The following is a 71436-nucleotide window of genomic DNA, read 5'->3' on the forward strand; positions in this document are numbered from 1 at the left end:
TGACACATTTAGATTTTAAGTTATACAAGCAAAGCTTATTCAGTTATAACATTAATGCATTATATATTGGAAATATTCCAATGGTCATACCCAGACCTGTCCGGCACCAAAACTTCACACTTTCATCATCGACACGCAATTTTTAGCTGCATACTATGCAATGAAGAGCGATGTCTGTTTCTGTACTGATGTAAATGGTCTTATGATGGAGTTAGATGGTCACATGTTCCTGATAAATGGAGGCTAAATGGAAATGATCAAATACTCAGAACATGAATGGAAAGTTTGTTCTGACCTGAAAGTGGTAGTGCTGCTGGTTGGCCTACAGATAAGGTACAAAGCAGATGTGTTTCTTGTGCCTATGAAACAGTCGTGATGACAGCGATCATTACAAAATGAGACAGAGGCCTCTCAGAGCCGAGCACACAGCCGCTCAGTACAATGTACAACACAAATCACTGGTCGATCCACTACAAGTTTATCTTCCACCACTTCACGTTAAACTTGGTTTAATGAAAAATGTTGTAATTGCACTTGACCGTGATGGAAATGGTTTCCAGTATATGATGGAGAAGTTTTGGTCAATGAAAAGTGAGGCTAAAATAAAGGGCGGAATTTTTATTGGCCCTGAAATCAAAAAACTAATGCGATGACACATTCCGAACAAAGCCCAACCCTCTGGACCTCGCAGCTTGGGATGTATTTTGTTAGTGGTGCAGAAAATTTGATTCCAATGATAGGATCCCTTTAAGTTCTTGTTGACTGTTTACTGTATAGTATATGGGATCTGGTTAAAGGTACAGTCATGTCAAAGATTGACTATTACTAATAAAAGCAAGGATTTATCTTTTACTCACTTATCTCCAATGAACACATTGCCCCAGACTTCATCCATATGATGTTTGGGAATTTTTGGCTCATCTTGTATATTCGGCTGTGGTGTTGGTGTTGCACCATTCTTATCACTTTCTTCATCTGTCCCGGTATCTATATTTAGTTTATCACAGCTGCAAACGAACCTGTTGGAGGAGTTATTTAAAGTGGAAGGAGGCAACCTGAGATGAAGATATTAAAGGTACATTATATTATACATTTAGACTTTTAGATTTCTTTTTTTATATTAGGCTGAGTGAAATGAAAAAAAAAAAAAAACACAAAAACCTGTCCCCCGCACTCCGGTGTTATCTTTCAATGGAAGTCCACGCCGGCTGTGACGTCTGATCGGGCCAATCAGACATCCCTTTTCTCAGGCCACTGATTGGTCACAGTAATCAGCTGACCATCAGTATCCTAAGGTAAGGCCTTTGTAACCACCAAGTCTGTTGCCTCAGCCCTGAGTGTCTCTGGCTGTATAATGGGTATGGCAGTGTTACTACCACTTTTAGGCTTTCCATTGTAGTGGAAAAACTGCTTTATCCAATATGATATGTTATGATCTACTTATTATATTATGCATGCATTGATGGCTTTCTTTGCCACCAGTGATTCAGAGATTTTACTTACTCGTCATCTGGTGACACATTGCACCAGATCTGATTTATGCAGTTTGCAGAATTTTGTGATTGAGCTAGAAGTCTTTGAAGGTTAACCACTGAAGGTCGCTGTATTAAATGAGCCCGGGCATCCCTTTCGTCACCTTCTTCATCTTCATATGTTGATGTGGAAGTCCTTTCACTTGTACCGGATACAGACATGCTGCTGTAAAGATTAAACACTGCATTACTTGTAGTTTGCTTATCAAATATAAAACTAAATAAGAACATGCAATTTGCTATTTTTTGGTATACATTTCCTTAGATTTATTTGCAATAACATTCTGCTGTTTTAGTCTCTGTTGTAAACGTCATCCATGGCATCATGGACACTGATGGAGACACACATACCCCACTGACTTATCATTTGCACTGTTTTGTTCTGCTGAATTTGCTGCAATGCATTAGAACAGGGCAAATAGCACTGCATGTAATATGGAATCTATGAAAAGGGCATCTAACACAGGTATGAACATAGCCTTAGATAAGACATGGGCCTACCTAATCCTGTCCATGTCTCATCACACAGTATAAAGGTATTAAAGTTAATGCATTGTCATTTTTATTCTTGGTACCAAAGTGCAAAGAAACATTCATCCCCGACCAGGGACATGGCAAATAGGATCAAACAGGTGATGTAGGCCCTATTTACTTACGATCCTGGCAGTCGCTGGGATCGGTAAGTGACACCACGGGCCCCACAAACATCTTTATTAAACTCAGGGGTCTTTTCAGACCCCCGAGTATAATGATCGGAGGTCCAGGGGAGGTAAGAGAACATAAAAAAATGTGTTACTTACCTATCCAGGCAGGCTTCGGGCCTACTTCTGTGACTCTTCCTGACATCACATGACTGGGGCCTGCGTCCCGGGACATGTGACGTCCTGGACGTCATTGAAGATGGCTGACACGACCGAGGACTGCAGCAGAGCCGGGGATAGGTAAGTAACTGTTTTTTATGTTTGCATCCCCCCACCCCGTTTGGTCTCCGATTATTATACTCTGGGCTCTGGAGTCAAATTATAATTGCAAATAGAGCAATGAAATACAGCAGAAATGTAGGGTTTCCAGGCTAGAACAGTGTAAGAAACTATAGGATTCTACCTATTAATGGCAATGAAAACCTGAAGAAACCCAACCATAACTGAATTGTGAACAGAGTCATATTCAGTACAGGAATTTTCATACTCAGACACCTTCAAAAACTAGTTTGACCACTGCAGACTTTGCAAGTTGCTCAACCCTTTAAGGACTCAGGGTAGTTTGTATGGTTAATACTTGGTGACTTTCATATTTTTCTTTCCCGATCTTCCAAAATGTACAACTTTTTTATTTTTCTGTCGACATAGCTAAATGTTGTTCATATAATGTCTCAATTAGTGTTTTAATTAGCTTTTTTTATGTTTTGGGGGATCCATGTGAAAAATATTAACTTTATCAATATTTTTTTGCATTTCGTTCCTATAGCATTCACTCTTCATTTAAAATGACATGGTAACTTTCTCTGGTGGGTCGTTACTAGAGATGAGCGAGTAGTGAAATATTCGAGATTCGATATTCGTTTCAAGTAGAGTCTCAATATCTGACTACTCGATCGAATATGGAATCCCATTATAGTCTATTGGAAAAAATGCTCGATTCAGGGGACACCACTATTCGACTAAAGGAGAGTCACCAAGTCCACGAGTAGCAGGAGGAGAGTGTTTAGGAGTGACGGACAGACATTATAGACTATAATGGGTCTGTGCGCTTTAACTGCACAGCGCTTGCAGTTGCGCTGATATTCCGTTCGGGGGGGTCCTCCTGCGGACTCCTTCCAGACGGGAGGCAAGTGCTAATGTGAACTTACTCGTCTTGCAGAACCAGCATTGATTGGCTGAATGCTATACAGTGTATAGAATCAACGCTGGTTCTGCAGCAGGCTCTTCTTTGCTAGTCGGGAGAGCTGGCAAGCTTGCGGTTATGCGGGAGCTGACGTTTTCTCAAAGTAATGCATTGACCAGCGTTGATTGGCCGAATGCTATACAGTGTACAGCATTCGGCCAATCAACGCTGGTTCTGCTGGAGGCTCGTCTGTGAGGAGGTGTCTGTTTTGTAGTTAGACTTATTGTCCACAAATACTGATCCACAAACTTAAAAAAAAACACGTTTGCAATCCATCAGTATGTCATCCGAAATCACGGATCTTGTATGATCCCCTACATTGGTCTGCGCCACAAATGTGGTCGTGCTTCATAATTTTCAGTCCTTGTTGAATATGGCATGGACACGGCCATATAAATTGTCAGGGCCCATAACATTGAATGGGACAGTACTTTTTTTTTTTAATGTAGATTGTGAGCCCCACACAGAGCTCACAATGTACATTTTTCCCTATCAGTACGTCTTTTTGGAATATGGGATGGAAATCCATGCAAACACGGGGAGAGCATACAAACTCCTTGCAGATGGTTTTCCTGCCCTTGGTGGGATTTGAACACCAGGACCCAGCGCTGCAAGGCTGCAGTGCTAACCACTGAGCCACCGTGTGGCCCCGAATGGGACAGTACTTTTGTCCCACCAAGGCCCTTGGCTCCTCAGATCTGTTTATCACCAGTACATCGCACATAGGTAACAGGGAAAGGCATTCAGGAAGTTGTTGCTTGGCCTCCTGGTTGATATGACAACCCCTTGGATCTGAGGGGTGGCAGGTTGACCTTGCCCTTGAACCACCAGGATGCATTGATTTGCTATTGATCACTGCATCCGAGGGGTTAAGCGACCGTAGTCGGAGAATAGTCAGAGGTCTCCACTGTGTAATATAGCTGTGACCCATAAGTAATCCCGCAAGCACAGCTGTGTTGGATAGCGCTCCACAGAGATTTGCCCCTTCCCCTTACAACATGCCACACAAAGGAAGAAGGGGACAAATCTGTTTGGGACTGTGTCCAACCGAGCAGACATTCTGAAAACTGCTATCTTTGTACTCAATTTTTTCAAATGAGAAGTGATGCATGTGACATATGTATCTGATAGAGATATATACACATGCATAACTTTAGCAACATGTCACACACGATGGCGTTTCCAACCACTGTTTTGCATTTATTCAGGTGTCTCCATACCTGAACTGCCTTGGTGTGTTCAGAACTTTGGACCACCCTGTATTGACAAGAAAATGATGAAAATGCAAATAAGAAGACTGCAAGAGTTGTAGTGTTATAATAGTACATGTGTGTATGGGAAAAAACTGTTGAGCGGTAACAAGATGTTACTCCATTCTTCACATTGCAATCAGAGAAGATGTCATTGGATGTAACTGTAGTATGGGGGAAGTTGCATGGGGGTCTCAAGCTGAACTGTTGCAGGCTGAGGACTTCTAGTTGTGCAAGTTGTGTTACATTATTTGATTTGTATTTGCTACTGTGTGTTTTCTGTATAAACTATAGGTCTTTCTATATTTCATCACATAATCTTTACTATTTTGGGTATTAATGACATTTGCACATAACATGTCATAAAATGCCTCATACGTGTAAGTCGAACAAATCAAAGCATGTCTTGTGTATTGGAAAAAAGGTTATTGGTTCAACAAGCTGTGGCTGAAAGTTAGTTTCATTGATCTCAATGGAAGAGAAAGCTTGGCAGAAACAATGCCCCGTTTTCCCATTACTTACCCGTTACAAGGATGTTACCAGTGTTTGCTATAGCCAAAGATGTCACAGGCCATGCTATATGTCTGTTCAGGAATATCTGTTAAAGTTCCAAGCTCTCATGCTCTTACACCAGTCATTATGTCATCAGTCCTGTGATGTCATCGTATTCCTTAGATACAAACTACTACTAAACTGCTGATAAATTGGCTGCTTTAAGGAAAATGTCTAAATACCATTATGTAAGAAAAAGCTGATATGTTCATTTTAGAAGTTCATTCATTCATTCCAAAGAGATATTATTCCATAAAATCCTAATACAAAATATGTTTGAAAGACATAAGAACTGTAAGAGTAAATTCATACACACTATAAGGAGATAGATAGATAGATAGATAGATAGATAGATAGATAGATAGATAGATAGATAGATAGATAGGGATGGACAGATAGACAGACAGACAGACAGACAGACAGACAGACAGACAGACAGATAGATAGATAGATAGATGATAGATCCTTTCATAAGCAATGTTATCAGAATTAAAGGGCTTTTGGAGACTTTAATATTGATTACCTATCCTCAAGATCGATCGTCCATACAGGTCAGTGGGAATGTGAAATCCAGAACCCCACCGATCAGCTGTGCTAAGCAGCCTTCATACATTCTACAGTGGCGTGCCGTGGGATACTGCGGGTCAGCTCCCATTCAAGTCAATTATACAATACACACTACAGGGCCAGAAGCAGAAAGCTCTGTCCACTGTATAGCAGCCTCGCGCCGTCACTGAATTCAATGAGCACTAAATTGCAGTGATAGTGTCTAGCCAGAGCCAATTTAACAATAGGGCGAACTTGCACCAGGCCCTATGGTAGCGGGATCAGGGTTGCACCTTTAATGAGGTTAGGTAAGGCAGCACTTTCGAAGGGCGTGGCAGCCGAGGCAATTTGACTTTTTTTTTCTTTTTCCTTTTTTTCTAAACTAGCACCGAGCGGCCCGATCCTGCGCTGGTTTAGACCTCTGCATCAAAGCGCAGGAGGCGTCATCACATCTCATGCACTAATATGCAGACGTCTCATGGCCAGGTGAAAGGATGCAGTGGCAGCAGGAGCAGCAGTGGCGGCAAGGTAGGTAAGTAACATACTTTTTTTTTTTTTTTTTTTTTAATAGGCCACTACTTGCTGGGGTATCCCCAGCAGGTAGTGGCTTATTTACCTACCTCTCCAGGCCTGCTCATGGCCGTCCCCCACTTCCCCTTCTGCTATAGGATGTGGGGGGTGGCCGTGAGCATGCCCGAGCCCAGCCCACGAACCCGCTACCACTATTACTGCTAGCACAGGCTTCGGGCTTGTATGGTAATGTGGACCTTGCAACCTCTATTATGCCCCACAGAGGCCTCTTCAACCTCTATTATGCCCCACCGTCTATTGTGCTACTGTGGGGGATAATATAGTCTGCAGGGGCTGCTGTGGGGCATAATAGAGGTTTCAGGGGCTGCTGTGGGACATAATATATATGTGGGTTCGGGTGTGTGGAGAAGTGAGGAGTCAAAAATGTCTGTGTTGCAAACTTTACAGAGTCAAGTCACAGCTGGAAGAAGTGGTCATGGTGGTCCAAAGGGAAGAGATGGGAAATGTGTGTGAAGACATCTGTAAGTAATAAAATATTACTGCACTCTATTCACTGTTATGTTACCACTAGCACCCCCTCCCCTCTGCCCCCTGAGACGAACACCCCCCCCCTTCCCCCAGTATTCAGTTCGGAGGGGGAAAAGGCATCTTTTGATCATCCGCCTCAGGCTGACACACAATTGTGGCTGTGATAATACAAGGTGCCAATCCGATCATCTTCATGGTTAAAGTGTGGAAAGATTAAGGGAAGGTTCATGTTTGCAAATTCTTTGCAGAAATTTCTGCAACAGAAAGTCAGTTCCATATATCGGAATGGGTCGTTTCTGAAGCAGACCAAAGGGTCTCTGCAAGCTCCATAAATTGGATAGGTAGCAGCAGAAAATGGCGCAACCATGTGAATCCTATCCTAAGGCCCCACATAGCAGGCCGCAGCAAAAAAGGGGCAAAACTGTGGCAGTAACGCATTGCAGTTTTTACTGTACAGTTGCAGCAAAAAAACCTTCCCAATTTTCAGTGTTTTTTTTTTTTGCAAAGAAAAATTTTGAAAAATGACAGAAAACCGGCAGCGGACACATCTCGCCCAACTGTGTCTGAATCTTCCCATTTCAAGGTCATATAGAATTATCTCATTGAACAGCCAGAAATGAAGTTTTACTGTGCAGATTGTACCAATATTATTATTTTTATACAATATGTGCAAATAATAAATACATAATAAATATGTGTAGATTAGATTGGAATTAATTTAAACAAATACAGTATAAGGAACATTAGAACAGAAAAAAACTGTACACTTTAGTTCACATATGCGATGGGTTCTCCATCAGAGGACCAGAACAACGGACAGGCATATTGCTACAATAGTGGATACATACGGAACACAATTTATGATGATAGGATCCATCAGTTTTTTTTTGTTTTTTTTTTATGTAGATTGTGAGTCCCATATAGGGATCAAAATATACATTTTTTTTTTCTATCAGTATGTCTTTGTAGAAAGGGAGGAAATCCACGCAAACACGGGGAGAACATACAAACTCCTTGCAGATGTTGTTCCTGGTGGAATGCAAACCCAGGACTCCATGCTGCAAGGCTGCAGTGCTAACCCCAGAGCCACTATGTTGCCTCGGGTGCCCATTTTTTCTAAACTGACATTGGAAAATGAAAAAGTTGCGTGTCCAGTACTTTGTTATCTGCCACTTTCAGGCAAACATTGTTGTGGACCCCAATGCAGATGTGAACTTCGCCTTAGTACCTGGTTTATAAAATAAAGACCCACTGGATTACTGACAAGTGTCGGCTGGACATCGGACAAACATAGGGAGTAGACTAGTAAAAGAACGTAAAAAGTATTTGACATATGTATAAATAATGTCTGATACGTATTTGACATATGTTTGATATATGTCAGATTTGGCCTCAACATTTCAGAAATCGTCCAGATGGTGACCTACATAGACTTTCAGCTTTTGTCTTGTTATTCGCAGCTTTCATCCATATTAGAGCATTGCGCACCTCCAAAATGTAAAGTGCAAATCCATCTCCAACTGTTGCAGCTGCTGCAGGAATCCACGGTTGGGAGAAATACAACGGCGTTCGGTGACATAGCGGATGGCGTCTACTAAGGAGAAACCTTGGTAGATCATTAGGTAGGCCAGAACCAAGGTGGCAGAGCGACTTTTCCCAAGAACACAGTGTACAAGAATTTTTCCTGTCAAGAAAGGTTAATATCGTAATTGCTTACGTCACCATGGTATCATTTATTATTCTCAGCATTTATCAATAGCCATGTTTTTTACATCTATATATTCGGTCATGTGAAATACATAAAGCAGCGTGAGTTCTCTGTACAAACTGGATTATAAAATTGGAAGCTGCGGAAACAATTGAATTTGTGATATTAAAATAGATTTGAATCCTTGGGTTTATATTCTAGGGCAGGGGTGCTCACACTTTTTCAGCATGTGAGCTACTTTATAAACTGACCAAGGCAAAAGATCTACTACCCACTTCTTGTGGGAGGAGTGGGGGGCGGGGCCAGGGGCCTGTGGGCGGGTCTGTGGGCGCGGTGGGGTGTGTCTGTGGGTGGGGCCGGGCATGTGGGCAGGGTCGGGCGGAGCGTGAGAGCAGGAAACAGCGGCGTTCTGTGGCCACCCAGGGATCCCCGGTGTCTGCTTGTTTACAGTGCAGGCTGAGAGTTATCTCTGGACACTGGTAGTCTGGGGCTGCGGCAGTTCAATCCAGACGGAGATGACGTGTGGATTGAACCATTATGACATAATCAAATTTACCAGGTTTGTTGAAGATATTCATTGTGGGTAAAACAATGAAAATGTACAGCATTTTACACAAAAATATAAGTGACATGGAAGTTTTTTATTGATGCTACAGATCTCCAAAGGTTTCTGAACTTTATAATTTAGAAGCTCATTGTACCTTAGATTCAACTGGATTGTTTATTGCTTAATAATATCTTAAAATACTTACCATTGGGTGTATTAAGGGCTTTGTGAATAAATTTTGCTCCTTGACGAAAATATACACTCATGTTAAATTCTGGACAATCTTCTGCAGTAATTCCATAGTACTGGACGTCAGGGCCATAGTCAATGCCATCTTCTGTACATTCCCAGGAAGCATGAGCTGCATTTAGGATATGAGTGATGCCCATTTTTTTCAGCTTCTTTTTGTCTTTGGCAATCACACTATTAAAAGGTCACATTAAAAAAATCTTATTACGGTAAGTTATGAACATATAGCATACTCTGTCCTTACAACAGGCAGAAAAGAAGGTAAGTGACCTAGGTCCATGTAGATGAAAAATGATTCTATAATACAATAAATAATCTGTAGTAATGTCACTTTCCTATCAGTATGTCTTTTGGATTATGAGAGGAATTCCATGCAAACACAGGGAAAACATACAAACTCCTTGCAGATGTTGTTCCTGGCAGGATTTGAACCCAGGACTCTAATGCTGCAAGGCTGCTGTGCTAACCACTGAGCCACCATGTTGTCCCAGGATTTGTCACCTTTCTATGCATGTCTGTTTCATAAAATGACGGTAACATTCTCATCTGTCCGGGCTTTGGCACCATCCTCTGGCCGCATGCTGCAGCGCAGAAGACGTGTCCGGCCGTGATTTCTTATTTTGAGTTCTTCTTGTATTGTCTGAACACTGTCCTATTCCCTCACCTTGGTAATTGATTTTTCCACCAGACCCATCTCCTTCACCTTGGTTTCCCTCTGCTCCTATAATAGTTAATTTTAGCCTTGCCTTTGTGATCTTCCATCAAGTCTGGGGCGGATTCTTCCTCCCTATTTATTCTTGGCTCATATTCACATTGGTGCTTGTAATTGCCTTGTGTTTGCTGGCATTACTCTTGCTGTTTTGTTGCCTGTATTCTTATTCCTGACCTCTGGATTTACCTTTGACTATTCTCTTGGATTACAATCTTCTACTGCATTCCTTGACTGTTACCAAACCCTTGGCTAGCTGACCTCCCTTTATTGTCACACTTTTACCTTGGAAGGGCTTGTCGACCAGGATAGTCAAGCAGGAAAGGAAAGGGGAAGTTCAGCTTGGGGCTCACTGTCTTGTTATGCCCCTCGTCCCTGGGGTTCACCAGCAGCCAGTTACTTACCTCTCCAAGCTCCGGGCAGGCTTCGGCCTACTCGCGTGACGTCATATGACCCGCGACGCAGGGTCCCGGTCACATGACGTCCCGGAAGATGGCCGACAGCGACGGAGAATGCAGGGGAGTCGGGAGATAGGTAAGTATAAGTAGTTTGTTATGTTTGTATTCCTCTGGGTCTCCAATTATTATACTCTGGGGACCCCCAGAGTATAATAATTGTTCATGTGTGTCCACAATGGGACATAATACTGTGTACTGGGGCCAATATGGGGTGTTATGGTGTGCGCAGAAATGCACGCGGGGGGGGGGTGGCGTTGGCGGTAGGGGTCAGTTGGTTGAAGTCTTCAGCGTTGGTCGGGGGGCTACATATCAAAAGTTCGCCACAGGGCCTCGCCATTCCTAGTTATGCCACTGAATGACTGTTTCATTTCATGTTTCTGATAAAGTATTTTTATATTATTATTGGTATTTAGCATTTCAAAGATATTTATAGTAGGGTTTTTTTTACAGTGTGTATGTTTACCTTGTATTATTTTTGTAGATAATGACAAATTGTAGGTTAATAACTGTTATTCCTGAAATAGCAATTCAGAAACATGTTATGGCTCTACATTGTGCCCTCCTCTTTTATTCCTCCTAGAAATTTTGGAATAAATTGGAGAGTGTTATAATATTTCCCTTGTCATAGGGATATGTTTCTACAGAGTGTGGCACTGTTAGTACTAACTGGACAATGTGATAGTGTAAGAGAACACACCTCCAATTGGTAACACCCAGTTGTCAAATTATTCATATATTTCTAGGAGGAATAACACAATACTGAACTACAATAAAAGATGCTCCTTTGTTTTGTTATAAGGGATACTTTTTTTTTTTTTTTTTTTTTAACAAGACAGACAAGTCAGGAAAGATGACAGATCCTCTTTGTTATAGCAAAAAAAAAAAAAAGAATCCATTTACTAGGCTATAATTCAGAGCACAGTTCAGACATTTGACAGATGTTGCAATTTGAATACATTGGTATGATTTAGTATAATGTGACCGTGGAAAGGTCATGGTATAATTTATTACTGTAACAATGCAACTTACATATCCCCCAGGTAAAGGTTTGGGATGACCTCATCCACGTGGTGTGTACCCCCTTTGTGGCTTTCTAGAAGTGCCTCCAGCTCTTGTACAGGAGGGGGATCCCTGCGTAACTTCCTCATTTCGGGAGCCCTGGTATAGCAGCTCCAGTGGCAGAAGATTCCTGGCAGTGACAGTTGTGTCGCGTATATCTCAGGCAGTGTCTCTGGAGTGACACTTGATGTCCAGTAACAGCTGATGGGCTGACACTTTGCAGGACTTGCAGTAGTATTGCTTAGTGTTTTACAGGGGGCTGGGGAAGTTTAGACACAGACTGATTGTCAGTAGAATGTCAGGAGAATGTGGCTACTACAATAAATAGATTGTACTGAAGATGGCGGAAACTAACAATGTGCCTTTCACTGGCTCGTGTCTGGGGCAGCTGAATTTTAAACCTGGTATAATTTTAAAAAACAAAAGCACGAAATATCAATTTTATTTTAAAGCAAATTTTATTGTAAAATGTGTCCATCCTTTTTTTTCTTTTCTGGTACAGTATATTTTTGAATTCAATAGGATTTCTATTGCAATGTTTTTATGAAAATATAGAGAAAAAAAGGCTTTCTGGTTTGAGGCAAATAAAGTTAATTGAAAAGTTAACAAAGTTTTAATAATTCCTGTTTCAGAGGTCGAAAAGATGTGATCCTCCTGAGAGTTCGCTATAACCAGATCCAGTCTAGAAAGTAAGTTACATAAAAAGCTGAAAAAGAACAAACCAGAAAACTAACCAGTCAAAAATAGTCGCAGCTCTGACACGTCTCTGTCCATTCCCCATGTGATAACAATTCTGGACCATCTTTTCTTATCTCTGTGTGCTGCCGTTCCTCAGTGATTCCTCCTAGAATTGCATAAATAAAATGACAACTGGTTGTTTTAATTCCCGATGTTAAGGGAAGACGCAGTTGCTAAGGAGGAATGGCAGAGGATGAACCCAGGGCAATTCTCTCCTCCTAGGCGCTGTATGGATGACCGCTGAAGTCCAGTCTCAGTGCTGGTGCTCTCCTCTGCAGACTGCACCTTACAGAAGACAGGAACGGACTGAACTGAGACTTCAACAGTCCCCAAGGAGATAACAGTATCCTTCAACCCCGTCCAGTGGTCAGGACTGAACCAAGGGAGAGTTGTGAATACAGAGAGGGAAAATAACAAGGGACAACTGCAAAACAATGTGTATACAATGACATAGAGCATAGAACACATAGGACGGGTCGTACCAACATAACCCAGAGGCACAAAAGATGAACATTTAGGGGGCAACATGGTGATTCAGTGGTTAGCAATGCAGCCCTGGAGTCCTGGGTTCAAATCCTGCCAGGGACAACATCTGCAAGGAGTTTGTATGTTCTCGCAGTGTTTGCATGAGTTTCCTCCCATACTCCAAAAACATACTGATAGGGAAAAAAAATGTACATTGTGAGCCCTATATAGGGCTCACAATGTACATTTTAAAAAAAAAAAAATTAAAAAATTAAAGCAGTAGCACTCTGGCACAACACAGAGTTATAAGAATAGATGTGGCACAATTGCTTGAAGTCAATTATGTGAGGGGCAAGTATAGTCATGTATCTCTTATCCGCCATTTTGTTCTATAAACTCTATTATTAATGTCATCCATTTTGTATCCTAACACATATACTATGAGATGAGGTCACTGAGAGTGTGAAGCGATGCAGACACTTTCAGTAGGCCATTGTTCAGTTATCTCCAAGGCTGGAGAAGTCTGGCACCAAGCATGTCATCTTTATCTCTCTTGCCATGATATATACATCTGAATATAGTGTCGAAGATGTCAGTTCACACATTAAGCACTCTGTGTTCTTCTTTGTTTCATGAGAAAGTCCATCCCATTCTGGAAAGTTATAATGAGATGCAGATTACATTAGGCCTCAGCCAATAGTCATGTGCCAGCCAGGGGTGAACCATGGCTCTCTGTCGCCTGAAGCGGACATCAGAAAGCCGCCCCCCCCCCCTCCCCGGAGGAGGGGGCGGGGCTGAGCGGAGCGATCGTCTTTGACAGGCAGAGAGCAGGCACGGAGAGGACCTGCTCTCTGCCTGAGCGTGAGGGGCGGCCGCTGGAGCAGCGCTGCTTCAGCAACCTCCCTAATCCACCACTCAGTGACGGTGACCCTAAGCCAGTCCAGGACAAAATGCTGCCCACCCCGGGGGCCCTGGCATAGCGCCGCCTGAAGCGGTCGCTTCAGGTTGTCTCATGGGAGGTGCGGCACCAGCCTTATCTTATAACTCTATAACCAATCATGTTATACTAATTAGAATAGCCAAGCCGGCTCTTTGTCTGAATTGTACTTAAACTACCTGTCTTCCCGCCATTAAATGAGATTACTTGAATACAGCATCTGAGTGTATGTCTGTGTTCTCCCGAGCTCGTGACACATCACATCTTTTCCAGATTCGGATACCGATGGCATTTACCCCGGGGTGTTACCCCAACAATTATATTTTACTCCATAATTTGTTATATTATATATTTATTGCTCTTACAACCTTCAGCCTTGATGCCGTCAGATCTGCACCCCTGCTGTAAGCGTTATAAATATGTAATATATATTGCAGCCCCCAACATTTCCTTTCAGAAATGGCTTTCTAAAGCACGTTGTTCTGATGCAGAAAACAGAGAGGCTTCCCTGCACTCATCATATGTGTCAATGCAGGACTTTACATGTGAGTGCTCTCTAGTGGCTGCTTCATGTCAGAGAGAAGATGAGTTCCAAGATGTCTTAAATACTGTATGGGACAATGTTGCCATGAGTTCTCGCGACATGTTAATTCTTGAGATCTCTTATGAGATACACATGTGTTGGTACTTGGTGCCCACTTGGATATGTACCTGTATCTGTTTTTGATCCCCCCAGTTAGCTCTGTTCTTCACTCTGTCCTTTCCTTCTCTTACTTCCTTGTGTCATACTTATACATTCTTTCTAGGTTCACATCTGTGTTGATCTGTGTTTCAGAACAGAAAAATGGACAAATCTGACCCAAACTGGCCCAACGGATCCAATTCACTATAATCGGATTGGTCATGTCTTGGTGTCTTCTTCAGTCACTTCAGGACTAAATAGTGCAGCAGAATTTGCAAATTACAGATCTTTTTCAATACCAAAATCTGTGTAAAATCTGTCTCCCATTGTTGCAATGTTACTGTTCATATGGGTGTGATTTTTTTTGTCCAGCAAGTTAAATTATACTTCATAGAAGAAAAATAAGAGACTTATCATTTACTACAGTGACACCCAGGACAACATACAGTTTGCTGCTGCTATACTTTGTTATTCTGTTTTGAGGGGGAGGTCTCTACTACTGCTATACTGATGATAAGAGGCTACTGGTGCACAGTGGAAAAGAAAACTGATATCTTTAATAAGATATATTATAAAGTTTCTTAAATTAACATACACTATTCATTTATAAAAAGTTGTTTCTAACTGGAGGTATGCTTTAAGACAAAAAGTTGAAACAAACTCATCACAAGCAAACATAAAAAATACACATAACGTCATTGTCAATACAAAAATACCAAAATTTTAACTATCAGTGATAAACGTAATTTAAAAAAAACAAAAGTAGAAATTGCATGTCATGTCAACATGTTCTTTTCTGTTTTCTTCTACCCATCTTCTTCATGTTGATTTATTTCTGGCGTAGTCTTATTCTGTCTAGTTTGGCGGAGTTCTTCATCCAGTCGTAGCAGCTGACGAAGAAATCCTGCATTGGGGGATATCCAGCGGTTCTCCTGTACGGTGTGAATGGCTTGAACCAGGGAGAGTTGATGATGGATCATTAGGTAAGCCAGAACCAGAGTCGCAGATCTGCTGATACCAACAACACAATGTACCAGAAGCCTGGCTGAGAGAGAGTACATTTCATTGTAAATCACTTACTCAAAGTATATTTTAGCATTATGTATAAGTGGTAGGGATTGGTATAGAACAGTGGTCCCCAACCATTTTTCCACCAGGGACCAGTTTCAGCAAGACAATTTTTCTATGGCCCGGTGGGGGCGGGAAGGGGTGTGTATGGGGGAAGGGAAGGGTGTGGTTGGGGCGGGGTTAAGCATGGGGGTGTAGATTAGAATAATGTATATATGAAAACACACGAGAAAGCCTCACTACATCTACATTACACGTCACATGGACAAGTGACGTGTAATGTAGTTGCCCAAAGTTTGGTAGGTGAGTGCGGGGTGGAGCCAAGACCCGCTGCATGTCCTGCATAGTACTAGAATCCCGGACATACAGCGGGTCCCGGCTCAACCCCGCACTTTGCTCACCTTATCCCGATGAGCAACAACCAAACGTCAGTGTTGTGACAACCCCGGGCACTCTCCGGCTCCACAGCAACTGCTGACTCCTCGCCGCCGGTACGCAGACCGGTGCAACATGTCCCGCGGCCCGGTACTGGTCCGTGGACCGGCGGTTGGGGACCCCTGGTATAGAGGACAGAGAAGCTGTGGGAAACAAATTCACATGCACAATGGTAATTAAATAGTAAAATAAATCATACTAACCATCCCAATCCTCACCACTCCTGTTCTATAGCTTCACAATCCCTGACCAGTCTCTGCATCCTGGACTCCTGTGATGATGTCCTGACACAGACATGTGATTGTTTCAGCAGATCACTGGCTACAGTGGATAGCTACAGTGGATATGGATGAAGGCGAGGATGTAGAGATTGGTGCGGTACCTGTTAGTGTTGAATTGGCAGCTGCAAGGATTGATGCGTATTGGATTGGTGAGTATGACTTCTTTTATTTTAGTACTTTATGACACAATAGTCACTATTTTAAACATTCATTGTCTTTTAGGCTAAGGCACCACATTGTAGAACAACAGCAGTTCTTTTACAGATTTTGCTGCATTTTTTGATCCAAAACTCAGGAGTGACTTCAAAAAGGAATGGAAAATAGAAAGGCATTACTTCAATGGTTCCCTTCTGTTATATTCATTCCTCAAAAAAAATGTAGCAAAATCTGCAAGGAAAAACACCACGTTTTTACAATGTAGGACTTTAGACATAGGCCTGGTTCACATCTGCATTCAGTATTCCATGCGGGGAGTACACTTGGGGATCCCCTGAACGGAATACCGAACACATTAAAGAGTGGTGAGTAGGGTTGAACCTTCTTGAGATTTCAGGATCATTTTTAATATCTGATTTCCGATCATTTTCCATCCAAACCCGATCCCAATTCCGATCCTAATGCAAGTCAATGGGATTTTTTAATGATCGAAAATCGGATTTTAGAAATGATCCTATTCACTACACAGCGTGGAGTCCAAAAATTGAAGGCTTCAATTTATGGACTCCACACTGTGTAGTGATTAAAAAATCCACTGGCTATTTAGTCCCCCCTGCTGTCTGGTTACCTGCACAGAACCGCTGCCGCCTCCCCTCCCGGTGTGTACGCCCCTTCCCGGAGCTCTGTGCCGTTGTTCTTTGTCCGTTTTTCTCCTCTCTCATTCAGACGCCAGCAGAGCACTGTACGCGCCCCCGCCACCCTAGTGAATCATTCACGTCTCCCCGCCCTGTACCCGCACACACTGCTAAGCCACAACAAGCCCCGCCTACTCTCAGCATCAGTAACACTAGCCTAGGGAGGCGGGACGCTCACGCACGCTGCCAGCGTCTGAATGAGAGAGGAGAGGACAGAGAACAACGGCCCGGAGCTCCGGGGAGCGTCAGCGGTTCTGTGCAGGTAACCGGGTTGAGCGATTGGGATCGAAATTCCATTCCTTATCTTTTTTAGGCGGGCTCGGAACCTGATCGCAATCGTGAAATGTACTTGATCGCCAATCGGGATCCGATCTTTTCTGACCCTAGCGGTGAACAATGAAACCACTAGAAGGCCCAGAATTCCCACTTATAAGAATGTACTTTCCTTCCCGTTCAGAATGGAGCAGAAGAGAGAATTCATTTCAATGGGAGTGCTGGAGATAACTATACACTATACTTTGGCTATCTCTGGCACTCCCATTTAAATGAAAGGATGAAAGCCCCTGCTTATAAATAGTGCCGTCATTAGTAATTGTTCCTCTAATTTTTTAGTCCGTGCTCTACAAATGGACCGCAAATTACGACTGCATTTACATTGTATACAAGCCATTAAATTCTATGGGTGGAGAAGTTACAGATGCATTGCGGATCAGTTTCTTAGTAATCAACAGGAAATAGATTCCAATGTGTCCAATTTCAGAGGGTTTGGATTAGCAAGTGACATTAGTACTAGTCTGCCATGTTTTTTTTTTGTGGATCCGCAAACACGGAATACAAATGCAGATGAGTTTATCCACAAATTGCAGACAGTATTTTTTACCCGCTCATGTGCAGGAGGCTTTACTCTGCTTCCATAACTACAATTTAGGCCTCATGCACACAGTCATAGTTTTTATCCACAGCTGCAGACAAAAGCATGGTCTCATTCATTTCTATGGGCCCAGATTTTGCAAATGTGTCTGTGTCGTATTCAAAGACCGCAAATTATGAAGCATGTCCTATTCTTGGCCGCATTACTGTACAGACCAGTGTATGGAAGCATACGGGATTGCAGATGACATGCTGATGCAATGTGAACGTGTTTATGTGCAGATTGTTGATCAGTAATGGCAGATTGTAAGTCCACTACGCTCGTGTGCAGGAAGCCTCAATTTATAGACAGGAGCTGTATACACAACACTGAGGAATCATTTCTTATTATTTAAGTATAATAGCTGCAGATCATAGATGCAAATATTGCCATAGATGGAAATACGTTAGATTTTTAAAATTTTACCTCCAGGTGTGGTCAGTGCTCGGTGAATAAATGTTGATGCTGAATAGAAATATTTACTCATGTCAAACTCTGGCACATCATTAGCTGGTACACCATGGTATGTGATGCTGGCTCCATAGAAGTCAGGGTTGCCTTCGGAATACCTGCGACCATGAGCCGCATTTAGCACATGTGTGATGCCTAGTTTCCACAGCTCATATCTGTTATTGGCAGTGTTCCTGTGGATTAATAGAAAAAAAATGAAGATCATATATTAAGTAATAGTCAGTTATCCAGCTAAACCCACACACCTCAAATGTAGAATTAGTATTAAAGTGGTCGTTCCAAAGAATAGGTGTCACAAGAAAATGGAAACTGTTAGTAAGTAAGCGGCCATTTTTCTTGTGGCCGCGGGCATGTGCAGTCAGCTCTGCCCGAGGCCTGAGGCCTACAAGTTTGGCCGCACCGGAAGAAGATGTGTGAAAAGGACATTCCTGAAGAAGATGGAGGCGTCGCTGGAGACTTTTCTCGCAGCATTGGGGACGCCCCCAGTGCTGCGAGAGAACTCATTTGCATACTGACAAAAACCGGGATTTCTACAGAACGGCGGCGCAGAGAAGACATCTAAAGGTAGGAGAAGACTAGCCTTTCTTAAGGCTATTACTATGTGGTAGGCAGAAAAAATTGTGTTTTAATGATAGGATCCCTTTAAGAATAACACTAGCATGTCAGTTTTACTACACAGCGGAAGCTGTAAAAAAAAAATGTAAGGAAATGCTGTTACTGCATTTTTTAAAATTCCATTTCTTTATGATTTTTTTCCTGCTTCCCAGTACAGCGTACAGAACATTAAAAGCCATTTTCAAGTACAATTTGTCCTACAAAAAACAAGACCTCATAGGACTATGTTTAATCCCCTAATTATTGAAAAACAGTTCTTTCTGGAAACCCTTTCTTAACATTGCATACAAATATGTGGTAAAGCCTGTTTCATTCTAAGTCTCTGTCACATCCTGTCTCACCACTTGCAACATTGTGGAATATAGAAGACTTTGTGGTCTCAGCGACATCAAAATCTGCATTACTGAAGTTATTTCTGGTAAAGCTTCAGGTTTTTCTTAACACAATGTTTTGCAATATCTTTAAATGATGTAATTAGGTCAATTTGGTTTGCTTTTTGTTACTTTTATTTTTGTTTGGGTGCAATAGCTAAAGTGGTTGATCTAAGTAGGGAATACCTCTCTCAACTATTGGAACACCGTTCTTTACACCTGAAATAATAATAAAAATAATGTAAAAAAGTGCCCTTAATTGTTGGAAGAAAAAAAAAACCTTTTGCATATTGTATACATATTATGTACACTACCGTTCAAAAGTTTGGGGTCACCCAGACAATTTTGTGTTTTCCTTGAAAACTCACACTTTTATTTATCAAATGAGTTGCAAAATTAATAGAAAATATAGTCAAGACATTGACAAGGTTAGAAACAATGATTTTTATTTGAAATAATAATTTCCTCCTTCACGCTTTGCTCCATTTGCAGCAATTCCAGCCTTGCAGACCTTTGGCATTTCCCCCCAGGCTTCCAGAAGCCCCGACCACAAGTTGGATTGGCTTGATTGACACTTTTTGCATACTATACGATCAAAAAGAGCAAAACGAGCTCTAAATCAGGAAATAAATGAGAACAAGGACAGTCCATATATCCCACTGGAAAACGAGGCAAATGGTACCATCAACCCTCAGCAGAGGCAGACGCTGCATCTATAGATCCCGGTCGACTCAGTGGGAGCTTCCAAGTCACTGGCAGCTTTATCGAGTCCTCCTGCATCGGCATCCAAGAAGGAACAGAGATAGGAGATATTCAAAGCTTCCCAAAGGCGCTCCAAATCCTGAGGCATACGAATCACATATCTCTTTCCATCATGAAGTACCGAAAAGCCAAAGGGAAATAACCAGGCATAGCTAAATCCTTTAGCTCGGAGATAATCCAAAAGAGGCTTCAACACCTGGCGCTTCTGAAGAGTAGAAGGTGCTAAGTCCTGGTACAGCTTCAGCAAGTGTCTCTCATATGACAAATCAGCTGCATCCCTAGCTGCTCGAAGAAGATCCACAGTATGCATATGGGAAAAAAGGGCACACACCACATCCCGCGGCGGGGCTCCTGCACTCGGTTTGGGGCGAATGGCCCTATGGATCCTCTCCAACTCCATTTTTGAAGCTACATCCTCACCAAACAAGGAGGAGAAGATACTGCCTGCAATAGATGGAAGTTGTTCTTGCAAATAGGTTTCCGGAAGACCCCGTATATGCAGATTCCTGCGGCGTTAACAATTGTCCAAGTCCTCCATCGTTAAATAGGCGTTGAAATGAGCGGTGTGGGTGACCAGGCGCTCGGACATGGAGGAGGCCACATGCTGCAAACTCTCCCTGACAGGTCTCCAACATATCTACTCGGTGGGTGACATTAGCAAAGTCTGTATGAAAAGCAGTGAGCTCTTTCAAAACAGGGGCCATAGCATTCGAAAGAGACTGAGACAAAGTCTTTTTAAGTACCCCTTAGAGATAGATGACGAGGAGTTATCCTGCGAGGAGCCATCCCCGTCGGAGTCATGCAGCACTGCATGCTGTTGAACCATTTCATCAGGCGCCATCTTCTTCGCAGAGGAAGCAGAGGATCCTGAAGTCTGCTGCTTTTTAAGGAATTTTTGCATTCCCACCGACTGGAGTTGCCTGTCCTTCGGTTCAGGAGAGCCTCCAGACTTACCATGGCCAATCTTGACCATATTCACTCCAAAAAGGTAAGTTTCAAGCAAAAACAAGATATCTCAAAGACGGAGCACACAATCAAGCAGCCATCCCGCTCCGTGGCCAAGCTCCGCCCCCTAAATCAAGGTTTGTGATAGGGCATTTTAACATTATACTTGCTCAGGTGCCTGTGATTGTATCTTGTATCTAGGCTCTTGTCTTCTCTGAACTAAGTCCCAGCACAAAATCACCAACAGCACCAAACGCCATCTTGGCCATTACACTTGAGGACAGACAAGATAAAATTCCCATAGCAAACTGGCCCAGCTTCTTCCATTGATCTAACCTATTGGCCCAGAATTCCATGGAGTTAAAGTTATCTGATGGAATATAGGAGCCCTCTAGGTATGACGGTACCTGCTTCCTACTTGTACAGCCTGTGGGTGTCAGGTGTGAAAATGGTTTGGTTCATCTTTTCTCAGATACTGTATTGGCTGCTGATGCCACTGGTTTTCTTCCTGTTACTTGGCACTGGCAGAAGAGGTGGAGCCCTGACTAAGTGGGGTGAGGCCACCTGGTCACACATTCAACTGACACTTGTAATAGTCTTCCTAAAAGTTGCAGCAAGCTGGGTATACAGTCAATTTTGATAATATGGCAGTTTGGCTTTATAGTGAGAGTCTAAAAGCATAGTGCTCCAGTACTTGTGCTATAGCTTGATGCTAATATTACAATAATCATTGTGTGAGTAAGCATACAGCCTGCCAAGCTTTTAAGTGTGTGCAAGGATACAGGGAGCTGTTATGTGTGTCTTAACTTTGTCACTGTGGTCAGAGTCATCATCATTGACAGAAATAAGAATCAGTATTGAGTTTTCTTCCTCCTCCTCTTTCAATCTAGGAGTCACAGATCTTCCATTATAATGACCCTGACCAAGATTTTCCTCCAATTCGCCTTGCATCAACCCATTGAAATGACAGCAACCAAGAGGTGGAAAATGTTCTTCCTCTTCCATCTCTTGTTGTATGAGTGTAAGTGATTGATGGCTTCCTCAAAGGGTCTGAGAAGGAAATACACTTCTCTCATGAGCTTCCAATGGTGGATCTCAAAATAACACATTGTCCCTGTGTTCTGCTGTATGCAGCAATAATTCACTACCTTCTGCTGCTCACACAGACACTTCAGCATGTTCAAGGTAGAACTAGAATGTGGCAAATGAGGTGGTGCAAAGGCAGGCTGTTTTGACCCTACATGTCCAGCAGGGTATTTGAGCCACATAAGAATGGCTGAAATGAGCGTACAAATTAAACCACTATATATGTCGACATGTACAGACCGTTAAAGCATGTGATATAGGTGCTGCTGTTAGGGGTCAATTCACTTCACTCACTCAATCATGCACAAATCCTTTACTAAGGCTACAAATTGAGCAGAAATTGGACACCAACACAGTTCCAAATAAACAATGCCACTACTACTGACACTGGGATCAGCAAAAACCTCACTCATATATGCGTACATCTCTCTAACAGTCAGACACAAACCCATTTCAAAAGGGTATGGGGTTCATAGAGCAAATACAAAGTACCATTCAATTTAATGATTTAATACCCAAAGGGCTCAGTGCTATGTATGAAAAAGACAAAAAATGGCAAGACAAGCAAAGCAGTCTTAAAATAAAAGGCGAAAAATAGAATAAAACTGATAACCTAGAGTCCTTTTGGTTTCGTAGAGCTTGGAGGATCTCTTCTGATTGACTGGGCATATCCTGCTTATTTGCTAGCTGTTAAAACCATGTCTTGTCCTTGTTCAGAACGGATGCTCCACATGTTGACAGTCAATTGCACCTTTCCCCACACTAACATGTCCATGGAAAGGCCCACATTCTCCGACATGTGGTAATATAAAACAGGGCCGACTTTCCTAGAGAAGTAATGTCAGACACATCAAAAGGGTCCTGGTGCATTTGCACTGATAGGGCTAGTTCACACGTGAGTATAAGGGGAGGTTTTTGACAGCGGAATTCGCGTCCAAAACCTCCCCTTATAATGGTGGTCTATGGAGACCGCCGGGCTTCTGTTCTCCGCTAGCGGCGAGCTGCTGCTAGCGGAGAAAAGAAAGGACATGTCCTTTCTTCAGGCGGAAGCCGCGCAGTCTCAGCCGCGCGGCTTCCGCCCCCGGCAGCTCCCTCCTATGTCGGCTCATTCATTTGAGCCGACAGCAGAGGGTTAAGCCGCGACAGCGATGGTCGCGGCGGGCGGGTTTTTGACAAGAGAGAGACGCGGCTCGCCGCGTCTCTCTCTGTGTCAAAACCCGCGCGGGCAGTTCACGTGTGAACTAGCCCATAGAAAAAAGGCTAGAACATACACTCAGCTTCTGTACAAGTTGAGTCTTGCAATGTTCGCTCAGCAAATACTCATCCTGCCTAATGGCAGATGCAGCCCTGTTGCTTGGCTGAGGTTGTGTGTATCAGTTGGTTGAATGCAGTGGAATCCACTAAGTGCTACTGCAGCGACTGCACCACCAGCAACTTGGCCAGGTGTGGGTTAAGTTGCAGAACTGTGTAATGACTGGGCACATGTTCCTATTTCCTTATCACGCTTTCCTCTTATGGGTGAATGATTTTGGCATGGAAGAGGAGAAAGAGAAACCTTTGGTAATGCACAAAAAAATTCCCATATGTGAGATGACTTCAACTAGTAGCTGCCAATAGCAGCAGCGCTGGAAACATGTGAACCACTGGAGCCACCATCCCCATCCAGTGAGCTTCCCTAGGTCTGCCTTTTTGGATGTTGGGGTTGCACATTAACTGGAATCGTTACTATCAGCAGTGTCACCACTCTCTTCCTCTGTCACCTTGATCCAGTTGCTAAGTCTTGACAGAATTCTCATCGGCAATGTTACCATCTTTTCCACTTTTTCTGACTTCTCATGGCTGTGGGATTCTTACACATCTTCATAACTTCCCCCTACCAGATCAACTACCAGTACCACACTCCTTGACCACCAACAGTCATGTCTTCCTATTCCACCCCTGCCCCCACTACTTACAAAAAATGCTAACTGTTCTAATCCAATTAATCAAATAGAGGAGGAAGACTGCTCTGATTTGGAGACTGCTCTGTCATGGCTGACAATTCAGAAATCCAGAAATTGTGTATGTATTTAATGAAAAAAAAACTAGTGCCCCAAAAAAAACCTTAACAAAAGATTTTTCAGAACTGACTTTTTCATTAAAAAAAAAAAAAAAGAGGGAGACGCTGAGTGGGCAGAGGAAGATCATTCTGATACTGTATTCTGTAGTGTATTTTCTGTATTTTCACTGCACCATGCATCTCATGGTGGCCATTTTAGTTCACCCAACACAAATCACAAATGATTAAGGTTTGTTAGAAAACAAACAATTTGGAATGTTCGAGTTGATTCCAATCTGTAACAACTAGGTTCATTCACCTCTATGTATAAGGTTTGTCAGAGCAGGAGCCAATCTTACTAAGCGGATCCCTATCTCTGTGACACCTATAGGTATTAATAGGGCACACTAACAGCTGATGTTGTGGTACAATAACAGCTTCAAAGGGATTTACCAACAAGGGCATCTTATCCATTATCCATCCATTATGCTGGCACTCCATTTATTTCTATTGGACTGCTTGCAGATAGCCATAGTGCACTGTTCAGCTGTTTACAGCAGACTTTTAGAAGTGATTGACGTGACAGAGCTCCTGATGGTAACACCCTGCACAGAATGGTGGTGGTCTATAGTTGTGTTGGATAGATAAATAATGCAATATTCAATATACTGTATCTGATATGCTACAAGGACACAGACCGACTCCATGCATGAACTGCTTCATGGCAGCTGAACTCCTGGAAAGATGGTAAGATTGCTCGTATACAGTGCACCTTCATCCCAGCATAACCTAAAGGACAAGTCACAGCTAGTGCAGGCTCATACCATGGGACATGCTAAAACAACTACAAAATGTACCTGCAAACACAGCAATCAACACATTGTATTAACACAGGAATACGATCCATCATATCGGTCAGTGGCATAAAAGGAACATAGCATTAACACTGTACACAGGAGTTGCTAACCTGCCTTGGGAAGGGACACTGTATATGGTCAACTATGGTCACACACCTAAGGTTAACCTTCCTTTCATTACAGATGGACCCCCACGGATCTGCATCTTACCCCCTGTCTTATGGATAAGGGATATGTTGCATCCCTATAAAAGGATTTTTTGTCTGTTGATTGACACTTACTGACTATTTCCAATATTTATAGTACGGTAATGCACAATCTTCATTCACAGACTAAATACACCATGAACACTGACTGTATTCTGCTGACATGTCCAGAATCTCCCTAGCTGCTATTACTTAAATCACTTCCACTTGAGGTTTGAGTAATCTATAAGAGAGTATACAGAAGTAAGCATTCGGCAAACATTCGCTTTAAGTTACTGGGGTTCTATATACTTCTAGATGATGGTATATTGCAGACGGTACTATTCATAACAGGTAGCTTGTCAAGATATGCATTCTATAAATAATAACGTACATAGACTATTCACTGCTGCAGGGAAAGACGTTACTTACAAATCTCCTAAGAAGAGGTTTGGCCATACTTCATCCACACGATGAGTAGAAGAGGTTCGTCTTCTGTCCAAGAGCCTTTGTAGCTCTGCTACTGTCGGGCATACTTCTTGAGATTCTTCTGCCCCTGAGAGTGAACTACATTTCTCTGTGTTCTCCGCCATAACATCACAAGCAGGAAATGAAATAGCCGAGCGAGTAGAAACCGTGACAGTTCGTCTGTGATTACATGTGACAGGTGACAAGTATGGTTTTCTCTGAAGTAAAGGCGGCACACCAGCAAAGCAATGATTGTTTTTTTATTCAGTAGGAAAGCAGCATGAACATCTAATACAATTAGCTTAGCTTGCAGAAATTCTTTTATTAAGGAACCTCTTATACACTTGAAATGCAAAGAATAAACCTGTTCTAGTTTTGCATAAAGAATAGACTCATGGGCCATGGCCAGCACCCGTCTCCCCTCCATAATATTCTCACAAGACTGTCAAAAGATAAATCGCATTGCTGTTTCTGCAAACAATATCTAGCATTAAAGGAAGTCTGTCAAGTCTATAATATCTCTGCATCACTTTATTAGTATGTTTCTGCTCCTATTGTGTTATGTAGGGGTGTAATAGTAGCATAAACATACGAATAAAGCTATGTGGAAATAATCATCTTTTTATAGATATTATAGTCTATGGGGTCCGTGTGCTTTTACAGCACAGCGCTTGCAATTGCATTTGGTATTCTGTTCGTGGGGTCTCCGTGTGGACTCTCCCGGGACAGAATACAAAAGCAGATGTGAACCAACCCTTAGCCTAAAGGCAGTTTTTAGTACACTTATAAGGTGATAGGAGCCACCACCTTAAAGAAAATGCCCTTAAGTGGGAGACTGGTTTATGTCCTTGTTCACTACTCGCTTGTGCAACTGGTTTATGCATTTACTTCTGCTTTGTGCCTCTTTTCATGCATTATATAACTGAATATGCCGATGGCTTATTGCACTATATGATGATACACTGTCCCTTTAACTGTGTATTTGGTAGTCATTGCAGCTACATTAGGCTGGTGTTTTGTAGAAAAAGGATGAAACAATGGAGCAGATTTACGAAAACTGGTGTTACTAACGGCAGTCTTCATAGACTCAGAGCCGGTGGAGCATGTACCTCATACATGGGAAGGCAGACATAGTACCCTGCAGGGCCTTGCCATGTCCCTTTGAGTTCACATATACCTCAATAAACACTGGTGACAATGTGGCTGTGTGAGTACAGTGTATATCCTGGCTGTAACATCACTATATTCTACACAATGGAAGTCGAGGCACCCTGTCTTTGGGTAGGCCAGGGTAGAAGGGGTAAACCAAGCCAGGAGTAACAACTATTTGGCGTAGTTGGAATAGAGCCTACACAGTTTTTTGAGCTTAAGCTAGGAGTGGATTCAATGGAAGGACTTAGGCTACAGCTACAAGGCAATATTCGCTGTGACTTTCATTGCCTAACCTTATATTGCCAGATTAACCTGTGACTCCTTTATTAATGTTAGTGTATGTAATCACATTTTGACTGCAACTTCTAGTTGCAAAAAAATCAAACAGTAGTTAAGGAATAACGGGGTGACCCGGCAATCTTTCGGCACGCAGCGGGAGATGTGGCTAAAATTGCTGTGTAGTCCTAGTCTAAAACATCACCTTCTTGCTGGATCCAAGTCTGGCTTTGGCTAGAAGAACTTCACTGAAACCTGCACCACAGACAGCATCAAAAATGTGATGTGTGACTCTAGCCCAAGATGCACCAAATTTATTATGAAGTGCATACCTCTTAATAAATTTGAAGCATCTTGGACAGTCTATGCACCACAAAATGAATTCAATGCAAGCTATGAGAGTAAGTTGTATTGCTAGGTAGGAGCGGCCGTGCTTCCTCTCTATAATCCCTATCAGCTATCTTCAGCACTCCCATTGCAATGAATCGGTGCGTGCGCTACCCAACCACTGCTCCATTGAAAACGAGTGATGACTAAGGAACCTTGAATCCTGAAGTGTGTAAGAGGTTCACTGTGTCCATATATGTCTGTATATTTTTACCCCGATAAACTTGTAAAGAATTTTTATATCAAGCTTAATTAAAAGCTAAGTTTTATTCTGTCATCCTGGTTTCCATTTGCTGGATATTCCACAGAACTACTGAACTATTTGGTTCTCCTTTGACTGGGAGGTTTGTTTTTTTCCTTGCAACAGATTCATTCAGGACACAGATCCAGTCTTCAAATGGAATTATGTGAATGGGCTGCCAACATATATTCTCTATTCATTTCTCATTACTGGCCTCATTAGCAGCAAAACTTCACAGTCAGTAATGAGAAATAGCCTGGAACTATTCAGTGCTAAACTGTGTTTGGAACATATTGTGTTATCCTCCTAAGGGTGGTGACTAGGGTTGAGCCGATCTTGAGATTTCAGGATCATTTTTAAAATCCGATTTCCAATCATTTTCCATTCGAACCCGATCCCGATGCAAGTCAATGGGATTTTTTTTAATAATCGAAGATCGGATTTTAGAAACGATCCTATTCACTACACAACGTGGAGTCCAAAAATTGAACGCTTTAATTGTTAAACTCCACGCTGTGTAGTGATTAAAAAAAAAATCTTCTGACTACTTAGTCCCCCCCCTGGTGTCCACTTAGCTGCACAGATCGCTGCCGCTGGTCCAGTCCCCACTGTTCTTGCTCCTGTTCTCATCTCTTCTCACTTCGCTGCCCCTGCCTCCCAGGTTAGTGTTACAGACCTAGGAAAAAGGTGGGGCTTGTGGCTTAGGAGAGTGTGGGCAGGTACAGGGCGGGGAGACGTGAGTGCTCCCCTCCCAGTACCTGCCCAGACTCTCCTAAGCCACAAGCCCCGCCTTCTTCCTAGGTCTGTAACACTAACCTGGGAGGCGGGGGCAGTGAGGCGAGAAGAGAAGCGACAACAGCAGGGGCCGGACCAGCGGCAGCACTTCTGTGCAGGTAAGTGTTAGCTACTAGAGATGTTAGCTAGTCTCCCATTAGAATGAATAGACGCAGCCGGCGTGCAGGGGGTTAAGCGGCCAGATGCATGGCTGTGTGCTGGTTGCATCCATTCATTCCTATGGGACCGAGCTATCATTGTTAGCTTTTCCCACAATGCTTGGCCAATAGCAAAGCATTGTGGGAAATAACCTCCGACTTCGATCCTGCCTAAAAAGATTGGGATCGGAATTCCGATCGCGATTGTGAAATCTACTCGATCGCCGATAGGAATCCGAAATTTTCCGATCCCGATCTCTCAACCCTGGTGGTGACCCACTAGGTACTTACATGTGACTATAGCTCCATCCAGTCTCAAGCAGACAATAATTTCACTTCTGTGTAAGTGAAGGACTGCTGAATTTTAGCTGGATATCATTACAGGCCGAATGGTAACAACAGTCAGGAATGATATCCAGAGGAAAATCTTCATTCTTTTCCATAGAAGTGAAAGCACCAGAGGACGAAAACTATGTGCAGCAGTTGTGAATACACTCAGGCCCCTGTAGTGAATACGACGTTAGCCACATTTGGTACATTGTGTGGTAGAGAAGAAAACCAGCAAACAGACGATATACTCACATCTGGATTCTCCTCATCAATATTAAACAATTTACTCACCATATAGCCATGTTTTGTAAGAACTCCTATCTTGCTTTTGAACTGTGTCCATATTGTCTACTGGATTATGGTTTGTTGACTTTGGCAGCTGTTGTGTATGTATTCCATTACGCTTCCTATGTTCCTCCCCTTCCAGACCTGTCCCCTTCCTCACCACCCCAGCTCCCTACCTTTCTCTCTACCCTTTATTCTCATTATAATTTGAAACACTGTGATCCATGTTGAATTTCTTATGTTGCATTTTGTATATTTTAAAAATTGTAACAAAATACAAGTTCAAATAAATAAATAAAACAGCTAAATCTGCAACAAACAACACTGTGTTTTTGCGACGGCCTTTGGCTTGGAATGTAACTTTTTAATGATTACTCAATAAAATCAGTCAATTTGACCTAACATATAAAGGATTAGGGGATAATTACACCCCTTAGGTAGGAGTGAGCACCTTCTCAGGTGTCCGTGGCAAACCCCGGGGAAACCGGACAGCAGATGGCTTGCGAGCGGTCGGCTTTAAAACCCACTTATTTGAATGGGTTTTCAAAGGTGACTGCCTGTGTGCATTTTCAGCCTCTCCACCTGGTGTCCGTTTTTTTCTGCAGACATAAAATCCCCCACATAGGATTTTGTGTCTGCAGAAAAAAAAAAAGGGACACCAGGCGGAGAGGCTGAAAACACGCACGGGTGGTCACCTTTGAAAACCCATTCAAATGAATGAGTTTTAAAGCCGATCGCTCGCAAGCTGTCTGCTGTCTGGTTTCCCCAGGTTTTACTGGTTTACTGTAAGCTGTGTAAGCGGCCATTTTCTTGCGGCCCAGGCATGTGCAGTCGGCTCTGGCAGAGGCCTAGATAATTGAAAACCCAGGACGGAAAAAGACACGCAGAGAGGCAGGTTCTTGAAGAAGATGGAGGTGTTGCTGGAGAGTTCTCTAGCAGCATTGGGCCTGCCCCCAGTGCTGCGAGAGAACACATTTACATACCGAAGAAAACCCAGTTTTCTACCAAACGGTGGGGGGAGAAGACATCTAAAGGTAGGAGACGAATAGCCTTTCTTAAGGCTATTCTAATGTGTTATCGAGAAAAAAAAGGGTATCCAATGCTAGAATCCCTTTAAGGTGTTATTTCCTATGGAGAATATCTTCTCGGACCTCTAGGACTCTCCCATCATTTCCATACATCAACACTTAGAAAGGATGTATTTTATATAAAGTGTTTGTAATAGCAGAACTTGTCGCTTAGGTTCTATTATACAATATACAGTTCGAGAAAAGGCCTCATCATTGAGAAACAATGCCGTCCAGCACTTGCGTCTCCTGACCAGGAGGAGGCGCTGCAGAAGAGCATTAGCTGTTTGCTATGATGTGCAGAGAGATTAGTACGCCGGAGCAGAGAGACGCTCTATCCTCGTCACCGGGACGCCCCTTGTTACAGCCGTTTCTATGGACACGCTAGCGGCCTACTCCCGTGTACGAAGCCTGATTTCGAGTAAAACTACCGGGTGACAAGGAAAGGGACCCTGCTGTTGGATATAACTAGGGAGCGGGGTCCCTGAAAGGTTCGCAGCTTTGTCCAGGTGAGAGGTTGGTATTGCGCCGACGTCTTATGTGCTGTCATTCCTCCCTACTTTGTGTATATGATGCGACACTGGGATTTTCTATGCAGTGACATTGTCCTGGTTATTTGCATCGCCTTCAGAATATAGCTAATAATTCCAGTTAAAGGGCAAGTCTTAAAGGGATAGTCTGGAAATTACATACATTGTAACTAATGGTAGGGTTTTTGGTTAATAATAATATTAATAATAATTAATAATATAGTAATTAATAAAAATGCATGAACCCTCTCCTACTACAGCACTGCAGCTACAGTGTTCTCTGCTGGTCTTGCTTTGGACAAGCCCCCTCCTCCATATGGTATCGGGGTATGTGGAAGTCATAGGGATGTAGAAAGTAGCCATAGCCCGCCCCAATGTATGTACTGTCAAACCTCTTTGAGATGATCGCCTAAAATTGCATGAAAAAATGGTTTTCTACAGAGGCGGTCTTCTTAAAGAAGATAACTAGTATTGAAAACTGAAAAACCACTACATAAATTTGATTTGGATAAGGGGGGGTCTTTTGGAGAGGTTTCACTGTCTATTATTTGGCAGATCTGCTGTGATGTAGTAAATGACTAACCAGAATCTAGCAGTTACCCTGCAGCCCTGGAGACCTGAGTACAAATCTGACCAAGTACATCATCCGCAAGGAGTTTGTGTGGGTTTCTTCTGGGAGCTCCGATTTTCTCCCACATGCCAAACACATGCATAAGGAATGTAGATTGTGAACCCAATATGGGACGACTGACTTGTCTATAAAGCGCTACGAAATATGTTGGTGCCATAAAAGTAATAAATGATATATAATTATACACAAAAATTTCACTTTCTCCACTTTCCCACTCTTCTGGAAGGGGGTATGGCCCCTAACAGATGTATTATGATTTATGATGCATATAAAAAGATCCAGTATAACTATTATTATATTATTGTTTATATAGCACCATTAATTCCATGGTGCGTTACATTTGGGGGTTACATACAGTACACAGTCTATACAGGTAGATATAAGACTAACAGTGACCGACTGGCACAGTGGGGTAGAGGGCCCTGCCCGCAAGGGCTCACAATCTATGGGGGAAGGGGGTAGAGACAGAAGGAGAGGGGGAGACTGTACAGATGGCAGTGCGGTGATAGTGTTATTGGAGGTTGTAGGCCTTCCTGAATAGGTGAGTCTTCAGGGCCTTCTTGTGATTGTGGGAGTCAGTCTTATGTGTCTTGGTAAGGAGTTCCAGAGTATGGGGGATGCACGGGAGAAGTCTTGGAGTCGGTTGTGTGAGGAGCAGATAAGAGCGGAGTAGGAGGTCATTGGAGGATCTGAGGTTACGTGTGGGCAGGTAGCGGGAGATTAGGTCAGAGATATATGGAGGGGACAGGTTGTGGATGGCTGTGTATGATAACATGAGTAACCTGAACTTAATTCTCTGGGCATCCTAAACAGAGTCAGGAGATCGGGACTCCTTGTATCATAATGTAGAAGTGTCTGCCTGTCTGTGGCCTCATTGTCCCGCACTGTATATGTCACAAACAGTACAACCACAAGAAGATCACTGGGTTCAGGCCTGGAAGTTTATACTAGTTGGATTTTTCTGCCTAGATTTCCCCATGTTTGGGAACTTAGTGATCATAAGTACCATGTTACTGTAGATGGCATTAAGACTAGTCTTTACATAGACAAGGCATCAAAGTAGTTTAGGAGTCAATTCCTATTAATTTCTAGAAGTATTTTACAGTTTAATCATTTTATATCATATCAAGAAGTGTAATTTTTTTAATACAAACCTATCCTCATACGCTCCAGCCCTAGCTACATCTAAGACATGCAACACAAAGTGACCTCTGCTTCGGTTTTAAACCAACAATATGTCACTTGTTGGAGGTTTCGATTGCAGCTTTGAACCTGAGCAAAGGTTGGGTATTGCAGGACACTAGTTTTAGGCATGTTGTTGCTGCAGGAAAACACACTTATGGACATTCAGCAATATGTTCAGACCGGGCGTCCTCTGCCTGAAAAAGCTTGTTTCACTGTAGACAGTTATTATCCTCTATTCATTGGTTGGACTGGCAATGATCTAGAGAATAGGGATTCCTCTTGTCCCTCTCTGGATGAACGGAGCAATACATTTACCTGTATGTTGCACACTAGTCAATTCTTTAGGACTGACAGAAGCAAGTGAGTGCTATCTGCAGAGGGGGACAGGGAATAAGCACCCACAATAAGACAACCATTTTAAGGCTAAGGCCCCGCATCGTGGAAAAGCTAAGTTTTATTTTTTGCAGATTTTCAAGCCACTCCTGACTTTGGCTAAATAAACCTGCAGCAAAATCTGCAACAAAAAAACCCAAACGATTTTCTTTAACTTAGGGCAGGTTCACACCTGTGCCCGGTCTCCGCTTTAGCCAATCCGGCGGGTTCCCGTCTTCTGTTTCATGTGACCCTCCCCTCCCCATATGTTATACAGCCCCGTACTCCCATACATAATACCATTCAGTGAGAGGTAGAAACAGCTCTCAATGCAGAAGCCCAGGGAAAGAGTGAAATTCAGGATTTCACAGAAATGGTCCAAAATGTGTTCATAAAGTATACTACAAAATTTAATTAGGACACACATACTGCAAGAAAACCAAACATTGTTCGAAAGTTTGGTAATTGTCTCATTGTGTCTTAACTTAGTTGAGGATTGTCATTTATATTCTGAGCTAGATTCCTTCATACTGTATCTGTAAACTAATATATACGGTAAATTCTCAACTTTCCCCCTATGGCAGATGTCACAGGAAAGAAGGGTTGGACGTGTTGAACTTGTTCTGATCCTTTGTTATCAAGGTAGATAAGCTAACCTGCTGTGATCGCTCACCACGTCACTCCTAGGGCGGCATTCACACTTAGATATGTAGGTCAGCATTTGTAAGGCACAACCAGGAGCGACCAAGTGGTTTAATGTCTTTCAATTACAAGTGTTTGCATAGTATTGAAGTGCTAGATCTACCTTCAACAAGTGACCCAAATATCCACATGTGTATTTGTGGTCTAAGATCTTCTTCAACAACCTTTGCATGAATAGTAATGGCGATAAGAAGAAACTTTGGAATATCTTGTTAGAGAACAATGCCTCTTTCTGCTTTTACCAGGCTGATTCCATGCTTCCTCCCTCTGCTAAAACCCTTCTATGTCTGTCTTGAGATGGACCGCAGGTCAGATGTCTCATGTCTTTACAAGTCTTTGGAGAGGGGAAGGGTAAGGATGTGCGGGCATTAAAGAAAAGAATGGCCAGCTGAATGTGAAGCCTTCTATTCAGTCAAAGCCTAAAACCCCGTTCACTTGCCCTACACTTAAAGGGATCCTATCATTAAAACTTATTTTTTTTCTGCCTACCACGTTGGAAAGGCTATTCTTCTCCTACCTTTAGATGTCTTCTCCGCGCTGCCATTCGGTATATAATCCATTTTTCGTCAGTATGCAAATTAGTTCTCTTGAAGCACTGGGGGCGTCCCCAATGCTGCAAAAGAACTCTCCAGCGCCGCCTCCATCTTCTTCGGGAACAGGTTTTCTTTGCATCTTCTTCTGGCGGTGGCTTTAAACTTTTAGGCCTGGGGTAGCTGACTGCGGATGCCCGCCGGCCACAAGAAAATGGTTGCTTACAATACTTTGTAAGCATCCATTTTCTTGTGGCCGGTGGGCATGCGCAGTCGGCTTTGCCCGCGGCCTAGAAGTTTGAAGCCAACCCCTGGAAGAAGACACGAAGAAAACCCGTTCCTGAAGAAGATGGAGGCGGCGCTGGAGAATTCTTTTGCAGCATTGGGGACGCCCCCAGTGCTGCAAGATAACTAATTTGCATACCGACAAAAACAAGGTTATATACCGAATGGCGGCGCGGAGAAGACATCTATAGGTAGGAGACGAATCGCCTTTCTTAAGGCTATTCCTACATGTTAGGCAAAAAAAAAGGAGTTTTAATGATAGGATGCCTTTAATCGCAGGTCATTTTGTGTATTCTCCAATAGATCTGGACGTGGTCCTATACTGCTAGGGACACCAGGAAAGACATTTGTGGGTTTCTGGTTTGACCCTGAAGCAATTTCTGTTTCCCATAAACACCTACCAATAATCTAAAGAACAAGCTCCTGTTCAGATTACTGCGGTGACAGTATATAGTGAGTGTTTATCATGTGTGTACATGTACAAAGGCCGCTCTCCACCCCTGGCGTCTGACCAATGAACACTGTGCTATTCATCAGTCCTGCAGCGCTTTCTGAACAATTCAGCTGTCACTTGACCAGTGGAACAAAGGAGCAGATTAGTGACAAATATTTGCTTGTAATGACCTTTTGTGACTGTATTCCTTATCCTCCGGTATCTACAATACCGCAGATTAATTTTAGAGATATTATTTGGGGTAAAACAGTACAAATATAGTGGCATAATCAAATCATTGACAAATTGTTTTAGATTTAGGTGCTTTGTGTGTTTTTGGTTTTTTTTTAAATTTAAATGCAGTGAAATTTGATTTATTTTATTTTTATTTATTTTATTCATTACATTACAACTCTAAATAGCTATTTAAACATGATGGTAAAAGGATGGTACAGAATAGGAATAACAATACTTACAGAGATATACTGAAATCCATATTGTCATAGCAAAATAAATCACACAACTTCGTATATTTGATACCCCCCAAAGGTTAAGAAGGGAATATTTCATGTAGTATCTACAGAATCCTTCCGTGTATCCAGGTGATAATAAATATTACTATTGTTCCAATGGATATTCCAATGAAACATTACAAAACATAAATTCTATCCTGTAGTTCATCTATTGCTAGAACTGGAATTTATTTTTCTTAATCTCTTATTGGACTATCCATAGAAACCACAGTAATTTAGCATCATCTGAGATCCATTGAACAATGATGTGAATATTAGATTAATTCCATTCACTGACAGCCATCAGAGGTATGTATAAATTCGTAGGACAAGTAGCGTTTTCCAGTAGAACAGTCTATTCAGTGTATGTGCTCACACAGCCTCACTTTGTTCAGTCCGGTGCTGCCCAGGAGAGACGCCTTAGATCACTGAATACCGTTGGTGTGGCGTTAGGCCAGTAGCCTCGGGATAGGTGGTCTGGGGGCTCTCCTTTTGCTTCTAAGTGGGCGCACGCTTACTTCCTCGGACATCCAGTGTGAGTTTGGGGACATACTTATGATTATAGGGAGTGAGGGATTAGTGTCAGCAATTATCACTATTCACAATTGCTTAGAGCTCATTCACACTACGTAATCGCCAGCTTATTCTGAATGTAAAACACGTTCAGAATAAGCGGCGTATAAAGCAGTTCCATTCATTTCTATGGGAGCCGGCATACGAGCACTCCCCATAGAAATGAATGGGCTGCTTCTTTCATTACGAGCACTCCCATTGAAGTGAATGGGAAGCGCTGCGTGTACGGCTCGGCATGAGCAGAGCTAGCCGTACACGCCAGCACATCCCATTCACTTCAATGGGACTGCTCGTAGTGAGAGAAGCAGCCCATTCATTTCTATGGGGAGCGCTCGTATGCCGGCTCCCATAGAAATGAATGGAACTGCTTTATACGCCGCTTATTCTGAACGTGTTTTATGTTCAGAATAAGCTGGCGATTACGTAGTGTGAATGAGCCCTTAGGCTGTCCACTTGGCCCTACTCCCTGGATGGAGATATTTCTGATAGCTGTTCAGTCGGAGGTCTGTGTGTGTCTTGTAAAGACCTCTCACAGTGTGACATATTGTGACTTTTTATCTACCGTATATACTCGAGTACAAGCCGACTTTTTCAGCACATTTTTCATGCTGAAAAAGCTCTCCTCGGCTTATACACGAGTCAGGGTCCACGGCGCACAGAAAACTGGAAGGACCTGGAATGGGGAGGTCCTTTAGTGCTACTGCTCTGTGATTGGCTTGTCGTGAGGTCACGTGACTGTGATGTCATCAAAGGGCCTGTAGCCACTGGTATGTAACATCTGCAGATAAGATTGAGTCTAAATCCTAGTAGATCATCAGAGGTCCTTTAGCATCTACCCTGCAGATGAGTGGCCAGGATTCATTGTGTCTTATGGAAGATGTCTGTTATATGGAGGAGAGGAAGCTGCAGTAACGAGACACACACAGGGACCTTCCTTTAGTTACTCTGCCTAGTAATGTCAGGCATTTGGGGTTATTAATTTAGTTTCAGAAACTCCATGTGCCTCACATTAATAACAGTTAACCCCATCATGTGCCTCATATTAACCCCTGTGTGCCCCATATAAGGGTTACTAATATGTGAGACACATGAGGGTACTAATGAAGGACCTTAATTTTGAAGATACCGAATTATTACCTCCATATGTCCCACATATCAGTAACTCTTATGGGAGGCACACAGGGGGTTAATGTGAGGGACATGATGGGGTTAACTGCTATTACTATGATCCCCATGGAGTTACTAAGCTGTAATACACATGACCAGACTTTTTATCTGCAATGGTGGATTCCCCCCCCCTCCCCCTCCTCGGCTTATACTCGAGTCAATAAGTTTTCCCAGTTTTTTTTTTGTGGTAAAATTGGTTCTTGTGTTTGTTGTCACCATTATCAGGACTTTAGTTGCGAGGGCCCCACAACAAGTAGTATAATATATCCTTGGTACCCTCTTGGAGGATATCCAATGTATGAAGTTGTCTTATTTATTTGTCAGCGTATGTTTTCTAGTATATTTTGTATGTAAGCATTGGTTTTCCAATTCTGTTTCATTATCACCGTTTCTGTATTTCTTTGGCATCCTAATACATTGAGTATATTAGGACATGAATCTTTGCAGGTACCAGAGATTAACCAGTGCACTCCAGGCTCTTTATATCTCTTATATCATATACAGGGAGAGCTCCTGATACATTATAAATTGGGCTTTATAATAGTGTGAGGACATGTTTCTCACTCCTGCTCCTAGTGGCACTTAAGACCGGGCAAAACACCAACTCTGACCCTTATTACAACTCCTCCACAGATGGCGGGTAGCCATGATCAGTCAGAAACAGCAGTGATCCTCTAATTTAAAAAAAAAATGCTAATTAGCTCTCATTAAAAAGCTACAATTATTTATAGAATATTACTAATTGTAACATAATTAATCATAGCCCCTCCCACTGGACAGTCCTGCTTACCACACCCTGCCTAGGCCGCCCGTGATATTTTCCTCCTTGCTTTTACACTTAGCGCGTCCCTCCCACCACACCTAGCACTGGAGAGACGATGGAGGATTGAGCCTACCTCCTCTTCTATGCCACTGGCGCTGTATGACTGGCAGTTTGGGGTGGGCACTGCTAGGCGATGCCACATGTTTAATACACTTAAAATCGTAGACGCACTTAGAAGTAGAAACAGGTCGCGCTCTCTGCAGTGCACAGGATGGAGCGACTTGCAGCTTATTGATATTACCAGTATTGAGTTATTTGCTCCTCTAAAGTACTGAAATGGGGTTGAAAATTTGCTGCATTGTTTAACCCTATGTGTACCCGAGGCTCATAGCTCAATTTGTAGCCCTTTAACTAGTATGTACCAAAAACTCCTGATATTTATGAAAGTGGAGGGGGTAACCAGCCCTGCAGGTGTTTTCTTCTTCCCTCTATAGTTCATAGCCTGGACTTTAACTTGTCCAGTGACTCCATCGCATTATTGCATAACCAAGTCCCTTTGTGAGTTCCCCTATCTTGCTCGGGTGACGTTTGCTCTCTTGCTCTTTCCACTGCTCACATTTCAGCTTGTGCTGCGGTTGCTTAAGACGTGAAGTTCCAGCTCAGGGGAGAAAGTCACTGTGATTCATGTAGTGTTACGCCCTGCGAGCAGCCGCCTACTACTGGACGCCCTTCCACGCACTTAGCAAAGCTCATACAGGAGATGGCTGAAGTGTTTGGGACGTTTGCTTACATCGGTGATTTCATCCATTGTCACAGTTCACATTAGGTTTTTGCCTGTGTCGGCTGTATTAGTACTGATAGTATGTGATAAATGTCAGGCAGCCCTCGGACTCTCTCGCTTATCACTAACAATGTGCTGTGTTCAGGGCTTTTATCCTTGATCGTTTTTACTCAGTTTTCTAATACTTGTATTGATCACTGGGCGTCCGTGAAATGTGACAGACCTTCATACCCTCTTGTGACATTTTGGGTTATAAAACGTTAGGACTTTGCAGCCCGTCAGTAATGACTCCGCGGGTAAGTAAGTGCTTGGCGTTCAACTGACATGTCTTATTACCTGTATGTTACATTGATCTGCCATTCTATTTCATTTACTTTGTTGTTTGGACAGTTTAGTTTGAAGTTCGGTTTCTACTTTTTTTTTTTTTTTAATGAAATAGAAGCCGCTCTTTTTATAAAAGTTTCTTGTTTTGATGACATTGAGAAGGATTTATTATTTATATTTATTATTATTATTATTTATTAGGATATATTATTAATATATTTATTATGGGAGAATGTTTAAATATCACTATTGCTGCCAAATATATCAAATGTTACATGATGTCTTCTATATTTGACACATTTTACACCATGTTCACATCTGAGTTTTCAGTTGTGTTCATCTGGTTTGTGAAAGACCCCGAAAATAACAAACACCAATGGAGCCCGAGGGACCCCATTGACTATAAATGGGATCTGTCTCGTGTCCACTTTTTGAAGACTGAAATCGCCATAGGAGACAAGGCACAGAATCCTGACTTTCATCTGGTGATTTCTGACAAGTGTTCGCATGGCTTAACATTCATGTCCTAAGATATCGCTCCACTTTTTACGCCTTACCCTTACTGGAGTACATTGAATAGATGGTGAAGGAGGAAGCTGGAGACCCTCATGGGAAACAAAAGATAGAATATCGGTTCTATACAAGGAGCGCGGCCTTTCTGTATTTTTTTCCAAGACAATATATTCCTTACTGGAGTACGTTTGTGATTGTTACAAATAGAGATGAGTGAGTAGTATTCTATGGAATACCTCACCACCATAGGTATTCATGTAAGCGGCCGAACACTAAGGGGTTAAACACATCGAATACTCCTTGGTGTTCGGCCGATTACACAAATACCTATGGCGGCGAGGTATTCCATCAAATACTACTCGCTCATCTCTAGTTAAAAAGCCAAATTTGGTGGAGCCTGGTAGACAGGCGAACCACGTCCAATTTTCTAACCACTTTCCAAAAGTGGGTCAAGTGGTGTAAGAGGGTAAAGTGTCTGATATAAAATCAAAAAGTCACAGAAATCCTACTTAGCAATTTTTTGTACATCAGAATTCTTGGCGTGCAATGCTAGATATAGTCACGTCATTCTTTCTTTATGATGAGTTACGTAGTTTTGTATGTTTCTAAGCCATGTTGTGTTGGTCGCGTGTGTTCAGGTATAGGTCACAAATGATTGAAATTGCGAACACATTTTAGGGTTCATGTTTCTAAGTGATCCGTAAATATGTCTCAGAAAAACGAGAAAGCAGATCATCCAAAATTATACCAACGAAGACCCTGGCGAAAGTGTGAATGTGGCCTGTTGCTAGGTCCATACTAACTTCAGCTGTCTATTGTCCTGGTCTGTCGGAGGACCAGCAGGTGAACTCCTGAGATAGTGGTCACATATGGAGTGACCCTATTGGCTATAATGGGGTATATCGGGTGTCTTTTGTAAACTGAAAGCAGCGGATGACAAAACTGTACAGGCAGGACAATTTCAGACAGACGGTGACTCAGACGCGAATAAAAATTTACCCTTTGAGATACATACACTAAAACATGGTGAAGTTAAACTTGTGTCTTTCTTCCTAGGTATCTGCTAAAACGATGGCAAACAACAGTCAGTTGTGCATTCGACGTTGGACTACAAAACACGTGGCCAAATGGCTAAGAGAAGAAGGATTTTGTGACTATGTAGATATTCTTTGCAACAAACATCGTCTCGATGGCACGGCGCTGTTGGCGCTAACAGAATATGACTTGCGCTCTCCACCTCTGGAGATTAAAGTGCTAGGAGATATCAAACGCCTTATGCTTTCTATCCGTAAACTGCAGAAACAGCATGCCAGTGTCCTGGAAGAGCTGGGGCTAAGCAGCGAGCCGGCCCCGGGGACTCTCAGCATCAGTTCGCCTCCAAGTCCCGACTGGTTATGTAATGGAGAGCTTACAAGAGACTTTGATGGACCTGGAACAGATTCTAGTCTGGAACCGCACCAGTACTCCAACGGAAAAAACAAACATCCACCAAAGAGACTGGACCCCGAGTACTGGAAGACGGCCATCAGCTGTGTTTATGTTTTTATAGTTTTTGGCTTTACCTCCTTTGTCATGGTTATTGTACATGAGCGAGTTCCTGACATGCAAACCTACCCTCCTCTGCCGGACATCTTCCTAGACAGGTATGTAAATGTCTTATTGTAAATGTTTGTGTATGAAAATATTGTGAGGTCATACAAGCGCCCGCACAGTCCGCTGACATCCATGTCAAGTTTATTAGGTTCACAAACAGTGGAATAGGATAGGACACGTGATCGTTTACATACGCCTCTCTTACGTGGAAGCCATTTTTACAGCTTGGAAAGAGGGTTTTATTCTCAACTGTCTATGAAAAAGCAAATACACAAGAAAGCTTTGACTGAGAAGATTTTATGGAGATTAAAAAGGCTCTATCAGCAAAATTTTGCTGTATGAGTCCCACATATACGTGAATAGCCTTTAAAAAGACTATTCAGGCAGCGCAAATCTTATTTTACCCCCCCCCCTCCTGTTTTAAAATAAAACCATAGATGTAACTCATACCTATTGTGCACGCTGGGCGGTGATGCACGGTCCGGCGTCATCTTCTGGCACGCCTTCCTCTTCTTTCTTCTTCTTTCGGCAACGCCCTCCAGTCCTGGCTCTTCCCCGGCTTCATCGTCGTCTTCCAGTGGTTCAAATCGGGCGTGTGCGCACTGCAATTGAATTTGAACCAATCAGATTTGAACTGCCGGAAGAAGCCAGGGAAGAGCCAGGACCGGAGGGTGTCGCCGAAAGAAGAGGTAGGCATGCCAGAAGATGACGTCGGACCGTGGATCACCGCCCAGCGTGCACAATAGGTATGAGTTACATCTATGTTTTTATGGTTTTATTTTAAAATGGTGTGTGTGTGTTTAAAATAAGATTAGCGGTGCCTGAATAGTCTGTTTAAGGCTATTCATGCATAAGTGGGGTTCATACAACAAAATTTTGCTGATAGAGCTCATTTTAAGGAGGAGGTTCCAAAACTTCTAATTGAGTCGTTGGCATTTCCTGTAGTGGGCACCAAGGAAAATAGATTTGGTTGCAAGTACATTCAAAGTAAACGGGGTAACCCAGACATAACTTTCCATCCAGTTTGACAACCGACTTGGGGAGGTGTAGCTGTATCCTGGGCAGAGGGGTTGTCAGTGCAGTTTTATGACACCTAGCGAGTAACATGCATGAGTCCTGTTCTAAATAATGGAGCCCGTCCTCAATGGATATTGTCTTGTCAGCTTTATCACTCCGCATACACATGGTCCACACCCCATAGGCTATAATGTGGTTTCCACACAAAAAATCCAGGGCTTTTCTCTCTGCATATTTCATGCTTCATATTTACATGCCCTATGCAGTGGAAATGCAGCGGTTTTTGTTGCGGATTTTGCTTTGGTTTTTGAGCCAAAGTCAGGAGTGGATTAAACATATAAGGGAAACTCCTAAGTACTTCCTATATATTTCCCATTTCTTTTCATGCTACTGCTGACTCAAAAAAACCGCAGCAAAATCTGCAACACAAAAACGCTGCATTTCTTCAAAAATGTCCAAAAATCATAATAAATTGGACACACACTGTATACTCCACTGTTATGTCATATAATGCATGGCAAATCTCTTCCACTATCTAAGGCTTTGTTCACACTTGAATTCTGAATATCTGACTTTCCTATTATTCCTGATAGCAGAATTTGCACAGTCTGCAATGATCTGCAGGATCTATGACAGACCCCATTAAAGGGTTTTCCAGCACCAAATACATGTTACATACTGTGGGGTGGTGGTGGTGGGGGGTTTCTGATACCCAAACCCTACAAATTCACTTATACTTAAAGGGATCCTATCATACAAACGCTTTTTTTTCTGAGTAACACGTCAGAATACCCTTAAGAAATGCTATTCTTCTCCTACCTTTCGTTGTCTTCTCCGCGCCGCCGTTCGCCTAAAATCCCGTTTTTTGTCGGTATGCAAATGAGTTCTCTTGCAGCACTGGGGGCGGCCCCAATGCTGCGAGAGAACTCTCTCCAGCGCCGCCTCCATCTTCTTCAGGAACGTCTTCTTCATCCTCTTCTTCTGGTGCAGGTGTCAGACTACTAGGCCTCGGGCAGAGCAGACTGCGCATGCCCACAGGCCACGAGAAAATGGCCGCTTACACAGTATTGCAACCACGAAAAAAAATTCCCCTAGGAAAGCAATGCATCATATGGCTGAGGCACTAATCTCATATACTTTGTATGATCAGATTTACTGCCAAGAGAGAAGACCTTTCTCCTGCTTCACGGTCCCCATACACAGGGATTGACCGTTTTTCTTGTCTCACTTTGTATACAGGGTGCATCTTTAATTCTTGACTTTGGGTGGGGAAACAGGACAAAGGTTTTCTATGGGAGACTACACTGGACAACTTGATCATAGTTTCTATCCTATGGGATTGTCTGAAAGTTGCTGCCTGAAAAAAAAGGATGAAATTGGTTCTTATTGTGCCGCTGTTTGGCTGAAATTACAGCAGGTAACAACAGTGAAGACGTTGCAGGATTCTCACGTGTATCAGAAATCTTAGCAGGTTGAGATTGATGGACTTAAGAATAGGCCGTCAATATTAAAGGGATTCTACCACTAAATCGTTGTTTTTGGGGTTTTTTTGTGTGCGTTAGATGTCAGAATTGCCTTTAGAAAGGTTATTAGTCTCTTACCTTTAGACGTGGTCTCTGCTGCGCCATTCCTTAGAAATACCGGTTTTAACCGGTATTCAATTGAGTTCTCTCGCAGCAATGAGGGCAGGCGTCAGTGCTCAAACAGCGATGGGGGCGTCCCCACTGCTGCCAGAAACTTCTCTCCAGCGACTCCTTCATCTTTAACAGCAACCACGTCTTCTTCCGGCTGGGGACACACTCAGGAGAACTACAGGAGTGTATTGCGCATGTGTGCAAGAGCGGGGTGTGACCCCAGCCAGAAGAAGACGCGGTTGCTGTTGAAGATGAAGGCGTCGCTGGAGAGAGGTTTCTGGCAGCAGTGGGGACGCCCATCACCGTTTGAACGCTGGGGTCCGCCCATTTGCATACAGATAAAAAACGGTATTTCGACGGAACGGGGGGCCAGAGGTGACTGAGCAAGGTAGGAGATGAATAGCTATTAGGGCTAGTTCACACGTGGGCAAAGGGGAGGTTTTTGACAGCGGAATTCGCTTCAAAAACCTCTCCTTTAACATGGTGGTCTATGTAGACCACTAGCTTTTTTTTTCCTCCTAGCGTTTTCCGCCTGAAGAAGCGACATGACCTTTCTTCAGGCGGAAAACGCCTGAAGAATTGCATAGAAGTGAATGGGAGGCGAAAACCGCGCGGTAAAAAAACGCGCGGTTTTTTGCACACAAAACCGCGCGGTTTTTTACAAAAAACCGCGCGGTTTTCGCCTGCAGTTTCTATAGCACATATAGGAAAAAAAAACACTAGCGAAAACCGCTAGCGAAAACCGCGTCAAAAACCTCGTCAAAAACCGCGCGGAATGCAAAAAACAGCGTCAAAAAAACTCCTCGAGGTTTTTTACCTCGCACAAATAAGCTAGGCGGTTTTCACGTGTGAACTGACCCTTAAGGCTATTCCAACATGGTAATTAGAAAAAAAATATTGTTTTAGTGGTTTTTGAGAACAACAGAAATCGATGACCTATCCTTCAGATAGATTAATAATGTCAGTTCATTGAGGTCCAGGACCCCGTCATTTGCTGGTTGGCATCAGAACTACATAAGGCTCGGTTCACATCTGTAGTCGGGAAATCTGTTCCCCCCACCCCCACCCCTAGACGTAAACCCGAACGCAGATGTGAACCGAGACTAACACAGAGAACAGAACCAGAATCTCAGCTCCATTCTGTTGTTTAGCAGTCGAAGCGGCTCAGATCCGACTCACTTGAGATGCATTGCAGTAATGTGGCCACTACACACAGTATGGGGATGTCTTCTGGATATCTTTTAACCTGGAAAATTTTCAGGCAAGCTTTTAACCTAGCAGGGATGTAACTATAGATGGTGCAGACGCGGCAGTCGCTATCAGGCCCTATGCCATATAAAATATACCACTTTTCTGAATGGCAGGAAGTAGATTGGGGCCCCAAGACAGATTTTGCATTGTTGCTCGAGAGCTTCAGTTTTAGGCCTTGGAGTCAGAGTGCTGTTCGGAAAATACGGATGATATACAGATTGTTTTCCAGACCGTAAAAGCCTGTGTACGGCCTCTTTAATGTCCAGTGCTTCAATGCACGACACCCTGACCTGGAGTATACAGGAATAAAAGTTGCCTCCCCCACTAGTGTTATTGCTTATTTAATGAGTGGTTCACTTTAAGATAACTGATATAGCCTTCAAGCTAATAATGAAAAATCCTAATCTGATGGACGTAATGTTCATGTAATATTTAGAATATATACTATTGGAGAAATCTGGTAGAACCAACATAGGATAATATATATATATATATATATATATATATATATATATATATATATATATATATATATATATAATGCATTAGTAAGTGTTGTGAGAACATTTATATGACAATGTATAAGTGTATCTGTATCTTATCAGTTGCTCAGTTTTAGGAGAAGATATTGTGTAATACATTGCAACATTGTCTGACAGTTATTGCCTATGTCTGCACTACAACAGAGAATAACCCAGGGTAACCTCTGAGAATCACATGGCGCACTTATCAAATGACTAAAACACCAGGCAAGAATGGAACTTTGTTTATAGCAAAAAAAAATGGAACGTAATGTGAACCAAACTGCAAATAAAGAATATACTGACTGGAATGGGCACAATATCTTCAGTACTATAGCAACACTTTCCTGGTGCCCTGAACGTCTCTGCTCCTGGCCTCAGGTGTGTGTGTGTGTGTGTGTGTGTGTGTGTGTGTGTGTATATATGTATATATATATATATCTATATATATATATATATATATATATATATATATATATATATATATATATATATAGATACGGCTTAGTACATATAATGTAACAGAAAGGAATATACTGACCTCAGAGTGTTATAAATCTGGAGCAGGCGGATCACAAAGGTTTAGACATATCAAGTGACGTCTGATCATAGGATTATGTGCACAGCCCCGATGTCTGTACCGACCACACCCAAGTCCATCAACTTTCCAAGATGCCGAACCTGCGCCTTTCTATCAAACATCCGAATCCAGCAGCAAATTATTATTTTTTTTTATTATTATTATTATTATTCCAACACATCACCTTTTGCTGCAAAGATACAAGAGGAAAATCAGGAGGAGGAGAGCCAAATATCAAAGAAGAAATCATTCCTCAACTATTCACATCCAGATCTCAGACGAGATGGCGAGGATTTTGATGGCCAACGTTTCTGACACCTTACTCAGTACATGGGACTTAACATGGGACTTTTTTGTCCTATTGCACACAAACCTCTATGAGCTTGACAAGAACACAGAAGACTTTTTCAGGAGACTACAGGGCAAGTCCTATATGGAAGAAGAAAAACCATCTGGGAACCCGGTCAATCCCTCAACGGAGATATCAGCATTTGTGAAATACACCGAAGCCTTCAGACCGGTGAGTAAGTTCGTCCCAAGAATTTTGATGCGTTGAGACTTTTGCTACATGACAATAAGAAACTTTCCATATACTTCCTGACACGCACAGACCTTCTAGTAAGCGGCATGGCTGTGGAGTCACTACACCAAACATGCCAACTCCATTCACATCACTTTTTTTCATCTGATTAGTAAGTCCGTTTAATGGATGAAAAATAATCAGAAGCCTGCCCCTTCCCTGAGCTTGAGAACTGTTTTTTTTTTTTTCCCCCCAACTTGGAATTCAGCCTGGCTGAATATAGGGTATGTGATACGCACGTATCACATTGAAAGGAATAAGGAAAAAAGCAGCCTATTCATTTCAATGGGGAGCGCACGTATGCCAGCTCCCATAGAAATAAATGGGATCTGCTTTGTACGTGCTCATTCTGAACGTGTTTTACGTTCAGAGAGAGCTTAGCGTATACTCAGTGTGAATGCACCCTTACCGTATATACTCGAATATAAGCCGACTTTTTCAGCACATTTTTCATGTTGAATAAGCTCTCCTCGGCTTATACACGAGTCAGGGTCCACAGAGCACAGAAAACTGGAAGGGGGAGGTCCTTTAGTGCTACGGAAAAACTGTGCTGAAAACCTCGGCTTATACTCCAGTATATACGGTACTTCTTTTTTTGTTACATTTTCTCCCATTGTGTATCCCATTTATATCTTTCTTGTTGATACTGATTTAGCCTGAGGAAGGGCTTCGAGCCCGCAATGTTGTTAAATAACTTGGCACTAAGCAGCTTAATATTGGACCGGACTACCTGTCTTTATACAAAAAAAGCACTTTGGACGTGTCATCACTTGCGACTTCTACAGCCAAACCGTGCTGTAAATATTACATGCATTTTGCCAGTTATTAATGCCGGTGCTACTTGTTTAATATATTTCACCTATAAAAGAAAAACAGGGTGTAAAATCGTACCCATTTCAGAGAAGTTTTAACCATACCTAACCGTACGTCTGAATACACCCTTCGCCTAAGCTTAGGAGTTTCTGATATAAAATAAATGCATCCAAGAGAAACAGAGTGGCGTTAGTCAAGGGCCCTGTTGTCTCTTTGTTATTGAGGCTCGAGCTACATTGTAACATTCAAATGTGTAATAAGATTACCAAATCGCCATTATACTGTAGTCGAACCTGTACCTGTATACTGTAGCTCCACCCTATTGTCAGTTTCTTTTTAACGGTGAGATCAGATGTGTCAGGAAAATGTCCATGCAATGCAGTGTGGGTTTGTTTGTTTTTTTCCTGCAGATTTACCTTGCATTTCGCCATCCGCTCCATGGCCGAATAGTGGTCTATTGTCTTTTCTCGATGTGTAGAGTGTGTGTGTTGTATGTGAGTGGACACCAGATAGTGAGCCCTGTCGTGTTCACTATATACAGCCGCCATACATTGCTTGTACTAATTTACTTGAGTCGTTCATACCTTGGACACTGGTAGGACGTTTATTACATTCCTAATGTTTCCTTTGTATTTCTACGCAGTGTCCCGCGGATCCCTTGGGCCTTTGCAATGACGGAGATGTGTGGAGTAGTTCTTTGCTATATCTGGCTGCTAGTATTACTTCTCCACAAACACAGGTAACGGATGGAGACAGACTTTGGTGGATGTTTCGTTTTCACTTTTCACTACTCTGCTCTGCAAAAAGGCCACATGACCAATGGATTCAACGTCACATAGCTTTGTTCTGCTGATCTGTGGAGGTCCCCTGCTAATCTAATATTAATGATGTATCCTAAGGACGGGTCATCGGTATTCTAGTCCTGGGAATTCTTTAAGCAACTCTCTGCCAATATCTTTGAATGTCTTGTACTTCATGAATATTCCTTTATCTTATTATGTCTTGGTTTCTCTCTTGTTACAGGTCTATTCTTCTACGTCGACTGTGTAGCTTGATGGGAACAGTCTTTCTTCTGAGGTGTGTCACCATGTTTGTCACATCTCTTTCTGTTCCTGGTGAACATTTGCAATGTTCAGGAAAGGTAAGACTTGCTTCTAATGTATTCAGTTGCTTGAGTTTTCTGTGGGTGCTCCAGTTTCCTTCCACATGCCAAAAATATAAATGGGCTTTCCATAGAATAGATGACCCTTGTGCACTTAGTGGCCACCACCATCACCCCTATTCTACAGAGCTCCTTGTGCTTATGTTTGTCATTGTCATTTACACTTAAAGGGATCCTATCAGTCAGACACAATTTTTTCTAGGTACCACTTTGGAATAGCCTTTAAAAAGGCTATTCTTCTCCTACCTTTTGTCGTTTTCTCCACAACGCTGTTCGCCTACAATCCTGGTTCTTGTCAGTATGTAAATGAGCTCACTCGCAGCACTGGGGGCGTCCCCAATGCTGCCAGAGAACTCTCTCCAGTGCCACCTCCATCTTCATCATCTTCAGCCTCTTCTTCCAGAGGTGGCTTGTAACTTCTAGGCCTCTGGCCTTGGGCAGAGCAGACTGCGTATGCCCACAGGCCACGAGAAAATAGCCACTTGCACAGTATTGTAAGCGGCCATTTTCTCGTGGCCTGTGGGAATGCGCTGTCTGCTCTGCCCAAGGCCTAGAAGTTACAAGCCACCGCCGGAAGAAGAGGCTGAAGATGACTGTGCTGACAGAGATGGAGGCGGCGCTGGAGAGAGTTCTCTGGCAGCATTGGGGATGCCCCCAGTGCTGTCTGAGCGCTGGGGCCCGCCCCCAGTGCTGCGAGAGAGCTCATTTACATACTGACAAGAACCAGGATTGTAGGCGATTGGCTGCGGAGAAGACGGCGAAAGGTAGGCGAAGAATAGTCTTTCTTAAGGCTATTCCGACGTGGTATTTAGAAAAAATGTCTGAATGATAGGATCCCTTTAAAGCATACCTTTCACACCTCCACCCATTCAGGTTCTTAGCATCTGTTAATAGCGCTGATAAACTTATTCAAGCACTACTGGAATTTTCTCTCGAGCCTCCACCTAAATAAAATCATATAATAATCCATTACCAATAGAGGTTCTGAACGTAGGTACCAGGTACATTGTGACTGAGACCATGTGGTTACCTTTGGGAATCCGCTGACCCTATAAACTATAATGGGGTTCCCATGGTTTTATACCGAAACTGGTGGACTGAACAGTTCTCCTTGCAGGACTTTTCTCTCCCCTGATTTTAAGTGAACTACGTGGCAGAGTCTTGTACAGAGACTTCAACCCAGATGTGCACCTCGCCTGACATGTCTCAGCTATACTCCATATTTAGAAATGATGCCGCTCCTGGCCGCCCTTCCCCAGATCTATATAGTGCCTAACCCCAACTGCTGGGGACAAGTGGAAAGCAGCTTTACTATTTAGTGCTGCCACCTGCTGGCTGTCTCCTGAATAGATATTGAAGCTGCACTTGGCCAGGCACTCTCTACTGCCTTAGGGATTCAGTTATGTGTAATGAATGTTTATCTTGGCCAAAAAGAAGTAAAAATCAGCAGCGTTCCAAGTGAATACCCATCAGCAGTGTGCGAAAGCGACACAGACTTACAAGCGTGTGAACATATGGATTGATATTTTTGAATTCTGCCATTTTTTACTACTTTGCATCATTATCGGCATTTGCACCCATGTGGTGGCTGAACTTCCCTGTCTGACTGCAGTGATTTATAATGCGGTGTGTTCATTTCCTCTATTCACAGTATTATGTGTTTACCGGCCTGGACAAAGCTGTGTGACCCCGAGTGACCTTTTCACAATGGTCCGTTCACAAAGGGCTACAGCCTGTCAAAAAAAAAACCCTGATGTGCTTTATATTTGTGCCATATTGCTTTGTTACCTGTCAGTTTGTGCCTGATCATTGATACAACTTGCGACACCATTTCTAGATATGCTGTGATGTTTTCTAATATTGTGTTTTGTCATTTCAGCTGTATGATAATATGTGGGCCAAACTTCAGCGTGCCTTTGCAATCTGGAGTGGATTTGGCATGACACTAACTGGAGTGCACACATGCGGAGACTACATGTTCAGCGGTCATACTGTGGTCCTCACCATGCTGAACTTCTTTGTCACTGAATGTACGTTCAACTTATAGTATGAAAATCTGTGTTTTACTACAATGTAGCATTTTAAACTCCTGTACCTCCGGTAAGGCCCAATTCGCATCTGCGTTCGGTATTTGTTCAGGAAGTCTACCTGGGACTCTTTTCCCCCCGAACAAAAACCTGTACACATTAAAAAGCGGTTCCTGACAGTCAGTCAGGGACGCCCTTCCTCACAGTAGCATCTATAGCGTTGTGCTGCAGATCGGGGAGGAATGCCCCCTCCCCTCCATAGACGAGTACTGGGGGGGGCGTCATCACTGGGCGGTAAGCAACGCCCCCTCTCACAGTACAGCGCAATAGACGCTGCTGTGAGGAAGGGCGTTCCTAAATGACAGAACGGTCAGAAACAACCCTTCTGACCGTGAAGAGCTATGGTACCGGCACCGATAGCTTTTCACTGGGGGCGTAGAATGGGAAAGCCGAAAGTGCGCTGAATTCAGCACACTGTCAGCTTTCTAGCGGTGTATTACACCGCATGTGCCCCAGGAGGTGAAAGGTCAAACAAAGCCCTGCTCAGTCCTAACTTTCAGCTATGTTATGAAATACAGTTGGACCAAGAGAAAGAAGGAGATGAAGCGAGAAAGTGCTGGGATCAGAGGCGTAACTTGAGGGGGTGCAGAGAGTAGAGTCGCACCGGGGCCCAGGAGCCTTAGGGCGCCCATAGGCACTGGCATCAGTATTGAGTTTGCAGCCCATAAGCCAAGGAGCCCCACAGATTCCCCGACCACACTAAGGTGGATTAAACTCCTTCGCTTCTGTAACCATCACTATCAAGACATCGCTGTAGGGATGAGGTAGGGAGCCCTGGACAAAGGATTGCATCGGGGCTCACAAGGTGGGATATATATGTTTTTGGGGTATTGTCTGTGTTTTAGTGCTTGGTGAAAATGAACATCTGTCCCTGTATGTATAAATGCAAATACTTTTTTTTTTTTTTTTGGTTTCTAGACACTCCTCGAAGTTGGAACTTCCTCCATACTCTTTCCTGGGTCCTCAACCTGTTTGGTATTTTCTTCATTTTGGCTGCTCATGAACACTACTCCATTGATGTCTTCATTGCCTTTTATATCACCACTAGACTCTTCCTCTATTACCACACATTGGCCAATACCCGTGCGTACCAACAGAGCCGACGGGCTCGAATCTGGTTTCCTATGTTCTCTTTCTTTGAATGCAATGTGAAAGGCCCTGTCCCCAATGAGTACTGCTGGCCCTTCTCCAGGCCCGTGTTTTTGAGGAACTTATTTAGTTAATTTATTTTGCCCATGCCTAAAACTACCAGGGATTAAAAAAAGATAACTACCCCCCCGGACATGACCTTTATAGTTGGAAGCTGCAGCGTTTCTATGTATTTGTTGCCTTGTCCGGTGTCCTCTGTGCACGGGTACCTGGAAGCATGACGCACCCATATTGGCTGCAAAACTTTATCTTATGAAAGGGGAATATGTTTCATGGACGGATTGCACATGAGCATCACGGCATCCATTTCTTCACAGCATTTTGAGATTTTACACCTAGATCAGTATGAGCCTTTTAGGTAAACTTGGCTTTAGCATACTTGCATGTAAATCTTACCCATAAACTCTCTATACTGGGTATTTAGAAGGAACCACTTATAAGGTATATACTATAGGCTATAGATCTGGGAAATTATACAAAAGCCATGCATGCAAGTCTTTCCAAATAAATTCTCCTATACTATATAAAAAGGACCTGTCACCTCTCCAGACGTGACTGCTGTGTCGCCCATAATGGAACAATTCTGGAGCATATTTTCCTAAAAATCTATTTTTTCTATGTTCCATACTGGAAATTATTGAAGAATTGGCGCCTGGGCATTACTAGTTGTGTCGCTCCCTGCACAGCCTAACACAGTTCAATCATTACTGACCATGCCGTACTGTGTAGGGGACGCACTCCTTTGACAAGTGAAATGGTAACGCCCAGTTGTCAATTCATTCAGAAATTTCTAGGAGGAACAACAGAGGAATGACATATAGTATGGATTGTGCCACTAATGACAGCTCATCCCTATTGACAGGATCAAGGCTCATTGTCTGTCAGTCTGGTTCTGACCTCCGAGACCCCCAACAGTTACAGCATCCCCGGTCTTGTGAGGGTAAGTTCACATGGAGATTTTTGGTAAGGATTTTGAGGCCGTATCCGCCTCAACATCCTGACCAAAAAGATGGCTCATTCTTCACGCCAAGTCGCCTTGAAATTCAACCTGAAGACACTCCCTCCTCCGGACTAGGCCCATTCATTGGGCCTAATCCGGAACGGAGCGCGCGACTGGATGCCGATGCAGTGCACCGGCTTTCAGTCGCAGCTACCTGGCTTTTGGTCCAGAACCTGAGGCTGTGTGAACTTACCCTAACTCTGTTTTAATAGAGCAAAGAGCACATATGGCTTTCAAACATTGCAGCAAAGAACTACACAAGCCCCATTCTAGAGGTCGGTGGAAGTCCCAAATATTGGACACCCACCCATCTAATACGTTATGCCTATCCTGTCAATAGAGAATCGGTTGTAGTGGGGGCAAAAATATTTTCTGAAATGGAGATGACAGAAACGTGATAAAACGAGTGCACAATACAAGAAGAGCTACAAATCTGTGAAATAAGTAAGAATGTAAGAGATGTCATTATGATTTCGCATTTCCTATTTCTGTTTGTTTTTTTTAATGAAAGGTCCAGTTCATTGGAAAGGGGCGCATTGTGCTCGGGGTAATTGTTTAATTCTGCACCTAAAAACCACTTGGGTTAAAATAAGATTTTAATGTTGACGACGACTATTAGCAGATGGCGGGTAGAACCGTAATACTAAGGTCACACTGCGTTCCGGCCTCCATTGTTTGGGTCCGCAAAGGCCTTGTTCGGTCAAACTATAATGGGGTCGGCTGTGTTTCCACCGTTGCAGAGAAGAATCCTTCTTACAGGACTTTTCTCTCCGACTATTTTAAACAGATTTTGCTGCGGAGACTCTAAAGCAGGTGTGAATACAGCCTTAGTAGGCTAAGCTTTTATTTTAATGTTTTTATGAACATGGCTGCTATGTTCTCTCCATATATACCTACGTTCTGTTCTGTCTTCGCTCTATTCTCTGGAGCTCCCTCTCTATGGCTCCTGTGCCTACAGCGGGTGTAGGAAGAACAATGTTTGCCAGCATCCACCATAGTGTATAATGTTATTAGTGCCTTTACATAATCACTCCACATATTGGCAAACCATTCCTGTGTGGTTTAGTACGAAGTGCTAATAGTCAGAGGTGACATGCTGGGGAACGTCCTTCTTCCTAGAAATATTGCAGTTAGGAGGGGAATCGGGCCATTCGGACATTGTATCTGGCTAGCAATTTTCACCTGCCTTTGCTGTCCATTAGATTCAGTATTTTTCATCAATATATTGGTTATTATATACATAAATATTTGTAAGCTAAGGCTCAATTCACACGGGGCAAGGGGGGCGTACCTTGGTCCTGATTTTGACGCGGGACAGTAGGACCAAAATACGTCTGCCGCGACTTGCAACATTCATGGCACTCCGGTCCGGAGTAGTCCCAAATGAATGGGTCTAGTCCGGAGGGTGCTGCCACAAGGCAGACACCGGGGCTGAATCAGCCGTGGAATCTGCCTGAAGAAAGGGCAGCTCACTTCTTTTTCCCGTGAGTGGGAACATGCGGATTTTGATGTGGATTCAGCGCCAAAATCCACCTTCTCTTGCCCTGTGTGAATGGGTCCTAAAACTAGGAGTGTACCATACACAAAGAAAGTAGAATGGAAAGATTTGGACCAACTCCTATCACTTGTCCTCTTTACAGTAGGAATTGTGATAGATGTATCTTTAGTTTGCATATATATATATATATATATATATATATATATATATATATATATATATATATGCCCCACTGCATGGGCACTTCTGTAGTGAAGCCAGGGAAGATGTTGGGGACATAAATTACCCAGTGGACACCTACTGACCCTTCACTGCACAACAGTTATCAGTAGGCGAGTTATCAGTAGGCGAGTTTTCCTTTATTCACAGCAGAGATGGGCTTCATATAGCAAGGTTTGGGGTACTGAACCATACGGGCCTTATGATGGTATATACTACGTTCACATTAGCACTTGGGTCTTGATTGTTCAGGTCCACTTACCCGCAGACACCCAAGACTAATGGAGCCTGCTGGGCGTCCACTGGCAGAGAAGAGTCCTTCAGAGACTCCCAACGCAGATGTGACTCCAGCCTTAGTGAGCGTCCCCAGTCTAGGTCATCTCAGCTAAAAAACATCCCTCTGCGTGTGCCTATGACCAATAGTCAGTATTTTTGACTATTGCTGTTCATTAGGCTTCTCCTTTAATGCCATAAAATGGGGTCATAAAGCTGAACTAAATACCGATATGGTAAATGACATTAATGTAGTCGTAGTTGAACAAAACCTGAATTCTGCCGCGTCTTGTCATAAAAGGTTTCCGTTTAGTTTTTCAATTAAAATTGTCACTAAACTTAAGAAACCGGTTTTGACGTCATAATGACATTTCAGGAGATTTGGTCACCGGGGGTCCCGCTGCTGAGACTCCTCCTGATCACTAAGTGAAGGGACAAAAGCAAAATTTGAGGACTGTACCGGAGCGGCCCTGGTCATCTTTCCCCATAGTAGTGTGCCGGCTCTATAGGGGATGTCTGTTCTGTGGGGTCCGCTTTTCTGTCCCACCAGTTAGGGACCCACGGGGTCTCTGGACCTCACCAATAAGTGTTTTAGGATAACAAAAGGTTTTTGAAAGTTTAGTGACATTTTTAGTCATTTTAAGTTACTGCCAATTTGTAAAATTTGACATCATGTACCAAATACAGGTGAATAGACCTAAACGGAGAAATCCATCAATTCTATGAACTTTAACCTGATGAATGTAGCGAGATGAGACGTGAAAATCCTGAACATGTACCAAAAATAGACCAAAAGCAGAAAGGTAAAGCAGTGTGTCATTAATGCAATGTATATCTAGGGGAATGGGGTCACTCCAGTCTTAGGTTTTGCTGAGACCACAGAGCCCTGTTTCCTCATTTCCTTAGAGAGGGGGAGCTCAGGATTCAGAATTTTATGCTTTATGTATGTTATTTATGTCATGAATTTTGGGGAGAGCAGGTAAATTGCTTACTAAGGGTGCATGCACACTATGTAACGCCGGGCGTGTATGAGAGCCGTACACGCCGGCATTACGGCAGACTGCCGAACACTTCCCATTCACTTCAATGGGAGCGCTCGTAAACGCCGCTGTTACGAGCGCTCCCATTGAAGTGAATGGGAAGTGTTCGGCAGTCTGCCGTAATGCCGGCGTGTACGGCTCTCATACACGCCCGGCGTTACATAGTGTGCATGCACCCTAATGGATGAGGCCCTTGTTTTGGTGCCCAGATTTATGTGCGGTATCGCGTTGCCTGCATGTTCCTACCAGATCAGGCCTCTTGATTTGCTTGTTAGTAAAGAATGATGGAAACGGTTTACACTTTACCTTTATTTTCCTGACAGTATTTGCTTTAGGTTCTTCTTCATTTCACACCATGTTACTACTGACTATAACGCAGGACTGTATTCCGTTACCGAAAAATTGAACATGGGATGTGTGTATTGTTTACATTTCTGTGGAAAGTATTAAACCGAAAACTGACTTCCTTCATTTCTCCTGTCGTTTTATTCTATTTGATATGTAGCGCTCAATTGTTTAAAGGGGGCGCTGTGTCCCGATCCCACCGCTGGGATCCCCATTGGTCACGAGAATGGGGCGTCTGTATACCACATGTGAATAGCGCGACAGTCGCTGGCACTTAAAGGAGCTCTATCAGCAAAATGAGCCCCACATATGCCTTCCAGTGACGTCCTCCCGGGCTTGCTCTTCCCCGCCTCCATCTTCTTATCTTCCTGCGGGCACTCCGAACTTCCATTAACAAAAATGGCGTCGGAGCGTGCGCAGTAGCGCGGGATTTGAACACAGCCCGCAGGTAGATAAGAAGATGGAGGCGGGGAAGAGCAAGCTCGGGAGGACGTTGCTGGAAGAAGACACCAGCGGAAGGCGGGACCGAAGGTGTGCAAGAACCGCCCAGCGTGCACGGTAAGTATAATTTTCATATTGGTTTTTAGGGTATTAGTTTAAAACGGGGGGGGGGGGTTGTTAAAATAAGGTTAACGGTGTCTAAATAGTCTTTTTAAAGGCTATTCCGGCATATGTGAGGCTCATACGGCATCAGTTTGTTGATAGAGCCCCTTTAATCCCGCAGATGCCTTGTCAGTCACACAGATTTTGCCAATTTTGGTGGATGGCATGATGTATCACAGATTATAGTAAAATTATGAATTTTTCTTTATTATCTAGTATTCTCAGTAATACCAGATCACACAGCACAACTTCTGTGTATTCAGATGGGAAGTTTCAGATTTTCAAGCTTGGAATAAACTTGATAACTGTACAAAGGCACAGATTCCGACATCAGACGGGAGCGGTTCACAGTCTGTCAGGCTCAAGGAATGTCCAGAGGAATCTCCGCTAATTGGGGAAAATGAAAGATCCTGGACTATCCTTCACTTCAGCCCATCATTCCCCATGTACAACAGCAGAATGCTGCGCTCCTTACAGCAGATCTTACTACTGCAGCTGGCCTTGTCCAAGTTTCACGAAGCAATAACCTTGGTGACCTCTAAGGCTGTACCCTTAGGAGTCGGCGTTTACTGGTTCTTAGCCGGGTTTCTCTAGTGTGATCCTGTTATGGTATAAGTTACTGTTCAGTGTTTCCAAATTCTAAAAATGGAACAAGAATCCAGTTTGCCTATTCACCCTTATCTGGCACTGAAATGTGCGTTACCCACGGAGTTCAGCTGTGGGGAGACTGAAAAGAGAAAACATGCAGGCTTAGGCTGCGTTCCCACGGAGTAACGTGCCGCTCATTCTGACACATCAACACGTGTCAGAGTGAGCGCTGTAAAACAGAATCCCATTGACTTCAATGGGTGCCGTCTTACACGCGCTACATGTTGAAATCAATGGGATTCTGTTTTACAGCGTGTTTACGTGTCAGAATGAGCGGCGCGTTACTCTGTGGGAATGCAGCCTTACCGCTGAGCAATCACTGCTGTAGGTGTCTGCGGTGTCAGCAAAGTTTTTGCGATATGTGTCTTCAGCCTTTGGATTTTTTTGCACGCTGCAGTATATGTTGCATACAAGACTTGTATGTGCGTGCTACCAAAACAACCCCATTCAGTGACATTGAATTGATTTTTATTTAAAGCGTTTGAGGCCGGGGCCACACGGGACGTAAATGGAAAAAATCGTGGTGTTTTACAGTCAGGGCAAAGCGATGGGATTCTAGCGAATCCCATGCCCATTTTGCCGTAAAAACCGCAGTGTGGACATGCCATGATTTCCAAAACCGGTGCGGTTTCCCCATAGATATAATTGAAACAGTCTGCAGAGGAAGCCTCTATGAGCCTCTGTCTAAAGCGCTGCGGGAAGAACCACAATGTGTTGCTGTTGCGGTTTTTCCGGCAGCGCTTTACTGCTACGGGACATCCCGTGGGGCCTTAGGGTGGAAACCACACGGACCCCATTATAGTTTATGGGGTCCATGGGTTTCATAAAGTAACTATTTTATGCGAATTTGGTTTCTGGTCGGGGGGTCCCCAAGCGTACCCCCTAACAGAAACCCAAACGCAGATGTGAACCTAGCCTTACACAACTTTAAATTATGGAAAAATGAAAAAAATAGCTATGGCTTTCAGAAAATTGCAACAAAAATGTTTCAGTTCTTGCAAAGTGGATGGGATTCTAGCAAATTTTTAGCAGTTTTGGAAATTGCAACATGTCAATTTTACTTATAGAATTGCTGGCGGTTTCCCTATACGTATAATGGAAGAAAAAATTTTGCAGAGGAAACCTGCATTGCTGCTGTGCTTGTTCCCACAGTGCTTTTTTGCTGCTGCCTGCAACCTGGAGCCTTAGGCTCCGTTCCCACGGAGTAACACGCCGCTCATTCTGACACGAAAACACGTGTCAGAGCGCGGCGCTTCAAAACAGATCCCATTGACTTCAATGGGTGCCGGCTTACGCGCGTATGACATTGAAAGCAATAGGTAAAAAAGCCTCCCATTGAGTTCAATGTGTAGCGCGCGTAAGCCGGCACCCATTGAAGTCAAAGGGATCTGTTTTGAGACGCCTCACTCTGACTCGTGTTTACATGTCAGAATGAGCGGCGCGTTACTCTGTGGGAACGGAGCCTTAGGGTAAGATCACACAGGAGTTTTTTTGTGATGGGATTTTGACGCAGAGGCTGCCTCAGAATCCGGTCCAAAAAACGGCTAGCTGTGACTGGATGCCCTTTCTTGACGCAGATTCCGCGGTGCAAGACTCCCTCCTGACTAGGCCCGTTCATTTGGGCTTAATCTGGAGCGGTATGCCATGACTGGATGCCGGAAAACTCTGTGCGTCAGTGCACCAGTATCCAGAAGCGACTAGCCGGGGGAGAGAATTTTTGGAGCGGATTTTGCGCATCCACATCACAGCTTCTAGCCCAGTCTTTGTGATTGAGAGGGAATGGCTTAATTTTTTTTGTAGTACATTGTGCTATTAAAGAGAACTTTTTACTCGCCTTTATTTTTATCTGAAAAAAAAAAAAAAATTATATATATATATTTTAAATTTTGAAATAAAAAAAATGATATAAAAATAAATCCCTTTGTATCACTGAAAAAGACAAGGATAAAGTTGTAGCCTGTGACAGTGTGTTCTGTAGCCAGGACTAGACTCAACCATAGGCTTCAGTGATCGGGATCAGAAAAGATCGGATTCCGATTGGCGATCGAGTAAATTTCATGATCGGATGGAAGATGATCGGAAATCGGATTTTAAAATTGATCCTGAAATCTCAAGATCGGCTCAACCCTACTCCATAAACAAAGTAACTAGGGTTGAGCTGATCTTGAGATTTCAGGATCGATTTTAAAATTCGATTTCCGATCATTTTCCATCCGATCCTGATCGTGAAATTTGCTCGATTGCCGATCGGAATCCAATCCTGATGGCTGAACCCTATCAACCACACCATGGCTATGGCTCAGGCAGAGGACTAGGAGGTGGAGCAGTGAGTACAGAGCTCACATACTAGTCAGCCAAGTGACCAATGAATGGCTGACAGGTGGGGAAGGGCAGGCAGACAGTTCTAGCACCGCTGCAGCTAGTGTTACATTATCCTCTATGTATAAGGGTATATTCACACAAGCAGGTTTTGTTCACGTTTATTCGTGCGGTTTTTGAGGATTTTAATGAATGAGACACAGACGCCTTCTCATTATCCACACCTGACTTCTGGTTTCTAAAACTGTGTGTGTGTGAATAGACTTTTAAACACTAACCAGCGCAATGTAACCCGGGCAACCTACAGGGGTGTGGACTCAGGAATATTCTAGAGCGCCACCTGCTGCCCAACTGACATAAGGTCACATAGAACACGTCAGAACCCGCCCAGCTATTCTCCCGGCTTCATTCCCGCCCTTACAAGGCCCCTTGTCCGGGTAGGCTGCCCTTTATATGCCTGCTGGAAATAATAGGCCGTATGTAGTTTAGCAAATACTTCTGGTGATGAAGACATTCTGACACTCGTGTCCTAAATAGACAAAAAGCGAAGCGTTAACAAGGACGCGGCGTCTCTGCTCGGTATGCCGTTGAGCGGTGCAGGCAGCGCAGTGGGCAGCAATGGGCGGGCTGGGGCGTGGAGGAGTGGGCGGGGCTGGCTAGTGACAGGCTCTGTGTCTCCTTCACTTCGCCCTCCAGCCGCACGCTCCGGACAGGACAGGCCGCTCCACACTCAGCGCAGGTAATAGCCGGGCCGGCATTTTGCTGTAGCCTCTGAGCCGGCTCTATGTGGGTCACTGACAATCCCTGACCTCAGAGGAGAGGGCAGCGGCATCTAGTGCAGGGATTACAGGAGCGGAGGCCTGCAGGCAATGCTGGGAACTCCTCACATAGGAAGGGGATGTCATTGGACGGCCATGGCCTTCCTACGTCTGCAGAGGCGGTATGTGTGGTGTGAATAGTGACTGATACACTGCAGTAAGGGTTGCGTTTGCTCCCTTTGTAATCCAGGTGTTCCCACATTGCACTGCAGCCTCAGCCCTTCTACTTGATGTCACATTGGGACTCTATTCCTATTATCCCTGCTGGGATCAGTAGTTCTCCAGCGGATAGGCAGGCATGTAGTGTGGATTTCTGTGTTGGTCAGGGTCGCAGCTATATACTTGTGCACCGCTGCAGGGTATCCTTGGAATTCTTCTTAGGAAATGAGTTGATTTCCTGTACGGATGTGTGCACGCTGCAAAGATGGCAGCCCCCTCTCTGCGCCTGCATACCCTTGTAGCCGATGCTATATATAGGACATGTCCGTGTGTGACCTTAGCAGCGTGTCAGGTCTTATATGACCTTATAGTGCCGGGACGTGGCGGAGGGTTATCACATAATATCATGTATCGTAATCAATCACATAATATCACGTGTCCCACTGACATTACCATAATCAATAATAGATTAATAAGACTGGATGGAGACATTGGGGTTAGTGTGAACCCGGTGACCTTGTGAGTGGTGGATTCCCCCCCCCCCCCTCCCTTTTCCATGTACAGCCCCTGCGTCTTGCTCTGGACATGACGTGACAGATGTGACCCCGCTGCTTTGGAGTTGAGAGCACTTTTGTTTTCTCCTTTGGGCTCTGTTACCGGGTGTTGCATCAGTGGCGGGGGCTGGGGGTGGTCAGGCCTCATTCTGACATCTCTCATTAAATTCATGCTGTGCCTGGATGGGCAGCAAATATTCCCCAGCAAGGCCCAGGCCAAGTCAGGGTAAAGGCTGCGCTAGCCTCAGAATATTAAGTGACACGGATCTGTCACCGCACGGCTGCACGCTTTCTTGGGAATGCAGTTTTCACACCCTTTATTAGAAGTTCTTCATTTTTAGCAGTCTCCTCCTCAGACGGGGTGTGTTACATGAGTGATGAGGAAAATATGCAGGAAATAACCAAATATTGTCACCAGAGCAGCAGTGAGTGTGTGCCGTGTAATGGCCGAGCCTATTACACAGCCAATGTTATAGAACGGCGAATGTTAGTGCGGCAAAGATTGTTTCTAGTCCAGGTAACTCGTGATGTCCATAATAATGAGTCTGTGGGAAGTGTTCCCCCCTCCCCCCCCAATATAAAGTCACAATGGCAGTTGAGCCCCAGGTTACCCGACCCCAGCAGTCAGTGCACAGTTACATTGATCAGTATACGTTTCTTTTCTTGTTTCTTTGTATTTGAGTTGGTTTTATGCACATTTTTGCATAATGTGGGTGCAAGGCCTGGCCTGACTATAGAGCTAATGACCTCAACTAACCAAATCAAGGACTCTAGCAATGCTCCCATGTTCTGCTTGTGTGAAACCGGCTTCAGGATACATCCAAAAGAGAGTTCAGTGGGGGAAAAAAAACCTACGATGCACCAGTAGGTGCAGGATTACTCTGGATTCTGATCCACATCACAGGTCAGTCTACAGCAGGGGTCAGCAACCTTTGGCCGTACGTTCCCTACCCCTGGTCTACAGCTTTCTGCAGACTTCATGGTACTGGTGATTTTGTGTGATGAAAGGTTAGCTATAAAGATGAGTGAACAGTGAAATATTCTATATTCGTTTCAAATAGCCGCACAATATTCGAACAAATATCGAACCCCATTATAGTCTATGGGGAAAAAAAAAGCTTTGTTTCAGGGGATCCCACTCTTTGACTCAGGAAGGTCACCAAGTCCACTATGACACCCCAGGAAATGAGGACAACACCTCTGGAATGCAACTGGGACAGCAGGGGAAGCATGCCTGGGGGCATCTAACACACCGAAGTCACTGTATTACGCCACTAATAATGCGGGAGCTGACTTTTTCCCATAGGAATGCATTGACCAGCATTGATTGGCCGAATGCCATACAGAGTACAGTATTCGGCCAATCAACGCTGGTTCTGCTGGAGGAGGCAGAGTCTAAGATTGGTCCACAGCAGTCTCCATTGTGGTCCGATCTCAGGTATAGCAGAGTTGACACAGCACTGCTACACCTGAGATGCAGCAGAGCTGGCCGTGCGCTGAAGTCTGCTACACCTGAGATGTAGTAGTACTGTGCGCTCAACGCTGCTACATCTGAGATCGGACCATAATGGAGACTGCTGTGGACCGATCTTAGACTCCGCCTCCTCCGGCAGAACCAGTGTTGATTGGCCGAATGCTGTACTCTGTATGGCATTCGGCCAATCAACGCTGGTCAATGCATTCCTATAGGAAAAGGTCAGCTCGTGCATATTGCAAGTTGACAGGGATCCTGACGAAATAGAGCCCCAAAATGCTGTGTAACATTCCCACCTAAATAAAGGTAATCCCCAGCTATCCCTGCCTGTACATCTATCCCGTTCTCACTCATAGTTCAGTCTCATATGACCCGGATATTAAATCCACCATTTGTATAAAGTGGAGGTCACCTGATTTAGCTAGCCAAGTACTTTTTCCAATTTTTTTTTCGATGTCTCCGTTGTCGTAGTTCCTGTCCCACCTCCCCTGCACAGTTATTGGTGCAAGAAAAGCACCAGGGAAGGTGGGAGGGGATATGAATTTTTAGTGCATTTGCCACGTGGTGTTTGATTGGAATCGAATATCTCGAGCAGCCTGATATCCGATCCCTCAAAACAAATATTAAGGCCATACCCGTGCCCCTGTAAAGCTGTTCCATGGATAACGTAGTGTTCAGGGTGACTAAATCGTGGATATTTTTTTTAATTTTGTGTGGTTTTGACTTTTTTTCTTTTCAAAATCTGGTAAAAAAAATGAACTGACTGTGAATAAACAGCTCAGGCTGCTGAATTGTCACATTATCTCTTGTATTTCATGGTGTATATTCCGCCCAGTGTCATCACTATGGAAAGCTCTTCTGTGAGATTAGTATCTTCTGGCTGATGGATTTTTTTTTTTCTTTAAGGTAAAAATGGCTGTCCCACCATCTTATGCTGACCTTGGCAAATCTTCTAGAGACATCTTTAGCAAGGGATATGGTAAGACTGCAATGCCTGATTCCAATAGCTTAGAACCATGACTGGTGTATTATAGCTAAGGTGACGGCGCTGTCTATGGTGTATACCTGGCACCTGCTATAGCAGAAACATTAAAGGGCTTGTCTGGAGAGGGTTCACTTACTTGTTGCAGCGGGTGGACTGAGAGTTTCCGTCCGTATCATGAGCCCTGGGTCACGTATCTGAGGCAGCCTGCAGGTACTTATATCAGATTGGGGTAGGCGGTGGTGCTGTGACCCTGCAGGCTGCTTCGGATTATAGGACTCGGGTTGTGACGTGGCCGCAAACTCTTAGTCCATCAGTTGAAACAACCCAGGACAGGTAAGTAAGCTAACAGTCCCTAGATCACCTCTTTAGGGACCGGGTGTCACCTTCATGGTGAATTTACTTTATTTCGTGGACATCTTTGTTAATCCTTTGTCTTCATATTCTGCCTTTATTCAGGTTTTGGACTGGTGAAACTCGATGTGAAGACCAAGTCTGCAAGCGGAGTGGTAAGTGTACTGGTATTATAGAAGCAAAGTATATTTTCATATTATTTGAGCAATTTAGGGAATGCTTGTATGTTTTTTGTTTTTTTTTCTCTAAAGAACCCGCTTATTATTCAGAGTTGAATGGGCGGATAAGGACCTACATAAGATGGGGGATAGGTGGTAGACTGCCGGGTATCAAAACCCCAGAGATCAGGAGGATTGGAGGCCCAATGGTTCCCTCTGAATACTTTGAGGGCTGAGCGTTGGGGGGGGAATGATTTACTGTTCGCACATTTACATCTATGGCGTGGTTAGAGATCGCTGTTTTAGCAGCACCATAGACTTGAATGGGACACTAGTCACACGTGCACCAGCTGTAATAATAATATTTAAAAAAAAAATATATATATATATATATATATATATATCATATTTCTTTATATAATGGATAGATGAGAATATATATATATATATAATTATAATTTATTTATTATTGTTACTATATTTTATATTTTTTGCTTGCTCTGGCTGACTTGTTTCTTTTAATTTTTTTTTTACCTATTTTGCAGGAATTTACAACATCTGGCTCATCAAACACAGACTCTGGGAAAGTGAACGGCAGCTTAGAGACCAAATACAAGTGGGGAGAGTATGGACTGACTTTCACAGAGAAATGGAACACAGATAACACTTTGGGGACAGAAATTACCATTGAAGACCAGGTAAGAGTCCTGCTTGTCATTTTAGTTTTGTCCTATCCTTCCATATCACGGGTTATGCAGAATGTGACAGTACCTGCGGATTATTGGTAAAAACCTCATCCCTCGGTGGCCCCGGGTGTATATTTGCTGCAGATATTTGAGGCCTTTCTCCCCTCTGAACCATTTCTGTAAATGTAAGAGATCGCAGCATCGCTTCCCTCCTTACTTTTTAGTGAATAGAGAGGCTTCTAAACATATTCAGGTCACTTAAAGCCAGGGAATAGGAAATAAAGATAGTGATTTATATTATTAAATATTAGTTAGAATAGAACTGAAGGGATCCTATCATTCAATCACAATTTTTCTCATTAACACATAGGAATAGCATTAAGTAAGGTTATTCTTGTCTTTGCGTCGCCATTCGCTTGAAAATCCGGTTTTTGTTGGTATGTAAATGAGCTCTCTCGCAGCACTGGGGGTGGTCCCCAGCACTCAAACAGCACTGGGGGCATCCCCGATGCTGCAAGAGAACTCTCCATCTTCTTCTGGAATGAGGTCTTCACTGTGTCTTCTTCTGGCGGTGGCTTCTAACTTCTAGGCCTCGAGCAGAGCCAACTGCGCATGCTCGCTAGCCACGACAAAAATGGCCGCTTACACAGATCCCTTTAAGTATATTAGTGACTTATATTAGTAAACTGTAATGAGTTCTAAAAAATCTTATTTTGCTATTCATCTGTTTCACGTGTAAGTTTCTATTGTTTATGCCACAATCTGCATATATGTTACTTAATAATTTTTTTTTTTTTCCACAGCTCGCTAAAGGCCTGAAGCTGACATTTGACACAACATTTTCACCAAACACAGGGTACGTAGTCGTCTATTATACAGATTATAATTTGTAAAGTTTCATTGCTTTAGATAAAGTATATGTATTTTATAGGAAACCCAAATATGTCCAGGGCTATCTTGTATATTGCTAGTTTCTTAGCAGAAAGCTGATTTTCATACAGAGATGATAGTAAGCGGCTGAGCAGGAATAAGCTGCAATAATAGGTGCTGAGTCGGAGCGGAGATTTCCTTTTTATGGTCCTGTATCCTGATACACGTGATCCCAGATGGAGGCCTCTGCAAGGAAGGCGCCTGGGTAGGGGTCCTCAGGTCCTCGCTCTCTGCACAGTGGGGTCATGTAAAATGTCATTTCCAGGGCAGTTTTGAATGGTGTTATTTTGTACTAATCTTATATTTAGGATTCACTCCTTGTGACTTTCTGAACTATTCCTCTTTAAGGGCTAGTTTACACGGGGCCAAAAGGGCGGATTTTGACAGCGGAATCCACGTCATAATCAGCCCCTTTACAATGGTGGTCTATGGAGAACACTAGCGTTCTTTTTTCCGCTATGGCGTTGACCCATTGATTTGAGCTGACTCCGGGGTGGGGGAAATCGCAACATTGTGGCAGGCGGGTTTTGACCATATTTTGACTTGGCTCCCCGAGTCAAAGTATGGTCAAAATCCGCCCCACCGCCCCCTGTGTGAACGAGCCCTAATAGAGATGAGCGAGTAGTATTCAATGCGCTTAACCCCTTGGTGTTCGTCAGCTTACACAAATACTTACAGCGGGGAGGTATTCGATCGAATACTACTCGCTCATCTCCTACAAATCTCACACCTATATTCCTATAAATGGCCTTATTACTGACGTGCTGTTTTTATGGAAGTTGTTTTTTACAGAATTTTTTTTTTTCATGCATTTTTTTCAATTATTCAGTAAGAAGAGCGGCAAGGTTAAAGCTGCCTACAAGCGGGAGTACGTCAACCTTGGCTGTGATGTGGACTTCGATTTTGCCGGTCCTGCCATCCATGGCTCTGCTGTTGTGGGTTATGAGGGCTGGCTCGCCGGTTATCAGATGACCTTCGATAGTGCCAAATCCAAGTTGACCAAGAATAACTTTGCAGTCGGTTACAAGACGGGAGACTTCCAGCTCCACACCAACGTGTGAGTATATGTCATGGTTGTTAAGTAATGTTTTGTTGATATACGGCCGTCTCTTTATTTCTTATGGGACTGTCTAGTCAGGTGCTTATCAAGCGGAGGGAAGCTTCACTGATGAGGCGCCGCCTAGTGGTTGCTGTGGCACTATGGATGACCTTAGGCCTTTCTCTAATTGTAAATTATTTGACTCATTCTACTATGAAGGATTTTCCCATAAATCCTTAATCTATAGGATGGGGCACAAATCTGTCTTTTCCACCCACCCATACTAGCACCTCCCAGCCTTGTAATTCCTATAGGACTTCCACTGTCTCCAGCAGTACCATATAGACAAATGGAGCAGTCTCATATCTGCACGGCCAACTCTCCATTTTTACACTGGTAATTTGTTACTAAAGAAAACTGATGTAGAATAATAATAAATGCATGCAAGTGGATGACCTACTGACTTCTGGCTTGTACTTTCTCTCCTCAGCAATGATGGATCTGAATTTGCTGGCTCCATCTATCAGAAAGTTAGTGATAAATTGGAGACGGCAGTAAACCTTGCCTGGACATCTGGCAACAACAGTACCCGCTTTGGCATTGCTGCTAAATACCAGTTGGACTCCAATGCTTCCATCTCTGTGAGTACTGAATCATGGCTGTATTTTATGGACGACCAATGCTGTTGTAGCTACTCGCACGTGTTCGCCGTATGTGAATGCCAATAACGCTGACTCCACTGGCCCTCTGCCCAGAATATTTAGTGACTGGATGTCATAATATATTCAAGTGTGTGACATAATAGCGATGGTGAGAAGACACGCTCTTGTTTTTCTGCACTACATATGAAAGAAGTTCAGATCTGAGCCTTGTTCATGCTGCTATTTTGTAGAATGTAAAATTATATATATATATATATATATATATATATATATATATATGTGTGTGTGTGTATAAAACTGTATTTTGACCATTCTGCATCTAATATCTAAAATGTGTTTATTTAGGCAAAGGTGAACAATGCAAGCCTTGTTGGAGTAGGTTACACCCAGAAACTGAGGCCAGGTGAGTGCCAGAATGGGAATTTATATTTGCCGCTAATGCAGCTTTGAGTTTGTCTCTTGTTCGCAATACCTGGCCAAGAGTCGTCTCGTATTATAGTTCTGTTCCATTGAAGTGAATGGGCTTGTAATACCTTCCTCTTAAAGGGATCCTATCATTAAAATCGCATTTTTATTTGTCACTAACACATAGGAATAGCCTAAGAAAGTCTATTCTTCTCCTACCTTTTAGATGTCTTCTCCGCGCTGCCGTTCCGTAGAAATCCCAGTTTTCGCCAGTATGCAAATGAGTTCTCTCGTAGCACTGGAGACATCCCCAATGCTGCGAGAGAACTCTCCAGCGCCGTCTCCGTCTTCTTCAGGAACTGGGTCTTGACATGTCCTCTTCTGGGGGTTGGCTTCAAACTTCTAGGGCAAAGCTGACTGTGCATGCACAGGGGCCACAAGAAAATGGCCGCTTACACAGTATTGTCTTTGTGATTCTGACTGATGTCAGGGACCGCTGAGGTCTTTGGGCCTCAGAGGTCACATGGGTCACGCAGCCACATGACACTTTCTCCCTAAAAAGGAGTAAAATCGAGCGCCCAGAACAGGTTTGCATGTAGTGTAGGTTTCGCTGGTATGCAAATGAGTTCTCTCACAGCACTGGGGGCAGGCCCCGGCACTCAAACAGTACTGGGGGTGTCCCTAATGCTGCGAGAGAACTCTCCAGCGACACCTCCATCTTCTTCAGGAACGGGTCTTCTTCCAGCAGTGGCTTTAAACTTCTAGGCCTTAGCATGCCATGCTAAGAACACCTAATTTTTACATTCAGTTCTCAATTCGGTCATTGCATGTGTGTAATGGACACTTTATATCTTTTAACTGTTGGATTACATTTGTCTATTTGCTCATTTCCTCAGGTGTGAAACTGACTCTATCTGCATTGGTAGATGGCAAGAGCATAAACCAAGGTGGCCACAAACTCGGCTTGGGTCTGGAACTGGAGGCTTAAGCTTTTCTCCCTTTTGTTTGCAACCACCAAGGGATATCCAGGAAACTCTGCCTTACCTATACCTATATATTTGTTTTGAAATTCATAACCAGCAAAGCTTCTATTTTGCCTCCCTCTGTTCTCCCCCTACCCAGATCATAGGACAGGAGCTACGTCGAGGTAGAATTTCCATGCTCTCTGGATGAGCCTAGATACATTTGCAGGTAGCTTCCCTTTCGGGATACTACAGAAGCACTCCCTTACACGTTATTTATAAGTATATTTAACTATTAGGCAGTGCTTCCCTCCATGGTTCACTCTGACCACTGAAGGGAGGAAATACAAAATGTACATGTGTCTGCATGTTTGTTTTTATGTTCCTTTTTAACATTTGATAACGCTAAGTCCGACACAAGCCTCGGAGCCGTAGATCTGATCATCCAGAGGGACAGCGGTTTTCAGTAAATCACCTTTATTTTGTGAGGGTTTTTGATATCCCAAACAGAAAAAATATAAATAAAATCATGACTTACATGTGAAACTTGTGCCGGTGTCTTACTTTAACATTACAACTAGAGATGAGCGAATAGTAAAATATTAGATTCGATATTCATTTCAAATAGCCCCTCAATATTCGACTACTTGAACAAATATTGAACCCCATCAAAGTCTATGGGGAAAAATGCTTTGTTTCATGGGAACCAGCGTTGACTGGCCGAATGCTGTATATCAGGCATGTCAATTTTTTTGACCTAAGCCAGTCCAGGACAAATTGTACTGGACTGGCTTAGTGTCAGTCTCGACAGGGAAAGTGAGCAGTGGATTGGGGCGGCCCTGCTGGACGCAGCGCTGCTCCAGCGGCCGCCCGTCACCCTTTGCAGAGAGCAGGTCTCCCTGCCTGCGCCGCTCCTCTCCGCCCCCTCCTCCCCACACGCTGGGTGATGTGGCCACGTAATCAGGTCCGTACCCGACGTGTGCCTGCGTCCTACGCGGTCTCACAAGACCACTGCGCATGCTGAAAAGCAGAATCAGGTAAGCTTCTGCAGAAGAAATAGTGTTTTTTTTTTAAAGTATCCAAGGGTAGGGGATAAATACTAGATTTATGATGATTTGGGGGGGGGGGGGGGGGGCTTTTTGATGTCTGTCTGACCCTTCCTTGGGCTTGAGGACTTTTTTTTTTTTTTTTTCCCACCCACCTTGTAATTCTTTCACTTGGGGGTTAATTGGAGCATTACAGTCTGTAGTGCTCCTATTAACCCCCAAGTGCAAGAATTGCAAGTGGGTGGGAAAAAACAGTCCTCCAGCCAGACATCCAGAAGCCCCCCTACCCCAGCACCCCCCCGCCCCCCCCCCCAGCACTCCACCCCACCCTTTCCCAGCACAATAATGGTGTCTGCCAGCTTTAACTGAGGTGCCATTTTACCGGCAATCGCAGGCACCCGGAGCAAGATTCGGGGCCTGTGTGCATTTTTATGGCAGCCGGGAGCCTTGTGAGGCTCCAGCCTGTCATTCTATACTTTCTATTGTAGGCTACTCTATGTAGCCTGCAATAGAAATGCCGGATTTTTGCGATGCATCGTATTAGTGATCAGTCCCCTAGGCCCTAGCCATTAGCTGCTGTGTGCGGCCCTCGCAACAACCTCTTGTTACTCATGTGGCCCTTGGGGTACCCCGAGTTTGACATGCCTGCTGTAGATTGTATGGCATTCAGCCAATCAACGCTGGGGAAAAAGTCAGGTCCCGCATATCGCAAGCTGACAGGGATATCAACGAGATAGTGGTGTAATACAGGTACTTGGGCTTGTTAGATGCCCCTAGGCATGCTTCCCCTGCTGTCCCAGTTGCATTCCAGAGGTGTTGTCCTCATTTGCTGAGGAGTCATAGTGGACTTGGTGACTCTCCTAAGTCGAAGAGTCCTAAGTCCCAAGCGGGATTGGGATTACTTTGTGTCGTCCATCTTCAGCTTGTCCACTTATCAGCCAGTTTAATTGAATTTGACTGATAAGGGCTGAGATAAGGAGTCCGGTACCTCTGTATGTAATGCAAGCTGACTCAAATCCAGCTCTGCTACAACAGTTTCTACATCAGCTTTATACTTTGGTAATGCATTTACAACCAATCCCTCATTACTGACTGCAAACATAGCAGAGCAAGTGAAACCCCGCCCACCAATGTGCCGAGAAATCCAGGAAGTAAAGAGAGCACAGAGCCTTCAGGCTGCAGAACA

The 71436-nt window shown here is 43.5% G+C and overlaps 4 protein-coding genes across 5 annotated transcripts; 2 read left to right on the forward strand and 2 right to left on the reverse strand.

Moving 5' to 3' along the window:
- Positions 1-7408: 7408 nt before the first annotated feature.
- On the reverse strand, positions 7409-11689 carry LOC142183081 (dual specificity protein phosphatase 26-like). The gene is made up of 3 exons (XM_075257988.1): positions 11524-11689; positions 9284-9501; positions 7409-8507 (listed from the first exon to the last, which is right to left on the reverse strand). Exons 1-3 carry the CDS (start codon positions 11640-11642, stop codon positions 8296-8298), a joined length of 549 nt encoding a protein of 182 aa, XP_075114089.1. The 5' UTR covers positions 11643-11689; the 3' UTR covers positions 7409-8295.
- Positions 11690-13671: 1982 nt separating this feature from the next.
- Positions 13672-25843, reverse strand: DUSP13A (dual specificity phosphatase 13A). Its single transcript, XM_075257987.1, has 3 exons — positions 25683-25843; positions 18347-18564; positions 13672-15420 (listed from the first exon to the last, which is right to left on the reverse strand). Exons 1-3 carry the CDS (start codon positions 25841-25843, stop codon positions 15182-15184), a joined length of 618 nt encoding a protein of 205 aa, XP_075114088.1. The 3' UTR covers positions 13672-15181.
- Positions 25844-30721: 4878 nt separating this feature from the next.
- Positions 30722-56107, forward strand: SAMD8 (sterile alpha motif domain containing 8). Of its 2 annotated transcripts, none has more exons than XM_075257972.1 (6): positions 30722-30897; positions 40746-41332; positions 48322-48417; positions 48702-48819; positions 50720-50870; positions 51846-56107. In XM_075257972.1, the coding sequence occupies exons 2-6, from the start codon at positions 40761-40763 to the stop codon at positions 52148-52150; spliced, it is 1242 nt and encodes a 413-aa protein (XP_075114073.1). In that variant the 5' UTR covers positions 30722-30897; positions 40746-40760; the 3' UTR covers positions 52151-56107. The 2 variants fall into 2 exon arrangements, with proteins under 2 accessions (XP_075114073.1, XP_075114072.1); XM_075257971.1 differs by lacking the exon at positions 30722-30897 and adding an exon at positions 38719-39148.
- A 4556-nt stretch (positions 56108-60663) lies between these two features.
- Positions 60664-69750, forward strand: VDAC2 (voltage dependent anion channel 2). Its single transcript, XM_075257979.1, has 9 exons — positions 60664-60760; positions 63933-64005; positions 64468-64517; positions 65066-65218; positions 66010-66062; positions 66966-67193; positions 67666-67816; positions 68183-68240; positions 69139-69750. The coding sequence occupies exons 2-9, from the start codon at positions 63939-63941 to the stop codon at positions 69228-69230; spliced, it is 852 nt and encodes a 283-aa protein (XP_075114080.1). The 5' UTR covers positions 60664-60760; positions 63933-63938; the 3' UTR covers positions 69231-69750.
- Positions 69751-71436: the final 1686 nt, after the last annotated feature.

This window comes from Leptodactylus fuscus, chromosome 10 (genome assembly GCF_031893055.1).
Source record: "Leptodactylus fuscus isolate aLepFus1 chromosome 10, aLepFus1.hap2, whole genome shotgun sequence".
In the NCBI taxonomy this organism is placed as follows: Eukaryota; Metazoa; Chordata; class Amphibia; order Anura; family Leptodactylidae; genus Leptodactylus; species Leptodactylus fuscus.

What these genes read in the sequence shown, in the direction of transcription:
- SAMD8 (XM_075257971.1), top strand. An exon ending in TTACTTCTCCACAAACACAG is followed by an intron (nt 48,418 to 48,701) that starts GTAACGGATGGA and finishes CTCTTGTTACAG; the next exon opens with GTCTATTCTTCTACGTCGAC. An exon ending in ATTTGCAATGTTCAGGAAAG is followed by an intron (nt 48,820 to 50,719) that starts GTAAGACTTGCT and finishes TTGTCATTTCAG; the next exon opens with CTGTATGATAATATGTGGGC.
- LOC142183081 (XM_075257988.1), bottom strand. Translation starts at nt 11,642, where the DNA reads ATGAGGAAGTTACGCAGGGATCCCCCTCCTGTACAAGAGCTGGAGGCA. An exon ending in AACCTTTACCTGGGGGATAT is followed by an intron (nt 9,502 to 11,523) that starts GTAAGTTGCATT and finishes ACCTTTTAATAG; the next exon opens with TGTGATTGCCAAAGACAAAA. An exon ending in AGCCCTTAATACACCCAATG is followed by an intron (nt 8,508 to 9,283) that starts GTAAGTATTTTA and finishes CTTTCTTGACAG; the next exon opens with GAAAAATTCTTGTACACTGT.
- VDAC2 (XM_075257979.1), top strand. Translation starts at nt 63,939, where the DNA reads ATGGCTGTCCCACCATCTTATGCTGACCTTGGCAAATCTTCTAGAGAC. An exon ending in ACATTTTCACCAAACACAGG is followed by an intron (nt 66,063 to 66,965) that starts GTACGTAGTCGT and finishes TCAATTATTCAG; the next exon opens with TAAGAAGAGCGGCAAGGTTA. An exon ending in ACTCCAATGCTTCCATCTCT is followed by an intron (nt 67,817 to 68,182) that starts GTGAGTACTGAA and finishes GTGTTTATTTAG; the next exon opens with GCAAAGGTGAACAATGCAAG.
- DUSP13A (XM_075257987.1), bottom strand. Translation starts at nt 25,843, where the DNA reads ATGGCGGAGAACACAGAGAAATGTAGTTCACTCTCAGGGGCAGAAGAA. An exon ending in AACCTCTTCTTAGGAGATTT is followed by an intron (nt 18,565 to 25,682) that starts GTAAGTAACGTC and finishes ATTAATCCACAG; the next exon opens with GAACACTGCCAATAACAGAT. An exon ending in AGCACTGACCACACCTGGAG is followed by an intron (nt 15,421 to 18,346) that starts GTAAAATTTTAA and finishes ACTCTCTCTCAG; the next exon opens with CCAGGCTTCTGGTACATTGT.